Raw genomic sequence first — 70,587 nt, forward strand, 5'->3', positions numbered from 1 at the left:
TCAGGAAGCAGCACCACGACCGACCGTACGTGTTTGACCTTTTTCCTTCTTCCAACATGGTCATACATCAGAAATTCATCAGGAAAAAAAAAGAAGGACAAAGTAAAAAGTATAACTCCTCTGCTTTTCACTTTTGGCCCTCGCCGAATGAGGCCCGAATATCTTAAGAAAGATGGTTCTGTGATGTAATTTCAACCACCACCAAACTGCAAGGATATATTCCTTAATTTCTTAAGTACTTCGCGCATGATTGTTTAATTTCGGAAGTTATTTTTTGCGTGCATCCAAACTGTCTGGCATGTGCAAAGTTTTCAACTTTTAAAGAAACCAGGGAGTTGTGAAAAGACCTGACAAAAAAAAAAAACAGAGAAACTCGGTTTGAGTTCCTAAAATGGAGCATTTCTAGTCACGTTGTGGAAAAAGAAAACACCAGAAGAAAAGCAAAGAGACAAATCGGGATAACGATTTAAAATGCGTTTGTTTGTTTGTTTGTTGTTTTTTTTTTCCCCCCCGTTTTGATGATTATGAGAAGGAATGCTGCACATGGGAGACAAACGGCAGAAGTCCTAGTTAGCCAGCTCCTGAGCGTGGCTTCTGGTTTGCAGCGTTCAGTCTGGCGCGAGGGGGCTTTACCTGCAAACCCGACAGCGCCAGCCGACTCCAGCAAAACCGTGAGGTAGATAACCGGTCGAACCGACCACAAGAGAAAAACAAAGCCTCCGAAATAGATGCCCACTGGGTGTTAAAACTTGTAAAGTCATAAAAGTACGGCTCCTGTTTTTAATGTTTAGACCATTTAAAAAAAAAAAAAAAAAAAAAAAAAAAAAGGAAATAGGAAAAATAAGGAATCGCCGTGCTCTGAGTTTGTCGCCTTTGTTCTCAGTATTGCCGTGGAACTCTCATTGTCTTTATTGCTACCAAACGACTAAATAAGCGAAACGCTTCACGGAGATCTCCATGATTTCACACACACAATTTGATCAATAGGAATAGAAGAATGACACCTGATCAAGTTAGATGAAAGAATGTTGGACGATGTTCAATGTTACGTGAGGAAGGCACCGTTTTTTTTCCCGATAATAAATTCATTAATTTCCTAATGAAATGGTCGTCAGCGTTAGCTTTCAAGTGCAGTTGGGACACGCGTGTCGTCAGCTATTCACTCTCCCCGCGGCTCTGAAAACCAAAACGAAGCTATTCTAAAAGCTTCAGTGCAAACAAGGCCTGCTAACATCTGTCGTACGCCACTAATGAAACAAGCTGCAAAAATCATGGTGAGCTCAACAACAAACAAAAAAGAGGAAGGGGGGGGGGGACTAAAATACCCCATTCACATGCATTGCAATGTCACATCATACTTGGATTGGGCATGGAGGGTGGGCGGGGAAGGCGGGTGGGTGGGTGGGAAGGTGTCACTGAAAAGGAGAATAAGAGAAGGATGTTGTTTCTTATCAAAATAGATCTACTTTTTTTTTTCTTTCTTTTTTTTTTTTTTTTACTTGATTTCCCCCGTGATTAGCCGACTGTTTGAGTCCATTTAAGATGTGTTCAATTCCCACGAAAAATGTCGGGGCTGTGCAAAAAAAAAAAGGTTTGTGTGTCTGGTCCAACCAGGGCAGGCGGTCGCTTTTATCCCTGTGATATTCTCAGCAACTTCCCCAACTGCCCTCCGGCTCACAGAGCTGTGATGTGGCCTGAAATAGAGATAAAAAAAATAAATACGTGGAAAAAAAACAAAACACCCAAAATGCTTCTTTATTAGATCACTGATATTAGTGTTTTACTGCAAAACAATCTATTTATTTTTTTTACACAGTCTACTACCTAAAAACGTTTCTAAGACAGCATTTTAAGCAATTATTTCATCTTAAAATCATTATATGTAAAATATGACATAATAAAATCCCTTTTGCAATCAGAAACTAAAGCATACTGTACCTGCGTGTTACTTGCTGAGCTGACTGTAAGGAGACGAGTTGTTGGAAGAATCCACTTGCTGCAGCGAGCCGTTCTCCTGCGAAGCAAGTACAGCATCTCTCGGTTAGAGCCTGATAATAACCGCCTTCTGTGTGAGAAAATTGATGGTTTTGGCGGACGAAGGCCTCAAAAACAACTCAAGGCTTTTATGAATGGCGGCGTTCTGGACGTGGCATGGGCTGCTGTCATTTTCCCCGAGTAATTACTGCCATTAGATGCGTTGCATTTAAATGGATGCTGTGTGGAGGGGTGAACGCGCGGTAGAAAATGATTTCGCAGAGAACTTACAGCTGCTGTCTGCAGTGGGGGGTACTGAGGCATATAGGCTCCCTGGACCCCCGGGTTGGCAGCAATGTACTGTGAGATACAGAAAAGGAAAAAAAACCTAAATGAGATACTTCATTTTACTTACTGCGTATGCTGTAGGAGGAGGACGTGAGAACGTTATATTCCCGTGGCACTATGTCTTCCAATGATATTGAAACTAAAGGCTTATCTGAAAAAGTGTGACTGAGATATAAAAACACTATATGCCTTCATTAACAGAGGATATATACAGAACTACATGTGTGAGTAATTTCATTGGATAAAAACCTACAAAACTGGATTTAAAAAAAAGAAAAGCGTGGATTTCTGGAGTCATTTCTTTATTATTGATCCGACTCTATAACGCCAGAATGCGTTCCAGCCAATTTTCCAGGCTGGGAAATACTGATTTCTGACTTCTGAGTAGAAATAAAGCACAGCAAAACTACTTTAAACCTCTGCACACAAGCCCATTACACGGGTTGTGAGGAAAAAACACAAGGCAGGAACCTTGTAGCCAATAACCTACTATGGAACACTGTAGTTCAATTTGAAAATCAGAAAAACACTTGCTGTTTGAAAGATTCCTGTCCAAGATTTCCTAAATTGAAATTCCTTAGGGGAACATCGGTTTGGCGTGCTGTGCTCTCAGGTCTCTTCTGAACTTTAATATTTCACAGTGGTATAAGCTGGATTGTTGTGTCTGATGACCGTGTCCAATCTTAAGAAAAAACAAACAAAAAAACCCAAAAAAAAATAACTGATGTGTGATGGAGTTTGTCCAACGCACCGCTCCCGTGTTTCCCAACGACAGCTGGCCCATCTGCTGAGTAATCATGGCCGTGGGGTGCATTGACATGGAGGGATCCACAGAGGGAGACATCACCGCAGCCTGAGGTAAAAGGCAGTTCAGCTTTAACATCTTGTCACATAACACAGAGGGTGTTACAAAAAGTCGGCCTGCTCGTTTCAATCGCAAAAAAAAAAAAGACGCACCGAGCAAACAAACACGACACCAATGGGCAAAAATATATCCAGTAACCTAAAAGGTACAGGTGCAGTCCACCACAAGCCACCGAAACCGACAGATGATGTGACAATTTTCTTGCAATATCTGTGACGAGCATACTTACTAACCGCTGGATGTGTTTTGGAGTGAAATTTAATGCTCCAAAACCTACCAAAAGTATTCATTTGGCAGCTTGTCAATTTCCAAATGGAGTGTGCTCCTTTAAACATTAATGCCTTTCGGGAACAGCTCATTTCCCAGCAGAAAGTGCGTGTGTGTGTGTGTGTGTGTGTGTGTGTGTGTGGGAGGGAGGGGGGGAAGGGGAGGGGGCAGAGCAGCGGAGACACTTGTTCCAGTGGAAACCATCTGTTGGAAGAGTCAAAGAGTCACAAGACTGTCTCTGCTTCAGGCATTTCCTGCTGGATCCACAGAGACGGAGCAGGGGAAGGGAGGGCTGAATGTCTCCTCAGTTATTCCCTTTCTCTTTCACTGCGCTCTCCATCACACACTCCAACAGAGAGCGGCTGTATCCCGCAGTCTGTGTCGGCTAGGTCTCCCCCCCCAACCCCACCACCCCCACACACACATTTTGTTTAGGGCAACTTTGAATGTTGGGGTTGACTGTGTCAGCAGAACAGGCTGAATGAAGAGTGAGCAGCAATGAGCTCAGACCTTTCGCTTCAGCTGCACACAAACACACCCATTTCCTGTACGCATTAAATTGTGTTGGAGCCCAGCTTTTTTTTCATTTTTTTTTTCAGTTTTACTTACCGGGTGTTGCATGATGTATGGTTGATGTGCCACCCAAGAATGACTCTGAACCTAACGGAGGGCGAGACACAGGAAAGACGTGAGGCGTTCGTGTTACCGACAATCAGATGCAATAAGCAACGGTTTGTATGCATGTATGCAAATCCATAAAATGGACGTGGACTAATGACCTAAATGTGTTTATTTAAATATGAATTTTAAATCACTAATCCTGCTTACAGAGGCTATTCACTCGCGGCAGCCCAAAATATCCAAAGCCTTCAGCTTTTGTGTGCAGGCCCGTTTTACTGTGCAGGCCTGTTTGTGAAGTTTCCTGTGTACTGTGGAGCTGTGTCAGTGTGATTAGTCATTCATAATAACTTTAGTCATCTGCTGCGGCTGCATTACTAACTACCCGGATAAAATGCTGTCTTTCTCTCTGGAGCTGCTAACGGGTTCTTCTTGGACTTCATATAATCGATCCTCTGTTTAAAAAAAAAAACGCTGGTATAACCAGTAAAAAGAAAAATTCTGTCTCTCCGCCCTTTAAAATATGAGCCTATAACAATAATACTGACCTCATTCCACCAGCTTCCACTTCCTTTTTATGTTTATACATAGAAGTTTATTGGTGCTTTTCAAAGCTCTGAATTCTGGGACATTATGGTGACACTTTTCATAGTATAGTTTATACAACTCAATTATCCAGGTAAACGCCTCCTTGAGATTGCTGTTCCTATTAATTTGTGGAAATATTTACGTTTATAGAAATGTCACTTTAAGCTTTATCTATAACTTTATCAACTTTTACTAGTAGAGTTTCATAATTTTTTTTGCTATGTTTGTTGAGTCAATGAAGATTAATATTATCTAGTATTTATTTGATGTTACTCATTATGTTTGTCTTTTTTACCACCTTTTTTGGTCTCTCTCTCTCTGTATCTATCTATCTATCTATCTATCTATCTATCTATCTATCTATCTATATATATATATATATATATATATATATATATATATATATATATATATATATATATATATATATATATATATATATATATATATATATATATTACGTTGCCTATAATTAAAACTGACTTTAACCTTTGGAATGGAGGAAAAATTATAATTCCTGATTCTTGTGCATGCTATATTTGAAGCTCTTTTTTTGCCCCTTTTACTATTTCAAAGGACAAGTTTGATTGATATTTGGTTTCAGATTTGCTGCTGTCCACCAGAGGGCTCTTCGCCTTCTAGCCTTTAAATGCTTAAACCGCAGAAAAAAAGGTAACAGGCCTCACAGTGGCACAGTAAGTTGGCGCTTTAGTGGAAGTTGACTAAACTGGAAATAAGAAACGCCAAGACATGTGGAAACAATCTGTCCTGTGACATTGTTTGGACATCTACATTGACCGTGCCGTGAACTTGTCCACCTACAGTCGTCGTTGAAAAAAAAATAGGCGAGCTCGACCACCGTTTTGTTGTGTGGCGTTTTAAGATTATATTCTTTTGCCAGTCACAAGAGGAACGGAGAGGAATAATAAGGTGATCAAAAACCTAAGACGCCATTTTAGCCTTGAAGGCAATTATTGTTCCAACACAGGTACAGATCATAAAGGTATTTGTGCAACTTGAATGTCTCCACATTTTTATCAAGTTACAACCACAAACTTTAATACCTTTGATCGTGACCAAAACAAACAGTGCATACATTTCTTTTAACAAATAAAAACAGAAAGCGCGTGGTTCCATTTTGTTTTCAGCCACCCAGTCAATACTTGGAAGAACCATATTTCACTCCAATTAAATGAGGTTTTCCGGGTGGTATTTTTCAAGTCCGGTCATAAGATTCCCATTTGAATGTAGGTCTGGACTTTGCCTCGGCCATTCCACTACATGAAACACATTTTAGCTAAACCATCCCAGCGCAGCTCTGGCTGCATGTTTAGGCTTGTGGTTCTGCTGTGGTTCTGCTGTGGTTCTCTCTTACAGGACTGACCTGCATTCAGCTCCATCCGTCTAACCATCAACTCTGACCAGCTTCACTGTGCCTGCTAGACATAAGTTCTCCAACAGCATGATGCTGCCACTCCCGTGTTTCACTGTGGGAATGGTGCGTTCAGATTGATGTATAGTCCCCTCCCCCCCGCCCCCCCTGCCACATTCACACATAGGGTTTTACAGATGTGCCAAAAAGCTCAGGCTTGGTCTCATCCAACCAGAGGACCTTCTCCCACATGTTTGCTGCGCCCTTTACACTGCTTGTCACAAACTTTAAGTAGGGCTTCTCTCTTTTATTTAAAAGTGGCTTTCTCCTTACAAGGCTTACGTAATAAAGGCCAGCTCTGTGGAGTGCACTGCTAATAGCGCTCCTCTCAGTACATTTTCTCACTTTGCTTCTCTGTTTAAAGCTCTTCTTGTCGGTTTTTAGTTAGCGGTCGTGTCTCGGTAGGTTTGCAGGTTTGTACCCTATTCTTTCCATTTTAGGATGGGGGATTGAGCAGAGCTCTGTGACATGTTCAAATACAACCCTACGTTACTTTTCCAGAACGTTCTCACTGTGTTTCGTTGGCCTTCGTCATGCCGTTTGTTCTCTAACAAACTTCTGAGACCTTCACAGAATAAATTACCCAAAGGTGGGTTTTATTTCCTAATCATAGAGGACCTCTGAAGACAATCAGTTGTACTAGAATTGTTGTATCAGGATGAAGGAGGCTGAATGCATACAGATGGCACAACTTTCTGATTTTTATTTGAAAAGCAAATATGCATCAGCCTTTCCTTCTACTTCACAATTCAGCACTGCTCGGTGTTGCTCAGTCACGTAAAAACCCAATAAAATAGATTGAAGTGTCTGGTTGTAACGGGACAAAACGTGGAACGTTTAAAGGAAAAGGAATTGTTTTCCAAAAAAAAAAAAAAATCAGAGTATTTCAGCACTTTTAATATTTGCTCCATGATCTGGTTGATAAATGTGTCCTTTCTTTTCAGGAGACTTTCACTTCATTTGCAGAGTAGTAAAAAACTAGGAGCAAGTCATACGTTTACTAGAATTGATAGAAAAAGCTCAAACCTTAGGCAGAAACTTTAAGGAGACAGAATATTTCATTATCTCTCTTCTGCAAATACATGGATTCCTGACAGGTTATTGAACCTGTAGCTGATCGTCCTACTTTGCATTAAAAATACAGAAACAGGTCCTCAGGTCCTAAGACTGTAAATGTTTCTGATGTGGTTTAACGTCTTTTCATGCATTTCTACCACCTGAAAAAATGGGAACTAACTAAACCTTAACACACACACACACATACACACACATCCAGAGCATGCCACACCATTAGCTCAGCCTTCAAACCTAAACTGCAAATGTTCACTAACGTCAGTAGAAAAAGGATAAAAAAAAGAGATAATTCACTTTGCTGGGTCGTTATTTGTGTCTGCAGGAAATTAATTAATGTTGCTTGATCAAAATGAGTCTTTGAGTACCTGGTAAGCAGAGACAGGAGACATGTACGGAGACATTGCGGGTTGCACAGTCATTATTCTATTGGTCACTGGATATGGAGAGGGATAATACCTACGGGAAGAAAAACAGAGGTTTTAAATAAAAAATAAAAAACACAACAATGAGGTTGTCATAACTAAACAGAAGCTTTCAAGTCCTTTAAATGTTTAGGAATACCAACTCTTTTATTCTGTTATATGTCCCTGAAAAACCAAAAGTAGGGGAATCTATTATTAAATATAATTTTAAAAGGAACAACTAGAGTTTTTCAGTCAATGTAACGACGTTCTGAAGGTCTTGCAAAGACAACACATTACAAAAAAATACACATGCGGGCCTCAGCGTCATGCTTTTCTTCATAAGTGAATTCTTCCACGATGCGGACAACTCTCAAAGGTAAAGATCAGGCCATGGAGTTATTAAGTAATTCATTAGGGTTAATATCTTTCAACGCCTGGTCAGAGTGCCAACATTATTTACGGGACATGAAGGACTCGTTTTCCGTAAGGGACAACCCACCACTACCACTCCAGAGTTAAAGATGTTTGTTCAAACAAATGAAAGTTACTAAAGGCGGCTTTACAGCAGGACATTTTCATACAGAGTGCATTAAAAATGGGAGAAACTTCTGCAATCAGAGGTTAACTTACCCGTTCTGTATGGCTGCTGTGGAGGGGTCATAGGTCAGAGTCATTGCACCCTATGGTAACAAAAAAAAAAAAGACATAATGTGGTTTGCATTTTTTTCCCCTAGCTCCCCCATCAATTTATATCCATCATCTGTCTTTAGAAAAAGCAGTTTTAAATTGTTGTTTAAATAGTCAGGAAATGAGTTTAGTAGTTTATTGCTGTGTGCAGCAGAAAATGTAATTTATGATTTGTATGAACTCTGTAACCAACGTTATGACTGATCCTGTTCATTCTCTTTTGCAGAAATATGTAATGAAGGTTTATTTGGCCAAACCTCTGAACGGAAATTCAAAACCTTTAAGCGGTAATAGTCCAGAATGAAGTTCTCTTTACTTTTTATTTATCCTAAAATGGGTTCTTGAAACTTTGTGTTCACAGATTTTATTCATTTTCAAAAACGTATAATTACTATTTTTTAAATAATCAATTATTATTATTCTCAATTTTTGAACTGGATAAATGTCCACATTATATTTATCTGTACTTGGCAAGTTCTTTTACAGTTAAAGAATAACCTAACTTTTGTTAATTAATAATCAAAAGATCTAGTTGGCTTGATTTGGAGGTTTGAGGACGCAGCAGTGCGTCAGTGGTTCTGAGATGGCCTCCTTTCTTAGCTGTATCCTAGCTATGTAATACGTATGTATATGTATAATAGGTAACAGAAGTCAGCTAATGCTTTGTGTTTATGCTCGATTACAATATGACTTAATAGGTTTCTGTCCACTGCTGGTGACAACATTAGGGTTGGATTCATTTTAATCAGCTTCTCAGTCCAATCTTTAAGATTACAGTGATTTAGTGATACAGTGAGGTTTTTTTTCCTGCAAATCTTGACCAACACTAATTAAACAAATGTTAAAAATTCAGATTCATCAAATGACACTGTTATTTTGGACATTGACTGTTAATTTAAGTGACTGCTGGTTATGAACACAGTCTTGTTTAAATGCATTAGAACAGGGGTTCCCAAACTATTTAGCCCGTGACCTCCCAAAATATCAGATGTCAGAGAGCGGCGACCCCCTTTTGGTGGGTGGGCTTTTTTTTCTGCTATTTTAGGGGAAAATTATGAGTATAAAGTCATATTATGAAAATAAAGCCGTATTTTTTATAAGAACTCTTAAAAGTGCAGCCTTCCCCCCCGTGTTAAAACGAGGAATGTGGCACATCTTGTAAAATTATACTTTGGTATCAGTTTCACTAATAAGGAAACACTAAATTCTTTTTAACACATCAACAAAAAAACATCTCGTGACCCCCTAGAGGTGTTTTCCAACCCCCACTTTGGGAACCCCTGCGTTAGAAAAGGACAAAATCCATTACTGAGAAACTGAAGGAGAAGGTAGACTGATTTGTCAATTGACAGTGTTTAAAAAAAAATGAGGTTTCACGCGGCTGAAATAATAGGTGCAGATGTTATACATACTAGTCTGAGGTCTCCTGTCTGTCCATTGGGCACATATCCACTGTGAGCATGTTTCTTTCTTTGACTGTCAGCAAACTTACACAGCAGAGGCTGAGACGGGCCTGGAAGACAAGGGACAAGACCAACATGTCAACAAACCCGTAACATGAACGTTTTACCGAAAGTTGAAACGAAATGGGCAAAAAAGCGAAGGCTTCTCTTACCCAGAGCTCCGGAAGCTAGCTTGATGAACTTCCCATTGAATTGGGAGATGACCGCGTTGCACTGCTCCGTCGTGTCCATCCTGAGAGACAAGCACAAATGCTGACACACCAACTGGGATAGGGTCTTATGAATTAAAAACTCTTCATGTTCTGTACGACTGCGAAAGGCACGCACTCCAAAGACGTTCAGATATCGTCTGGCTTTGCTTTTGTTTTTCAAACGGGTTTTAAATATTAAAAGCTGGCTTTGGGTAATCAAATTTTTTCCCCCGCATGTTTTGTGTTTGCCAGCCTTTTCTTGTGCATGAACATCAGCTGCAAACAGTCGAAGCTGAACACCAGATCACATAGAGGAGAGAGCGCATATCGCTGAAGGCTTATTCCGCAGCTACTTCAAAGGTGATTCATCGGACAAGATGTGCTTCCTTTTCACTCTATCCTGCGACAGACCTGGCGAAGCCCACGCCTCTGCTGTTGCCGCTGTAGTCCCGGAGGATTCGAGTGGAGACGACCTGGCCGAAGGGCTGCAGCATCTTCTCCAGCTCTCTCTCATCCACCGAGAGAGGCAAGTTGGAAATATAAAGGTTTGTGGGGTCCTGCTCCTGCTGCTGCTCAGAAAGAAAGAAAGATAGAAAGAAGACAAAATCTGGGTATTTCATGTAAAAAATAAAATAAAAAAAAATAAAAAAACCCTGAGAGCTTAAACATAGATAAGGCATTTTACCTTCACTGACGAACGCCTGACTAGGAACACTGACAGCACGCACATTTTGTCAAAGGAACATTTAGTGTTAAACCAACATTTTTAAGCTCTTCCGCGCACACACATGAAACCACACATCCCACTTCATCTGCTCCGAGCAGCGGCTCGCCACCTCTACGGTCTCTCCTGGAAACAGCACGGGAGCGCCGTCGCCATGGCTACTGCAACACACAACCTGCGTTCTGCCATGTTTGATACAAACTGAGCAGCCGCACGCAGGTCTCCCGAGAGCAGCGATTCATCGCTGAACTCTCACACGCGCAGGGAAAGGGATCAGATCAAAAGAAATTTCAACGCTGCAGAAATTTGAGAGAACTCGTTGCATAAATATCCTCTTTGTCCTCTCGTCGTTTATGTTTAAAGCGCTTCGCGTGATGCTTAGGGGCTAAATATTTATCCGCCCGCGTAGATTCTTGGGTAAAACTAGAATTAATGTCACTGGACAAAAAGCATGTGGAGCTTGGTGATTGGTTGTTGTACCATTGTTTCACCGGGGTCACAGAAGCAACGGCGTTTCAGCTGAGAACATGTGAATCTCTTAATGTCCATCTCCAGCATGCAAAAGACACAAGGAGGCAAGCAGTACAAACAAAGGACAGCTCGCAAAGAAAGGTTCCTAAGCATGAAAAGTAAGCACACACACACACACACACACAGGTGGACAGCCGCGCCCGTATCAAACTCACCTTGGCCATCTGGGCCTGAATGCCGCTGGTTTTCAGGGCATGGACTGCCTTTAGAGCAGCAGCTGGGCTGTCGAAGTCCACAAAGCCATAACCTGGTAATGGTGGGACAATATTTCTATCATCAGTCGTTAAATCGTGAAAACAATCAAGGCTTCCAACAGGTTCTGCTGTCAGTATTACAGAGAAATCATACTTTTTTTAAATATTTATATAGGTTTACACCTCCATAAATAAAGACCACCAGGTAAAAGACCCTAGGCATGTGCCTTGTGTTAATTAGGGTTTGTAAACATGATGGTATCAGTCAGCAGGTATTTCCAACTCCAAGACGTTGTGAAGAGGCGGCTCTACTGATGTGGGTTGTTTGTCCCGCGGTTGCTTGATCAAATCGGAGATCTGGAGCCGACCCCTCACGCTCACTGTGTTGCTGAGATCGCTCTTGAGTCTTTTTTTTTGCAGCACAGGCTGGTGCAGTTTTCTGCTGTACGCAGTCGCTCCCCTTCATGGTAACATGATTTTCACCAGAAGGTGCACTGGGTAAGGCCTTCTTTGCATCGGTTTACCGCCGCCACACACTCGCTAGGACCTCCACGAACACTTGAAGGTTACTTAACTGTAGCAAATTAAGAACGTTTCATTTCGGTGTGAAGGCATTACTGGTGCGCCTCCCTAGGCCTTAGGACTCATGTAGGTTTCTTCCCTGGTCCTTTCCAGGCTATGCTTTTGCAATGCCACCGCCACAGTTATCACATTTGAACAAGGATACTTCCTCACAAACTACATCCCTTTATTACAGTACATACGCTATATTGCCCACACATTGCAGCCATAACAGCTCTTCTGGGAGGCTTTCCGCCGGGGTAAGGAGTGTGTTTATGGGGAACTGCTGACAATTCTTCCAGAACTGGATTTGTGATGTTGGACGAGAAGTCCTGCACGCTGCCTCTGCTCTAATTCATCCCAAAGGTGTTCTGGTCTGTCCTGTTCTGACAGAACCGGTGGGTTCTGTGAGGACTCTGTGCTGGTCAGTCAATTGCTTGTGGACTTTGTGCTATGGTGCGCTGTCATTTGGGAACAGGAAGGGGTCATCTTAAAACTTCTCCCTCAAAGTTGGGAGCCAGAAATGATCTGAAATGTCTTTGTATGTTGATGCATTACGAGTTCCTTTCACTAGAACAAAGGGACAAACAAGTCCAACTCTTGAAAAACAGCCCCACACCATAATCCCCTCTGCACCAAACTTTACGCCTGAAACAATCGTTTCCAGCAACTACCGATCTCCATACCACTGCCAAGCCCAGACCCATGTATTGGCTTGCCAAGCAGAACGCACAGGATTCATCCCTCCAGAGAAAATGACTCCTCCAGGGTCCGGTGGGTCGTGCTTCACACCACTGCCTCGCTTTGCAATAATCTTTATCACGTCAGGCTTGGATGCAGCTGCTTGGCTATGGAAACCCAGCCCATGGTGCTCTCCATCTACTACTCTAGAGCTAATCTGAAGTTTGGAGTCCTGTAGCTATGGACCTTGCACCAAGCTGTCGCCCCTCATCATCCACTTTCCCAATTAGACCCGGGAGATAAGGCTTAAAACTAAAATCTTAAAAATAAAACCCAATGCTGGTATCCACTGAGCCACTGAGATCGACCCATTTTTCTTTCACAAATGTTCGTAGAAGCTCGTCTGCCTGCCTTGGTGCTGGCGTTTGGACACATGTGGCCATGGAAGCGATATGAACAGCCGAGGTCGAGGTGAGGTACCACGTTTGGTAATATATAGGAGGGTTTCTGCACTTTCACCATGAGTTTCAGCCTTGCTATGGAGAAGATAGCACCATCTTTCATTTATCAGCATGAGAGGATGGAAGTGGATTTTTTTTTTCTGCCTTGGCACAATCCAGCTGCTGCTTCAAATTCTTTGATGACCAATCCAAGCTGGTGAGGACAGATCCCTCATCATGGTTATGGTTGGTTAAGATTCTCGCAACCAGGCTCCTCCACTTTGCACCCAGTAGCCTGTTACGTTACCACTACAAAATAACAACAACATCCACAATCTCACAGTGGGCGTTTTGTGAAGATCCATGCTAGTCCCCTGGCAAGACCATTGACCTTCTAACGGTAGGGTGTGCTCTTCATCAGGAGTTAAGGTGGCCTGAGCAACAATTTTATTTTACGTATTAATATAATGTCAGCATAGCTGGCAAGACAAGGGGCTTCTTAGCCATGCAGGTGGTTGTCTCTGGTCTACTACTGGTCTAGTAATCAGTCTAGTACTAATCCTAACTGGCCTAACTTTAGATGCCTTTTGGGCTATTCATGGGTCAGGGTGGCGTCTGGGTACACAACCCCTGCACATTTTGTGGTATTACACCACTTTTATCATAACCTGCACCTACTTCTTTACTAATCTCAGCATAACTATCTGGATCAGAGACCATTAGCTCAGCCTTCAAACCTAAACTGCATCCATGCATCACTACGGCTGCCCATGGCCCCTACTGATCAGATTATAACAACAGAAAAGTTATTTTGCTTTGTCATGTGCACTGCTCGACTCAAATATATTGGCCCGTATATGGGCAGAGGAAGCAGATACAAACAAAAGGCTACAACAAGTCTAGGATTGCGTAAAGATGAAAAATAAAATCTGTGAGCTTGTTAACCTCAGTAATTAAGACATGTCAACACATTTACTTTTGAGTCATATGTTGTGGCTGATTGGAGCCCTGATATCATAACAGTAAATTATATGTATGCATAATAAATAGTTCAATATTTTGTAGAATAGCATGAACCCTGAGAACATATATTTTCCCCACACATAGAGTTTACTGTAACTTTACTTAAAGCTGAAAAATATGCCGTTTCTCTTCACCTTCAAGTGTGATTGTTATCTGTCTGAATCATACAGTCAGCCTCTGTTTTCCATTTGTTTCCATGAGGAGAGAAAATGTGTCTGTGGAGCCTCTAAACCTGTCTGCCTGGGATAATCCATTTTAATCTGCTTCTGTTTTTTGTCAAACTTTTGTTACCATGGAAATGAAGCGCTGCAAAGATTTAGTGTAAATCAATCTGCCGCGATGTAAAGCAACAGAGGTTCGACGAGATGGAAGCTCTTGCGTTCATGGTTTGGATTTTCAACTTAAACAACTATGGTTTAGGAAATGAACGTAAACCAGGCGCCTCCTGAAATGTATTGAAATTCAACAATGTAGCTTAAATAAATAAAAGAAACAATGGGGGAGACAGATCACCCGCTATTGCCATATAACGCAGAAAAGATTCCTGGATCAATGTGTGCTTCTGTGTTTTTTGTGTCTCTGCTCTGTCTTCTCTAACCCCCAGTCGGTCGATGCAGATGACCGTTCACTCTGAACCTGGTTCTGCTGGAGGTTTTTCCTTCCCGTTAAAGGGGAGTTTTCCTCTCCACTGTCACTTCATGCATGCTCAGTATGAGGGATTGCTGCAAAGCTATGGACAATGCAGACGACTCTCCTCTGTAGCTCTACGCTCTTTCAGGAGGAGTGAATGCTGCTTGTCAAGACTTGATGCTATCTACAGAGTTTCCTTAGATAGGAAACTTTTTGGACCAATCTGTATAATCTGATTGAATTTGACTTTGGAAAGTGCCTTGAGATGACATGTATCATGAATTGGCGCTGTATAAATAAAATTGAAATGAACTGACATATAATTTTCCAATTAAAAGAAGAGCCAGCTGATGTATAAAACTGCTGAGCTCACTGACCTTTGCACTTGTTGGTTGTCTTGTCAAGGATGGCCTTGGCCGACTGAATCTTTCCATACCTGGGAACACAGCAAAATGCACATTACTCTCTGAAAGAAACCATCTAAAAAGGCTCGAGTAGAGTAAGTAAGGAAGTGAACTTCATTTATATAGCACCCTTCTCAGGCAGCAGTCACAAAGTGCTTGACAGTAAAATACAATTAAAAACATTTAAAAGAATATTTAAAAAAACATATCATAACAACATATAGTCAGTCATACTAGCCCAGGGAACAGTGAGGCTAGAATGTCTTAAGTTGCTTTTTAAAAGCATCAACAGGATCCAGGGATTGCCCGTAAAGTGCTAGCTCATTCCACAGTCTTGGGTCTCTTTGGGTCCTGGAGCGAGTGCGAGTCCATCAGTAGATTCTGCTCTGAGGATCTGAGGCTACCAGTTTGGGTGTACGGCTGAAATAATTCACAGAGGTTGTTGAGGGGCGATGTGCTACAGGGAGCCAGTGAAGAGATTTTAAGACGGGGGTAATGTGGGCTCTTATGTTGGTTTGCATCAGGAGCCTAGTGGCAGAGATCTGTACCGGCTGTAGGCGGGCCGGCTCCTTTTTCATTTAGGCGGGTCAACAGACTGTTGCGGTATCTAAACCAGATGAAATAAAAGCAAAAATCAACATCTCAAGCTCATTTTTTTTTTTAGAGTCGACTGTCGGAGCTTAGAGATATTATGCAGCGGATGAAGCAGGTTCCAGAGACACAGCTTCATCAAAAATGACTCCTAGATTTCTCACGCTAGATTTTGCTGCCAGGCTAATATTACCTAGGTGCTGTTTAATGCCAGGGAAAGCGCTATCCGAGGCAATAATGAGCGTCTCGGTTGTGTTTGAGTTTAATTGTAGACAATTATCACTCAGCCTTTGCTTCATAAGTGAAAGGAGACATGAGTAAACTGCTGTGTAATCCTACCTAAGGGGGAGCGCGTACAACACAAATAAAATTGGTCCCAGGACAGAGCCCTGAGATAGTCCACAGGGACGTTCAGCAGGGTCGCATGTTACATTGTTTGCTGAGACAACGGAGCTCCTGCCAGTCAGATAGGAAGAGAACCAGTTTGACGCCGAACCAGTCGTCCCAGACAGTTTCTCTAATTGGTGATTAGTTCTGGGAGGAGTCGAACGGTATCCTCACGTTTGCTTAACCCTCCATGCCTTTTACTATAAGTCAGATCTCCTCTTCTCGATCGCATGCTGTTCACGAAGGCAACACTACTTGCAAGAAATAGCTTTAAAAAAAAAAAGGATCAAAGCCCCAAATAAAGTCTGCACAGGAGGTTGGGATTTTAATGAAGCTAGAATATATTTTCGGCACCATTCTTTGATATGAGCATGTTTTTATTAACCACTTATACTCATCTGTGAAACTGGTGCGATACATAAAAAAACATCAGCAATATGTTAACAATACTGAGTGTTTAAAAACATTTTCTTCTAATCAGTTTAAATGGATGAATTATTGGTTGTAACATTTTCAAATGGGCCGAGGACCCCTGAAGGTTTGATCCTGGAAGCGCCCCTGCTGTGGGACCCATAAAGGATAAAAACAACAACTTATCGGGCAGAATAAAGCTGATCATGGCCACGAAGAAGAGTTATACGCTCCGCCCAACATGTTTTCCAACAACCTTTATGAAACTGTGTCACTTCAGGCTTTGTTTTATGCCTCACTGAAATGTGACATAAATTGTGAGCTGCTTCGTGGACATAAAGGCCAGGCAGACGAACGTTTCGCTCATTTCAACACGCCGAGCTTGTTGCTATGAAAAGTGCTTTCGTTTCTGCTTTTGTGCTGGCAAACACCATTGGGAACAAGAACAAAAACACAAGCAAACAGGACACAAACAGCTGCTGCTGCTGGTTATATGGCTGGGCGCCTCTTCTTCCAATATGCTTTTGATTCAGAAGGAAAAGGCACGACAAAACTCCACTAATTATGGCATCCACCACATTAACCACTGGGACCCAAGCCTGTAGTGTCAGGTTATATGAAACATGTCCACCAGACTGCGGTGTTTTCTCTAGAAAACAGTATTTTTTTATTTATTTTTTTACAGCCAGGCGCATACCAACCATGAGTTCCTGCTTTTACGTATGTATGTCCATTTATTGGCCCATTTATAGAGCATGTGTGTCTCGTTGTGCAGTATGGCTTAACCAGAGCCCACGTTTGAAGGAAAAAAGAAAAAAAAAAGGTTTTCAGTTAAACAAAACAACATGTCTAGTTCTTTTCTGTTGAATTTCAATTTATCTTCAGCTTACCCGTGTTAAATCGCTACGACGTTCCAAAAAAGTGTTTTCCTCATAAATGTGGAAATAAACCAGAAGCAACTGGTTAACAAAAGCAAAACAAAACAAAAAAAACATTGTTTTTTTGTGCTCATGCTCAACAAACAGCAGAAACAATAGTTGCAACCCCGGCTATTGTTTGGGTAAAAAAAAAAAAAAACACACTATGAATGAATTAATTAAAAACACCTTCAGAAAGTATTATTCTACTTACGATGGATTTAATATTTTAATACGTCACACTGTAGTTTAAATAGTTCATAATAATTTTAATACAAGCACTGAGCGCTCACATTTGAAATGTCGTTACAAGTCGTTTTTCTTTAACGCCCCGAGATTATTTCTCAAGACTTTGAAGTTTGCAACTCCTGCTGTAAAGCAGAGGCATGAAACTGTGACATCGTTCTGGCGAGTGTGAACCCCGAGTGCGGCACTTGCCAACGACTTCCGGATTATTCCTGAAGATTAAAGTCCCCGTATTTAGTTTAAAGAGCTGAATCGATGAGAGATCGTTGAAACCTGAGCGTGCCGCATCCATAAAGGAAGCTACCGGAACTATTAATAATTGGACGGGCATATATTATGGCCACAAATGTATGAGTCTGTACTATTTTAATACATTTACACAGTTGGTTAATAATTCAAAACAAGTAGCTGCTTTAATGTTCAGATCAGGCGGTCCAAGGAGCAAATTTGACGGTGATGCAGATAGACAATTATTATTATATTACATCAAAATATATTATATTATATGAAAACCGTCTTAAAATGGTAAATATTAGGTGCAAGCTTAATTATTGGTATTTTATTAAACCAGTCAAGAAACAGGACCACATGTCTTGACTGAGCATTTTTAAATGGGTTTTATTTTTGTGTTTTTATTCATGAAAAAAACGTCTGGTGCCTTCAACTTGATACCTTCGTCCCACGTGGCAAAACTTTTGGCCACCACCACGGCTTCAGCCTCTCCCATGAATTTAAGATTCCATATAACGGAGATGCGTTTTCACCTTTATATCACATTGCTTTACCTTATGTTAAGCTCCACTGGTTATCAGGTAGAACTGCAGGTTCACATGAGCAAAGTAGCTTGTAGCTTGTTTTGGGACCGCACCTTCAACCCACTTCCAATGTTTCCCCTGAAGCAGAAAGCTTAAAAGGATAACTTAGCTTCTTTCATGGGGGTGTTGGTTTACATCCTTGTCAAAGTAAGGCTCCAAACTGAGTTTCCAGAAGAAAATCTGAACTATCCTTGAGTGAAAGCTCAGATCCTTGAGGTGAGTGACTTTGGTAAATGAACCTTGCCCTCCTCCCCCCCCAACACACACACACACATTTATATCAAAAACATGTGTCGCAGGAGCATGGGCTCTCCAGTGCCGTTGGCAGTGAGCTCACGGCGCTCCGGCGTGTCTGTGTGCATGTACTCACTGGTGACAGAGCTTGACCAGATCCAGGTCCGTGGTGGCAGGAGGCAGGCCGCGGATGTACAGGTTGGTTTTGCTGAGCTGCTCCAGGCCTGTGCTGCTGCTGTTGCTGCTGTTGCTGGGACTGGACGGAGTCATGGGGCAGGACTGCGCACAGGAAACCGGCGGTCAGGATGTGCACGGGCTTCGGATAATCTAATTTAAACCCGGGCCAACAGCGATCACAAGAACATCTCGGCTGGGGCAGGATGGAAGCACGGAAACAAACACAGACGCTGTTTCCCCACCGCGTTAAAAAGCTGGAGTTGTTGGTGGAGTGCTGCTTATTAATGAGCAACACTGAACCCTGTCATGTTATGTGCAGTGGTGGAAGAACACGGAGCTAAACGCCAACTTTGAGGCGTTTTGGTAAAAAAAAATTTTAAAAACCCTACTGCTCTGCTACATTTTCCCACAAGTATAACCAAAAAAACATGTTACCTTTCACTACGCCGCATTTTCAACAACAGCACATGAAAGTCATCGATTTAAGCTCCCGGCGGTCACGAAAAATAGGATTCTGCCCACCGAAATGTCACAGAGAACGATTTACTCTCGCGCAAGGGCGGCCGTTATGAATCACGTTGTGATTAAATCAGCTTTTTAACTGGTACACCCCGCTGTGGCATTCCTCAGAAACATGCATTTTTCTTCGTGCTCGTAAGCCACTCTGCACACACCACACTGCCCTGCGAAGCGTTTCCTTCCTTTTACTCATTCATTAAAATCGCTCGCAGCCACCCCGAATGCTCCCCAGAATCAGATCAAAGGCAGGATCACACCATCTGTCCATAACCAAAGGACAATCCACTTGGACGAGCCGACGATTCTACAGAACTGCACACGAGACTGTGAAAACAAAGAGCTATTCTTCCAAAGGGCTCGTGTTATTTCCTTCTTTTTTTTTTTTTTTTCTACTGCAGATGAGAGATAAATCTCAGGGGAAAGAGACATCTGTGAGGTCTACAGCTTGTTGGCACACAGTTGCTAACTTTTCTTTCTAGGTGGGCATCTCTCCTTCAGAGATGCATCTACGTCGGATGACATTCACAAGGGCGTCTTGCGGCTAATGAACATTATAAAAAACTAATTTCCTGCAGGGATGTATTTATATGGGGGTACATTTATTTATCTGGGATTGGTTGTGGTGGTGGTTGGAGGGATGTCCACCACCTGAGCCTTTTTCTTACCTTCTGTGCTTTGCCGTCATTATGGTTCTTATGATTGCTATAATTCCCCCTTTTCCATCGCCCCACCTGGACTAGAAGGTGTGATGATCTCAGAGGTCAAAATGAAGAATGCAGGCGGGACAGACGAGCCCATGTAGCAGCACCCTGACATGCTGTACATTACATCAGGACATAAAGTCCTCTCTGGGCTCACCCCAGAATTCATTAACCTATAAAGTGGATCACACTCGCCGCCATGCATATTGACCAGAGAGTTGTATGTGTGTGTGTGTGTGTGTGTGTGTGTGTGTGTGTGTGGAGGGGGGGGGCAGTGCGAGTGGGGCCAAACAAGGTTACTCGGACATAAGCGTTAAAGTATCGGCGGAGCTGCATAGATCAGGGCCAGCTGCTGGTTGAGCTCCTCCTGTATGTCGGAGCATCTGCTTGGCAACCGCTGAGAGCGGCTGTGGGTCTGTTTACTAATGAATTTAAATAATCCGGTCACAGGAAGAATGAGGTGGGAACGCCATCCCAATGTCATGTGCCCCCCCTCTTCCCCCTTCCCCCCCATCACCACCCCCTCTTCCTCCGGGTTGGGGGGGGCATTTCGGTGCCGTTTTAAACGCCCGGTCCGACGTGAGCGACATGAAAAAAGTGCGGCGCAGGGAATAAAATACGTGCGCAGCAGCTCCGCGCGAGCGTGGAGCGGCTGTGGGTCTGTGTGTATTTCTGGCCTACCTGCTTTCGATTGGTCGTCTTCAGCGGGTTGCCTGTGTTTGCAAAAATCATCCCGGAGCCTACAGATGTATTTGAGATCCCTCCCCTCTGAAAAAAAAAAAAAATTAAATGAAATAAAAAATACTACTAATAATAAAATAAAATAAAAAATCGGTGCGATGAGCCGGGAGAAACCGAGCGACGAGGAGGAACGAGGAGGGGGGTGCTTGTTAAAAAAAAAAAAAAAAAAAATGAAAAACAGCCTTTATAATATCCGCATACTGGACCGGCTGCTTGACAGCGAATAAAGCCTCGATCCTTGATAGGCGTACTGACACATCTATAATAGAGTCAGATGCACACCAGGCGATGGACCAACCCTCCGGTCCGGTTCATTGATCTACGACGTCCTGCTGCAGACCGAGCGCTCGGGCTGTCCCACCTACTACAGACCGAACCATCTGCGCTTCCACGGGGTGTTTCGCGGCGGCTCGGCGGCGTGTTCCCCGCCTCGGGACGCCCACGGAAAGTCCGATCTCGCCGGAAAACGCCGCACTCGGAGCCCGGTTACGCGTTCGGCACGTTTGGGGAACGCGAACGAAAGCGCCTTTTGGGTTTCATTTGTGGGGCGCGTTGCTCGAATCTCGCGTTGCTGTCGTCCGTCCGCACATACCAAGCATTCCTCACCCCCACCTCATGCAACCACACACACACACACACACACATACACACACACACGCACACACACGCACATATCCTCTTCCTTTTTATGCCCTTCCCCCCATCCAGCATGCATGTCAGAGAATCAGGATGCAATGAAATATATAAGCAGCGACTGGCCAGCCAGGAGGTCACAGGCTCCCCGTAAAACCCCCAACTGTGGGGCGGATGGGGGTGTTGGGTGGGGTGGGGGGTGCAGGATTAATAAACCGAGCAGCCAGCAAATATTTGGAAACAAAGACAGACCCCCCCCCCCCCCCCACACACACACACACACACACACACACACACACACTCCAAAAAAAAAAAAAAAAGTCCTTTATGTATATTTCCTGAAATGCAGCCAGCTTCTATAGGCTCCATCTATGCGGCTCATGTGACACCAGCGTTCAGATGGGAGGTGAAGCTGAGACTGGACCCACACAGGACCAGCAGGAGCAGCCAGGAAGTATCTTGGGAGTTCATGGGTGAGCTGAGTTGGCTGTGTGCGCAACATAAATAAGTAAAAGGAGCATTTTCTCAATGCCGACAGAGAAGTAGCAGTGACTCCAACTTTGCAGCTTTGGTTTTCACTTCTCCAAACCTAAGACCTCAATGGGTGGCTTTACATTCAGCATTTTCTCTTTGTACACACAGGTCTTGCAGCGGTCGCACACCGCGGCCGACTGTCTTATAGGCCCGAGTTCACCTGGAACTGATGGAAATAAAAGTCGCTGATATTTTATGAGGTTGGATCCCCTTTTTGCTTTTTCGGAGCTGCTCTGTTTCCTCGCGGCACAAACCCAACCGTGCGTCCGAAACTTTCCACGGAGAGTTTCTGGTCCTTTGTGACCCGATAGCAGCATCCCGCGGATGCTGCACATCCATGATGTGACTCTCCCTTTTTCAGTCGAATCCCAAAACAGGCAGCGCTGTAAAACATGTTGTCACGTTCAAGAAGACTTTGCGACTCGGTGTGGTTGTTAAGGCGTGGACATGGCCAGCAGCAACAATAGTTTCGTAAACGGTGGTGTTTGAATTATGCTCAGTGGGTGGCAGAGGCCCCAAAAATCTCACCCCCCCCCCTCCCCATCACACCACCACCACCATGCTCTCGTGGTCTTTATGCCAAATTCTGACCCCCGCCGGCTCAATGTCACAGCTGAAACCGACACTGAAACTGAGACTCATCGGACCGGAGAATGTTTTTCCAGCGTGTCATTGTCCAATTTAGGTGAGTCTATATGACTTGCTGTTGCAGCCACAATCTCCTGTGCTTTAGCTTAGAGGAATGGCATCCGGAGTGGCGTGATCTTCTTCAAGGTTCAGTGTGTTGTGCGTTCATGGATGCCATTCTCGTGCCATGCAGGGGCGGTTCTAGACAGGGGCCAACAGGGGCCTGTGCCCCTGTAGAACTGTTCCTGGCCCCTGTTATGGCCCCTGTACTAAAAACATGATATTAAATTTCTTACAATATTAAATGCTGACAAAGATACCATGACTGACTGGTCATCTGGATCAGTTGTATTTTTTTGTTTATGTTTTTACCCAATAATAAAATAACAAAATAATTAAGAAAGAAATGTTAAAAAAAAAAAAAAAAATTAAAATTAAGCTGTTTCACGTTAAGTTCCCGCTGTATTGATAAAAGATCAGGGGGCTGCAACCTGCAGTTCCAGAGCCACAATTGGCTTTTTGGCTTACTTAATATATTAAACGACGAAATGTTGACATGTTAAGTTTTTTCCCCCCCCCCAATCTTTTGTTCTGTGCCCCTGTGAAAAAACTCTGGCCCCACCCTGGCCCCCCTGCTAAATTTGGTCTTGAACCGCCACTGGTGCCATGGTTTAAAACAAGGGTTTATTTTGTTGCCCTTTTATCGTCTCTGACCAGTCTGTCCGTTTTCCTCTGACGCCAACAAGCCTTTCTCTTTCTTGGACCGTTCCCTGTCAGTTGAGAAAGGCATTTTTGCATAAATTTCCCAATACTCCGGTTAAAACCAACAACCCCCCCACCCACCTATAATTAAAGTCACTATAATCCCATTCTGATGTTCAGTTTGAGCTTCAACAGACCATCGCCACCACATCTAGATACCTGTACGCTTTTGGTTGATGTCATGTGATTTACTGATTTGCTAACAAGCAGCTGAACGGGGGTACCTAATAAACCGGCCGATGAGTGTTTATGTAAATACAAAACCGTGACAAAGGGGATTTTTTTTCTACCGGCGCTCCAGGCTTTCAAAAATGTCTTTCAAAGTCTGTCCACTGTCGTCAGCAGCTTTTTCCTTCTACTTTTGTCAAGTTTTCGTACCTGACCTTTCTCAGAGGTGTATTTCTAAGCCACTTTACTCTGACCTATGAATCATCCCAGCATATAAAATGCACCTGTACTGCAGGGATGTGTGTGACTTGTGGCCCGGGGCGGATGGATCAACTTTGGGGCACTGTCTATTGTTCTTTCTCAAGTGTTTCTTCATTAGCCATCTGTGTCATGTCTTGTAGCCAAAGACGGCACGAAATGTTCCCCCTCCCTTGTGAAAGTGCGTCATCTTTGCAGTCTTTCGCTGAAGCAATGCGACGCGTTTCAACAATCTACGCGTTGCTGTCACGAGCTCTCAGAAACATGGCGCCCGGAGATCAAATGTAAAAACCGATGCAAAGCCGCGTGTGGTGTTTACACAACAGTGACTCGTCTTCTAAGTCTACGCGCGTTTGTCTTCAGCCTGAACGGTCCGCGGGGTCAGGGTTAAAGGCCTCCAGAAACACAAAGAACATTCCTAGGAAAATGGGTGGGAAAAAAAATCAGCCATTTAAAAAACAAAAGCCTTCGAAGACGTTCAGCTTGGAAGCCAAATATGTTGAAACAAAGGCTGACTAGTGAGTTTTAGTAAAAAAAAAATAAATAAAATTAACTAAAAAAGAGCACTACTGATTTGCACATTTGGATTCAATATTTTTACCCAGAAAAGCCACAGGGTTGTTATTACCTGAGCACCTTTGTAACACCAGAGCTTCCTTTCTGCACACTTACCTTTCACTTTTATCCTATTTCCACTCACAAACCATTTGGGAGCTCTAAACGGCAGCATGCCACCAGCAGCCCATCCTGCGTCTGGTCCTGCCGGACCTTTTATGAATTAACTCTAAAATCCAAATCCTATCAGGGTTCAGCGGGGCTCTTAAAGCATCAGATTTCTCTCCTGTATTTCCTCTGCACACGGGATTAGGGTTTCATGCTGGTTTTGAATTTCAAGTGACTTCTAATGTGCCTTGAAAAGTCCAATCATTCCTATCGCACCGATCAGCTGCAGATGGCTTGCTGTGCCTGTTGTCACCCAGCTAGGCGGGTTAATAAAACCCCCAAACACCAACTGTGCCGCTCGCAGATTCCACTTTAACGAAACAACGTTTCGCAGTTCAGAGATGGATGTTTAGTGTCTACTTTTGTCTACACGTTTCCTAGAAGGTTAACCGATCTACAAGGTTGGGCTCATCCGTTGTTTGTTTGTGCAGTTCATTCAAAAAAGGGCGAAACATTTGTTTCCAGTTTGGAGCTGGGACCGATCAGCAGCAATAATGTTGCATTCCATTTGCCTCGGAAAGGGGAAATAGGAGCTGGGAATGGGGTTAACAGCATTCCAGTTAACACAGTCGGAGAAGTCAGGATTCCAAAGTGAAAACAGAAAAAAAAAAAGGTTAGGATTCCAATATGGCGACAGCCAGGAAAGCTTTTTCGTCCTTTTAAAGCTGTACCTTCGACACGCAAACACCACTTCTAATTTGTTCGGCACAGAGTCACAGCCGCTACATGCAGCGGTGATGTTCGTTTTATTTTTTTTTACGCATCTCTTACAACTGTGTCTTGTAAAATAAGCATGTTTTCATCACAGCTTACCGTTGTTGGTGCGAGGAGCTGCCATGTTGGCTCCGACAACTGACCTTAGAAATCTCCTACTTTTCAGGGGGGAAAGTCTGACTTTAGCGGCCGTTACAGTTGATTTTTCCGACCGGAAGCCGGGATCTCCGAGATCCGACACAGCAAATGGAATGCAGCATAAATTGTCAACTCAAACAACTGAATTAGCTTTGAGTTTTACATGTTTTGTGTTAAATTAGCATAAATACACAAGAGGAAAAATGAATTAATCAATACAACTGTCTAATGAGTTAACTCTGACTTCCAAAAGGTCAGAGAAGCTTTCTCAGGCCAACATAAGGAAGGAAATCCTGGTGAAGAATGCTGAGTGTGTTGAGGTAGTAGGGGGCAGGGGGGGGGGGGGTGGCTGAGGAATGCAGATGATTATCTGCTCCTTACAAATTCATCAAAGAAACAGGGAGTTTGAAAAGTCGTCTCAAAACGCCAGCTGACCTGCCCCGGCACCGCAGCGTGTCCGAGTGAAACGCTGCAGACGTTTCTGCACGACCGGCAACAAAAGGAGGCGAAGTCAAACAGAGAGGCTTTCTCACAACACCCAGAGTAGGTCTGCTTTGGCCGCGAGTTTGTGGCTCCACTGGGAAAAATGAAATGGCTGCTTGAAATAGGAGAAAGCGCACAAATGTCAAACAGGATTTCTTTCATTTCTGCTCACAGCCGCACACTCCGCAATTATGGGACGCCACTAGTGCAGCTGTGTAAAATGCGAAAAAGCAACAATTTAATATTTAATTGCGTGTGTGCGGTAGAATCCCACGCTGAAGATTTTGGGGGGGGAAAAAAACTTTAATTTAAGTCGATTTATTCTGAAGAGAGAACAAAAAAAAAATCCTACATCAAGAAATCACCAGAGCCGCAGTTACAGTTCCTATAAATTAAATGCAAATGAAGCATTTTAACAAAGCAGTTTATGCTTTCAATGTAAAGCTTGAGCAGAGTTTCAATGAGTAATCATATAGATGGAACAGAGAAGCCCCCGTTTCCTGTAACCACTCTTCAAAATCTCTCATTGCGCTCCATGTTAAATCATAAAATAGCAATGATTAACCCAGGTTTTTGGACAGCGAGGTTTATTTTTGATTGCCACACAAAGGAACCCCCAGGACTGACTAGTACCAGACCTCTAAAATGATGAAATCACTTGAATAGATCATTTTCGACAACGTCAAGTGGGTTAAAAGATTCCATAGAGAAACACATCATGCCCAATCTAAAGAAACTTAAGAAGAGATGAAGAACAAAGCCATTGAAGTCTACTGTACTGGTAATGATTGCAGAGATGTTTCTAATAGTTCGGGGCATCCTGTGCACCACAATAGGATGGGTCATGTACAAATGGAGAAAACATAAAACCCTAGAGGTTATGATCCATTCACCAGTTTAGGGCTTTATGCTCTGGTGCATTTGGGTTATGTAGGACAACGATCCAAAAAAACATAACCATATGAAATAAACTATATGAAAAAAAATCCATCCATACTCTTATTTCTGCAGCACTATCTTTAGCGGGCTCTGGGCAAGAGGCGGGGTCAGAGGTGGGTAGTAACTAGTTACATTTACTCAGTCCCATTTACTTGAGTAACTTTTTGAACAAAATGTACTTTCAGGAGTGGTTTACTGCACTTTCCTTTTTTATTTTACTTTTACTTGAGTAATATAACTAGAAAATATTGCAACATTTACTTACTACTACTGGCTACTGTACCCACCGTGAGAAACGTCCCTGAGTTGTTTTAACCAAACATGCAGCAGAGAGACATTTACAATTTATGTTAGAGTGAGACTTTCCTGTTTCTACACAAGCTTTGTTATTTTAAACATATTGAGCCATTTGGAGGTCAAGTGAACATACAGTAGATATTGTTATTGGAAGTTATAATATACTGTATATACATTAGTCGCTGCAAGTACTGGTTTCATTTGTGTTGTGTTGAAAAAAAACGCAGAAAAGGTTTCTCCTGTCTGAATTTATTTTGTAAATGTTAGCTGTTGTGAATTTTGTTTTATTTTAGACTTTAAAATACCAGAATTTGTACTTTTTATTTCCTCTTTCCAGTCACATCAGTTTTGAATATTAAATCAGATGCTATGATGAGTTACTCAGAACTTGCGTAGCGTGCAGTTTAGGTTAAAGTGAGAGTTTCCGTTTTGTACATACATACATACACACACATACATACACACACACACACACACACACACACACACACACACACATACACATATACATACATATATATATATATATATATATATATATATATATATATATATATATATGAACTGCTCTTTCACCCATGTCTCGTACTCCTGAGCAGGGTGGGTGGTTCTCCATTTCTCAAGCTCAGGTCCTCTACCAGAGGCCTGGGAGCTTGAGGATTCTACTTAGGATCTCGGCTGTTCCTAAGATTGCACTCTTCTGGTCTGAGATGTCTGATGTTTCTCCAGGTATCTGTTGGAGCCACTTCTCCAAAGTGGGGGTTACTGCCACGAGTGCCCTGATGACCACGGCTACTACTGTTGCTTTCACCTTCCAGGCTCTTTCTAGTTCTTCCTGAGCCCTTGGTATTTCTCCAGTTTCTCATGTTCTTTTTTCCTGATTCCAAAAAAGTAAAAAAACAAAACAACTGGACTTTTTTTTTTTTGAAGTTTGAAGACGGTTCGCTTCCTTTCCAGAAAGCTTTCTCAATTCAAATGTCTGGAGTAGGGTCGAGTTCCAAGCTTTATATTATTGCCCAAAAAAAGGCCTTGTTTTAGCTTAGATAACATGCAAATTAAACTGAAACTGGTCCTCCCCTTTGCAATGGGGAGTTGTTGGGGTCATTGTTTCGGTTTAATTTGCATGTTATCTAAGCTAAAACAAGGCCTTTTTTTTGGTCAAATATTACCATTTTTCTGTTTATATCTGGAAGTCCCACAAGATCTTAGCTCTGTCATTCTCCACCACCTTGGGAGGTGACTCCCATTTTGACCTGGGGGTCTCCAGTTGGTATTCTGAACATATGTTTCTGTACATACCAGCCATTTAGTAATTGCGTTCCATGTATTCCTTCCCTGCTAGTATCTTACCCCCTGCTGTGAGATTGTGGATGGTTTCTGGGGCCTCTTTGCATGGCCTGCACCTGGGATCTTGCCTGGTATGGTAGATCTGGGCCTCTGTTGCTCTGGTGCAGAGGTGCCATGTGCAGGGTTCTGTATATCAGCAATGTTTTCTGTCAATATAACACTGCTGTAAGTAAAAGATGTAAAATCTGATTTAAATTAAATGAATAAATGACAGTCACGCTATTAACGCAACTAAACAACTGTAGCTACTTCATATGGTTACACAATGACAATAAGGACTCTGAACTCCTGATTTGTGCTTGGCTGTTTTGTCCAGTCACTACATTTTATCATTTACACTTTCAAAAACGCTTGCTTTGAAAACAGCTTTAATGTTTTATTAGGTAATTTAAATCCCATATTAAACAGGTTTCTATGATTTTCTTCTTTCAACTCTGGAATATTCCCCCAATTAGAAACATCTAGGAATGATGCAGGAAAATTAGTTCATGCATTTGTTACTTCAAGGCTGGACTATTGCAATTCTTTACTATCAAGAAGTCAACAAAACGTAGTTTAAAGGCTTCAGCTGATCCAAAACGTTGCAGCTAGAATTCTGATGAAAAGAGGGATCATATTTCTCCTATTTTAGCTTCCCTTCTTTGACTTCCTGTTAAATCTTGAATAGAATTTAAAGTTATCCTTCTCACGTATAAAGCCCTTAAAAATCAAGCTCCATCATATATCAGAGCTCTGATTACCCCGTATGTTCCTAACAGAGCACTTCGCTCTCAGACTGCAGGTCTACTGGTGGTTCCTAGAGTCTCTAAAAGTAGAATGGGAGGCAGATCCTTAAGCTATCAGGCTCCTCTCCTGTGGAACCAACTCCCAGTTTTAGTCTGCGAGGCAGACACCCTGTCTACTTTTAGGATCAGGCTTAAAACTTTCCATTTTTAAAGCTTATGTTTAGAGTGTCTTAGGTTTTCCTGGTTTTGCTGCCCTACGTTTGTGCTAGACGACAGAATGACCAATTATCCTCATCCTGCTACATTCTTCTTCTCTCCAGTTTTGCATTGATTGCTGTTAATGTGACCGTGGCGCAAGAGTTAGGGAGGTTGTCCTGTAACTGGCAGGTTGTTGGTTTGATCCCGTGCTCTGACCGTCTCAGTTGTTGTCTCCTTGGGCAAGAATTACATTGCCTGCTGATGGCGGTCAGAAGGTCTTGCTGATGTATGGCAGCCTTGCTTCTGTCAGACTACAAATATAGCTCACCACTGTGAACGGGTGTATGACTGACTGCAGTGTAAAGTGCTTTGAGGTCATTGGACTTGATAAAGCCCTATACAAGTACAAGCCATTTATTTCAACTGTAAGATAAATGTTCTCTGTTTTTTTTTTTCTTGATAGTACATCTGACCTGGTATTCTATTTAGCTCCACTGTCCTGGAGGGAGGCATCAGCTGAGCTACCTCTGCCAAAAACCTCATGCTCTCCTTCTATGGATAATACACCTGGCCCTGTCTTTCAGTGTTTAACCCTGTCTCTCTCCTGGAGAGATGGCTGGGCTTTTGCTGTGACTAACTGTGTGTGCTGCCTATGATCTTATGGACTTGAAAATCTGGCTGAGAACAAATTTGTTTTGATTTGTTTCTCTCCTAGATGAAGCCACCAAAGGATCTACTACTACCATTAACATTTTCTTTAACATACAAAGAACTTCTGGATCAGTGCGTCTCTGTTTCTTTGTTTGTGTGTGTTTGAGTTCTTGTACTTGCAGCTGAGTGAGAACACTTTTTGCTCATTTTACTAGGACCTCTTTTGGTCCTCACTTGTTTTCTGGGCTAGGGGTTAGGTTTAGCTGAAAGGAAGTAAGGAAGTCAAGGCACGGTCCTCACTTTGTACTTTAAACAAAGGTGTGTGTGTGTGTGCATGTCGTTACAGATGAACTCTCACACTGAACCTGGTTCATCTGGAGGCTTAGAACTGAATAGAAATATTCTTCATTGTCAGTGGGGAAATTCAGGTCTCCAAGCAGCGAAGCTGAAGAATAATGGAAGCATGCAACAAACTCAGAGGTAAAAAAAAAATCTAAAAATGAAAGAATAAGAATATGACACATGTGAAAATTTACAGCATATGAAAAATGATACTGTATAGTTATTAAAAATGGCATACTTAAATTAAAAAAGTGTGCAACCTTTAGGGTTTATTTTTAAAAAGTGCAAAACATGCATATATATATATATATATATGTGCATACAAAACAACAACAGACTATTTCTTCCTGCTAAAGGGGAATGGTGTCACTACATGCATACTCAGTATGAAGGATTGCTGCAAAAGTCAATGACTAGCTATCAGCTGGATTTCCTTGGGTAGAAATCCTTGATTGACTTTGAATCTGTCTGTATGGTTGGATCTAATTAATTATTTATGTTTGTAAACAGCTTTGTTGTGTATTGGTGCTACATAAATAAACTGAATTAAATTCTACTGAATTCATAGAACAATGCATTTATGTCACTATAAAACAGGGTGTGTGAATGAGTGTACTTCCAACTGGGTGGTTCCCAAAAGCAATTGCAAAGTGGTACGTTTTTAAATCTGGAAGCAAGCAATTATTGCCATGAATTCAGTCTTGTTTGTTCCAGAGTCACTGCCAGGTCATGCAGTGGACAATCCACATCACGCAGACCGACCTCTATCCAGAATCTGTGTTTTCCCATTGCAGGAAAAGGAGCATCAACAATAATTCCCAGCTAGCCGCTCCCAATAAAATAACGTTTTAGGAAGCTTCCTTAATAAAAGTGTATGAAGGCACCGCTCAATTATCTCATGTAAAGTCTTTGTGAATCACAACAGACTTTAGCAGCCGACATAAAACCCTGCTCTGCTTGTGATTGCTTGTGATCCCATTGTGATTATAAGAACAACAACAAAGCAAAAGCCTACAAGATATTTTAAAGCACTAACACTAATTACAGAGAGAGAGAACAGTTGTGTGACAGCCGGCAGGGCCTTACTGCACTTGTTCTTCCACATAAATGTAACTTTTGCAGTAATAGCGGCTGAGTATAACATATCATCAGAAGCTTTGAGAGAGCACGACTACAACCGCAGTGGTTGAAAAAGCTCTGTATTTTAACTGAGATATAATTCATTCATCCACTCATTCATTTAAAGGATGTTCTTAAGTTGACAAAGAAAGTCTTAAGTCTAACTACAGTTTACTTTGCTGTGTTAAAAGAACCAACTTGAGCACAGAGGAAGATCCAACAAAAATATTAAAGAAACATTCTGTTTTTCAGTTTTTGCTTTATCACTGTGTTTGTTTTTTAAATTCAAAGCATGTGACATTCATCCTCCGAAACACTGTGAAATATAAAAAAAATCCCAAAGCGCCGATGCATTTCCGGTCACTCCCTTTTTACTGCTGAGTTAGAACTTTAGAAAAGTCTGCATAAGCTTCTCAAAGACTTTGCGTCTTCGAATCTCTGTTTAAAAGGTCACCAGAAGGCAGAGAAGTCAGGGTGAGGGCGACGGGGAGTCACCTGCGACTGTGAACGTGGCGCCCCCTGGTGGTTTATGTGTGTATGCGCCAGTTGAGATTCCGCGAAGAAAACGTACATTTGGTGCGACGGAAGTGGTTCCGACAACCAGGGCCGTTCTGTTTTCTGGCTGATTCATTGTAGCTCGCTGAATTGGTCTGACTGCGCGCAGAAAAGGCAATCATTTAATCACCTGAACCATTTGACAGCAGGTAAGAGCATATCACCATTTAAGACTGTCTACGGAGTCCTTTTAATAGTTTAATATAAAGATAATGTTTACAAGAAAGCTAACTTTCGTTCGCTGGACGAGACAGGCTAAGTTAGCATGAGTCAGCTAGCGGCAACCTAACGCTACTGTGTATGTAGCAACCGAGCTAGTTCAGGTTAATACTTTCTATTCTAACCACTTTTTACATGCCAAATGTGACGATTTGATTTGGAATAGAATTACGTCTGTCGATAGTTTGATAGTAAATTACGTGTTTACGTTTCAAAGCTGTGAGAAAATGAGCTGTGTCAGCCCTGCGTTAGCTGTGCTGTTTTGGCCTCGTAATAAATTGTTCAAAGACAGATCTTTTCCTAGTAGATTTTTATTCATCATATAAACTCTTAGCCTAAACCGAAATCTAAAATATACCTCTCACCCCAAACACTCAGTGATATAAACAGAATCGCCAGACAATAATTGACAACAGTAGAGAGGGGAATGTAAATAGCTCACAATCCCCACTTTATTTTTGGTTGAACCTTGGTGACTTTTTGATCTCCAGGACGTCGGTGATTCCTTTATTTAATTTGTAAGCATTTATGGAACGTGTGTATATTACATAATACAAATATCTAGGTTAATGGTAACTGATTTGGGTTCACAGATCTCAGTATGGACCGGCTGCTGAGGCTCGGAGGTGGAATGCCAGGGCTTGGCCAGGTATCTTTCAGATTAGTCTTAATATAATTATAAATTAATTTTCTGAATCCGTGACGACGTTTAAGTTACGGTCGGTGAAACTGATGGTTTGTCCGTTGCTTCATCAGGGACCCCCCACAGATGCCCCTGCCGTGGACACTGCAGAACAGGTGTACATCTCCTCTCTGGCCCTGCTTAAGGTAATAACGCTTCATCAGAGCTAAATCTGGGGTATATCTGAAACCCTGCTTTTTGAATTCTCACTTCCCCCCCCCCCCCCTCTTGGTCAGATGTTGAAGCACGGGCGTGCTGGTGTGCCGATGGAGGTCATGGGATTGATGCTGGGAGAATTTGTTGATGACTACACAGTGCGTGTGATCGACGTGTTTGCCATGCCCCAGTCCGGAACAGTACGTATCTCCTCTAAACTTAACAAAGCATGGATTTTGTCTTAGTGTGTTTCAACAGCTGAACACACGCACACAGGTACGGATGCAGGCTGAAAACATTTGTAGGACAACAGTTGCAGCTTTTATTAAGCATTTGAAGAGAGTGAATAAATTATAATTTGTCGACTAAAAATTATTAACTGATTAATTTAGTCGATGCGATTATTGGCGCTGACTAATCTTGGCAGCCCTGCACGGCGCTTGTGTAATTTTGCTGCTGCAGGTTTTCAGACACAACCTGTCTAATGTCCAGGGTGTTTGTTTTGGTATTGGTTCTCTACACAGACACTTAGCTGAGCAAACAGCTTAAAATACACCCAGACCTCTGGCTTTGTGGACGGGCAGACTGATCCACAATAAGACTCTGCTTTGAAATAGAGATGATTGGTTGAAACAATTAGGGCTGGTCAATATAGAAAAAAACCCACATATCAGTGAAATAGAAATCATATTGGATCGATATCGATAATTATCAACAAGTTCAAAACATATATCTTAAGTGCAGTCCTGGCCATTTTATGCTGTTGCTTAGCGACCTACTTTTAGATAAAGAACACATAAACACTGAATTCAAACTCAAACCTTTGTTTAACCAACTTTTTTCCCAAAACTACAAGTTTTTAAAGAAAAAAAGAACACATGCTCTCTGGGCCCTTTGAAGGGGGTGGAGCTTTTCCTGGGTCTGTGTTTCTGATTGGTTGGGAGGGTGTAATGATTGTAATATTAACCTACATGGCTAGAATGTAAAAGGAAGTAGGACTGTTATTCTATTGAACTTTTTATTGACCTTTTTTTTTCTACCATCGATATATGTCCATCAATCAAAATGTATCGTTATTGAATTATCGTCCAGCCCTAGCAACAATATATGTTGCATATGCATGGAAAAAATTGCTTCCTAAAAAAATAAATAAATGACAAATAAATATTTGTCTCAAAATCAGCATGACATAAATTGTTGAATTTAGATTAACGAGCAGTTAGAATGCCTTGTTGGAGAAGTTTTTAGATTAGTTTTTTTTTCTTTTGCCTTAGGCTTTTTGCATTATCTTATATAATCTGATTTATATGGTAAATTATTACTTATTTTTATCTTTGTTTTCCCTGATGTTCTCAGATACCATCCCTTCATAATACCATAATTTTAACTGGAGGATAAATTCCTGTTTATGTTTTAATTCATCTTTAATTCTTGGTGTTGTTGGCTTTCACAAAGCAGTGACTTGTGTCTCACAGGGAGTGAGCGTAGAAGCTGTGGACCCCGTCTTCCAGGCTAAGATGTTGGACATGTTGAAGCAGACGGGCAGGTAGGAGTCAACAAGATCAACATTCATATATTCACAATCCTGAGCTCACAGATTATCTATAAAGATTTAAAAAACGAAGGTAAAGCTGAGAAGCGTTATATCGTAAACATTTCTGTTTTTAAAAAAAGCCAGACATCAGAAGTAGTCAGCTTTTGTTTCTGTCGGACTTACTTGCTGCTGTTATTTTCAGGCCGGAGATGGTCGTTGGATGGTACCACAGTCACCCCGGTTTCGGGTGCTGGCTGTCGGGCGTGGACATCAACACACAGCAGAGCTTCGAGGCGCTGTCAGAGCGAGCGGTTGCAGTGGTCGTTGACCCCATCCAGAGTGTCAAAGGAAAGGTGGGGACAAAGACCGTTAAAAAAACGAATAGTGCTCAATCCAAGTTTGAATTATTTAGGAAAACCGCCCTGTTTTCTTTTTTTCTGCCGCTGTGTCCCGCAGGTAGTTATTGATGCTTTCAGACTGATTAATGCCAACATGATGGTGCTGGGTCATGAACCAAGGCAAACCACGTCCAACCTGGGTCATCTGAACAAGCCATCAATCCAGGTAACTTCTTAATTTGAATAAAAAGGTGGACAGTGATGATTTCTACTCAGAATGAGGTACTTACTGGTTGGATTGAATCTTATCTTTTTAGGCTTTGATTCATGGACTTAACAGACACTACTACTCCATCACCATCAATTACAGAAAGAATGAGCTGGAGCAAAAGGTTTGGATTTCAAGAGGTCATTAAGGTTGTTTTTTTTTGTGCAATTAATAATGAACGTGACACTGTGTTGTTTTACAGATGCTGCTGAACTTGCATAAGAAGAGCTGGATGGAGGGCCTGACCCTGCAGGACTACAGCGAGCACTGCAAGCTTAATGAGACTATTGTCAAAGAAATGCTGGAGCTGGCTAAGAACTACAATAAGGTAGAACCTGAACACCTCGTTCCTCACGGTTGTATTTTACCAAACATAGCATTGAGGTTTTTTTTTTAGGGGACATGTTATTTTTAATAAGACAAGAAAGCGTTTATCGCTAAATAAAACGAGTAAAGGTAATGTTGATTTGAAATATTTCAGGGTTTATTAACCTAATGTAGCACTTGTGTCCAGCAGTGACGATTTAGTCCAGTTGTTGGTAAAGATGTTGACTACAGCACAGAGGGGGGGGGGGGGTTGTGCAGTAGCTTATTTTTGATGTAAAGTAAAGCAAACTGCAGTTTTTTTTACTTAAAACTAAAATGAAATTGGATCTCGTGAATATTTAGACCTGTCTTGTTTTCACCCCAGGCTGTTGAAGAGGAAGATAAAATGACCCCAGAGCAGCTGGCTATTAAGAATGTTGGAAAACAGGTACTGATGATTTTTCTTCATTTATTTCAAGCTTCAAATGAAAACTAAAACCTCGTTAGAGTTTGTTAAAGCTGACTTATTCGTCACGGATCAGGTTGCTTTGTTGTCGGTGTTTATGTAACTTAATTTGGTTTAAAGTTCTGTTAAAACCCTGCTGACATTTGGGAAAAAGCTCTTCGGTCATTGCTGACTTCATCTGTTTTTCTCTCAGGATCCAAAGAGACACTTGGAGGAGCACGTAGACGTTTTAATGACATCCAACATCGTTCAGTGCCTAGCTGCCATGCTGGATACGGTAGTTTTCCAGTGATGGACCCCTCTGTGTATAACTGTTCATATTACAACCATTCTTTTCTTTTATATAAAAATAAATGTATGTTGGAAATTACTTTACTTTGTCTTATTTTGATCTTGCTGAGACTTTTGCATGAAATGTTTTCATTAATAACTTTTATTTTTTACAACAACAAATGGTAGGAAAAACACAGGATGGGTAGAAAATCTAAAAAAACGACTCCTTGAGAAACAGTTTTACTCAAAGATGAGACATTTCTGTTAGGCAGCGGCAGTCCCAGCAGCTCGATGATGGATGTCTCACACTGATCCTGCACTGAGGGAAGAGTCTAGTTTTCTTTCTCCTTTTAGACGACAGTAATCTGTAACCAAAATGCATCGAGCCAATTTATTGCAGCGATAGGCTTGGAGACAACTCCTTTCCCTTTGTAATGTTCTTGCTAACCACTAGATGGTGAGAAGAAACATGTTCAAAAATGAAATATGGAAAACCAGATCAACATGCAATCATTTAAGCTCTGGAACCCACGATGTATTGCAAAAGTGCAACGTTTGTGGTTTCCTATTCCATTCAAATCTAATTATAAATGCACACTTACAGTTTTTTAGGGCACAAAAAATATCTTACTCCTCCAGTAAAGCATCTAAATTAGAAGAAAATAAACACCTGTTCATTTTAAAAAAGCGTTTTAAAATGTAATTTCCTAGCAATAGCACATATGTTACATTAACCATTACTGCCTACAGTTGAATGATTTAAAAAAAACCTTGGTTGCTGCTTATTGTTTGCAACCTACCTATTTCAATCGTATGGACTTTGTTGTTTGTTGAAGACCTTGAAGAGGTTTATTTCTTGCTTTTACTGCAATTGCTCTTGAACTGAAGACTATTCAGTGTGACTGGTGCAATTTTTGTAATGCAAATGTCATCAGAGTTGCATCATGCAGCTCTGATGCACATGGAGATTGTTTCTGAAGAACTGTAGCAGCATATTAACTCAAAACTACTTTGTCAGTGATACAAAAACATTTGCTCTTTATCGTTCCCTACGCCAAACTCGTTATGCTCAGATAATGTGGTTCCTGTTGGGAAACATGGCAAAAAAAAAAATTTGAAGAATATCTGGATTTCTCAACACAATTTGTGCTTAAGGGTTAAAATCTGATGGGAACGGCTGAACCGTCGCTCTTTCCTTTCATTTTGCTGACGTTTGGAGATGAGATGTGATGCACAGTAGACAGGCACCCATGTGTGAGTTATCATATGAGGGTAAAGAGGAAATATGCTGATTGCAGCGTTTTCTGATCCAAAAAAAAAAAAAAAACTGCCTTTGTCCGATCAGACCTGTTCGTACAAAAGATTTCCAGGGTCCTTTTATTTTGTCTCGTCTTTTAATATGTCTTGAACATATTGAATTGAACAGTTTTAATATTAAATGATAAATACAGTGGCTCTCTAAAGTGTGCACAACCCTGTTAAAAGGACAGGTTTTGTGTGATGTAAAATATGGGAGTATAATGAAGCATTTTATTGATTATTTTACATTTTATGTGAAGAAATAAAATTAAAAGGCATCAACAGCCTGACATCACGACAAATCCTTCCCAGTTAATCTTTAGCCTTCTCCACAGATTCTTTATTAGATTCAAGCTGTGGCTTTGGGCCACTTTTAGTCAGAAGAAACATCTAGGTCCAATCAAAATATAAATTTGCATAATTTTGGGCTTAGCCATATGACTCGGCTGAGAAATGGGATTGAAAGAAAATCCTTTTTTTTTTTTTTTTCTCCAAAAGACCGTCTAGGCCTGACTGAAATCTCTCAACAATGGGATTGTGTGCGGCAAAAGTAAAATCAGAGTTTCAGAGAACAACACTTTAAAGTGGGATTGGCACTAAGAACATCACCTTACATCGTCAAAGCAACACAGTGAAACATGGTGGCAGCATCATGATGTGGTGTTATTTTCTTTAGATGGAATTGGGTTTTTTGTCTGTGTGGATGAAATGCTATTTAGTTATGATCCAAAACCTTCAGGTGACGATGGATTTTATTTTTTACCATCCCATCGAGTCCAAGCAGGCGTCTAAATCCCCAACAGAAGGACTTTATGAGAGAAAAAACGCAGTTTGGACTGAGCAAACTCGAGTCCAGAACTACATTTTGTCAGAAAATCTGTGGGCTCACCTGAAGAGGGCGCTTCCAGCAGACATGTTTCCACAACTTGAAAGATTTGGAGATTCATTGCAAGAATGCTTTTATCCCTCTTACTTTTTTAGGTAAAAAAAAAAAAAGGGGGTCTCCCGCTTATATCCCAGAAACTATTTGCGGACCGAGAACATGGAGCACACTTTACTCCTCCTCTACTCCCCGTCAGGTTGCAACAAGTTACATAATGAGTGTTTCGGAACAATATTTTTGGAACCATCTGAGAATACAGTCTTTATTTTCCCTGTCTCAGCCTGGGAAATGAAGCAGTTCGGAACATAAAACCCCCAAACATCTTTTTAAACATCTTAATAAAGGCCATTTAAAGTTCATAGTGTGAACCTCTAAGAGTTCCTTACAGAAAACACAGTGGTTATAAATGCTGAAAAACAGTTTTAGAGTACTATAAAGATACTTTGCACAGTGTCTACAAGTGAAATGAATATAAATAATGCAAGAAAAACTAAGAAGGTTTACATACTTACTGTAAAATAGTTTGGACAATTTGTGCAAAAAAGAAACAGCTAAACAAGAAACCACTAAGCAGGAGTACTTTCTATAGGAGAGAAGAACCAAGAGAGTTAATCACAGGTATTGCTCCATCAATGACATTTCTCTGGAAAGAGAAGCAGTATTCCTTTAATTGTCATTGTGTAAGAAAGCACGATGACATTTAAAGAAAAGCAACTCTCATAGGCAGAGCAAATAAACGAACAATAACAAATAAGTATATCTCAATAAAAGAACACACAAACAACTGGGATGTTGAGGAACAATAAATAAATAAATGATTATCAGGGTTTGGATGAAATCATGCTGTTCAGGGCAACAACAGCTCTTGGATAGAAACTGTTTTTTAGTCTGTTAGTTCTTGACTTAATTGCCCTGTAACGACTGCCTGAGACTCCCAAAACTCACTTGTTTTGGAAATACACACAACTAAACATGAAAGCGCAGTACTTGGAGTCTTTTCTATGGGAACTCCTAGTTCTGAGAACAAAAAGAGTCCATTTAGTTAATGGGAGAAATGGCCTCTCTTCAAGAAAGAGACATTAACCCCATTCCATTGGCACTTGGGGTTTTTCAAATGCCGAGTAGCGTCTCTCTACACATTTACCCGGCTAATTCCACGTTCCTGGGGCTTTGGTCCCTCCAGCCACCCAGTACTTTCCTCTGCTTTCTCAGGGCTTATTGAGGCAGCGGTGTTATACGCAGAAAGAAAAACTGTCTGCCACAAGGGTGGAGTAAGGAGCAATAAGAAGATGAGGGATTTATGAACCTATCGATTTTATACCCTTAATTTGTCACAAAAAGTATTTTAAATATTTTTTAGGCGAGAAAGACCACCTCCAAACTTCCTCTAATTCAAAAATACTATTTATCCCAAAGGGAAATGAAATGTTGATGTGACTCCTTTGGTCAAGGAGTTGTTATAGATGGTGATGGCTGTGGTGGTTCGTTTTACAACCAATCTGAAGAAGCCTTTGACTGAAGAGACTGTTTTCCATGGATTGTCCATAATTTTCTTGATTGTATGCAAAATCCTTCTTTGGCTCATCGTCTCTGATGCTGCCCCAACAGATGATGGCAGAGGAGATGACGTTCTCAACAACAGACTTATAGAAGATATGCAACATGTTGCATTGAACCCTTGAAGGACCTTAGCTTCCTCAAGAAGTACCGTCTACTCTGTCCTTTCTTATAGACGGCTTCACTGTTGCGTCTCCAGTCCAGTCTGTTATCCATATGAACACCTCCACTTCTTCTCCCATGATGGAAATATGGTTTGAGCAAACCCGGTTTCTCCTGAAATCTACAATCAACTCCTTTGTTTTGTTCACATTCAAGATGATTATTTTGTTTCCACACCATGCCACAAAATGATCCACAAGCTCCCTGTACTCAGCTTCTTGTCCATCTCTGATACACCCGACAACTGCAGAGTCATCTGAGTATTTGTGCAGAAGTCAGACTTGTGCTGGAAGTCTGAAGTGTACTGAGTGAAAAGGAATGGAAAGGTAAGCCTTGGCAAACTTTAGAGCACAGATCAAAGTCTTGTCTGTCCTCCGCTCCTGCCACACACCCTACACCACTGCGGTCGACGTCCTGCACAGGCAGGGGCTGTGCTTTATATTTATTTATTTATTTATTTATTTATACCAGCATAGTAGAACAGAGTGGAGCCTGGGTTGAGTTGGTGGAAAAGGCTCGCTCTCCATGGCGACTGTCTTCTCTTCTTTGCTGCCATCCAGTGGACCGGAGTGGTACTGCAGTTTTCCTCACAACTTCCCCAAACGTCTTTTTTTTTTTTTTTTTTTTTTAGACTTAGACAACTTTATTTGTCATTTTGTATGCACAAAGTGCGTACAGAACGAAATTTCGTTTTCCTATAGCTTGAAAAATCACAGTAAATTGCAGTAAATTTTAGGATAAAGGTGTAGCAGTGATTTATGTAAACAATTAAAATGTAAACAATGTCAACACTGCAGGGGAAATAGACAGTGTGCGATTCATGGTGACTAGGTGTGTATTATTAAAACCGTGCAATATATGAATGTGGTACACAGTCCATTTTGTGGCTTTAGCGGATCAACGGTCTAAAGGCATATGTGCAGATGTGCATTATGCAAATGTGATACAGAGTCCATTTTGCGGCCTCAGCAGTTCAGAGTCCCTTTTGTGGCTTCAGCAGTTCTAGCAGTTCAGCAGGGAAAAAGCTTCTGCAGAACCTGGTGGACCTGCAGCGGATGCTGCGGAACCTCTTACCAGAAGGCAGTAGGGAGAACCGTCCATGGTGGGGGTGTGAGGGGTCCCCGACGATGTTACGGGCTCGGGACATGCAGCGCTGTGATGAAAGGTCCTTGATGAAGGGAAGAGGAGCCCCGATGTCCTCACCACTCTCCTCACGTTCTTCCAGTCGGTGGCACTGCAGCCTCCACACCACACAGAGAGACAGCTGGTCAGAATGCTCTCTATGGTGCTTCTGTAGAAGGTCGTGAGGATGGACGGGGGCAGGTGGGCTCTCATCATCCTCCGCAGGAAGTACAGTCGTTTCTGTGCCTTCTTCACCAGTGACGTGGTGTACACAAATGGCCCCTAACAAATGGGAAGACGACTAACCTAAAGCCCCAGGCCTTAAATCCTGGGGCTTGTGATGGAAAAGTGGCTATTGGTAAACACAGAATCACATGATCCCAAGGCCTGAAGTACTTTCCGTGAGGCAAAATGAACAAAGTTAGAGCACTTACGTAATGGTTGCAATAGGTCTGGCAGTGGTTCCATCAGGGAAGGTGACAGAAGCACAAAGCCAGGACATGTCTTGTATTGAAATGACGGACGAAGAAAAAGCACAAAGTAAATGGCAGCAATGTTTCCAAACACTGTTTAAATAGTGAAAAACTGTTTTCATGATAGTGTAATTGGACGCACCACAATCAGCATCAAGCGTGCACAGTCAGTATAATGTTAACTTACTGCCTGTAGCTTTTTGTACTCTGAAGGTTTAAAGCAGCTTGCATGCTCTTTGGAGCATTTTTACCGTTGTTCACATGACCCATTTTTCTCAAAAAAAACTAAGTCACACATAACTTGTCTATGTTTTGTCTTTAAATTGCTGAATCAGCATCCTTTGTTCGAGCAGGGACATGCACACACACAGTCAGACACAGTCTAACATTTTATTTGTCAGATGTCTCACAGAGATTGCCGACTCGGTCCGCAGCGGTCCTGCTTAGAAGTCCAGCAGGGCGGCAGCAGCATAAAAACAAAAAAAGTTATGTTTTTAGGAGCTTTGAGGAGAAACTTGCCCCTCTGATTTTGATTTTAAGCTCCCTTTTCTTTGTCTGATGAAAAGAAAGGTTTTTAACTGTGGGCTTCAATGCAGATTATTGAACAGGGTTTCGAGCATTGTCACAAAAAAAAGTTTTCCTCCAAATCTCTAAATGCAGCAATGTTTTCTCCTCACTGAAAGGAGGTTCACCACTGAATTACTGACATTTCAAGGCTTCCCTCTTTGCTCTCATTAGCGGTCAAATTCTTCCAAGGAGATGCGTTCAGAGGGAACGCCGTAAACGGGATTAAGGCTTTAAGAAACGTTTTTGTGGCGTGGTTCAGGAGGACAGATCACTCCCTGGCGCCCGAGTACTCGAGTACACAACACCCAGCCCCGCCTCAGCAGATGGAATCCAGAGGATGACAGAATTGGATCTAATTAAGTGCGCGGTGCACTGATTTGAGCTTAAAGGGCTGTAAGATGTGGACAGCTACATAAACAGCAGGATTAGTTGATTATTGCGCCAGCGATTTGTTTAGAAATTCCTCACAGACAGGATCCAGTGATTGGAATCAGGTAGAGGAGGTTTCAGGCCAATGGATAGAACAGGGTTTTTGCTAGATTTGTTGTCCTCCACATCATTTCACTTCTTCGTTAATTATTATTATTTTTTTTGCTCTTCACAGTTAAGCCGACCAGTTCTTAAACTTGAAGTGATTTTGTGCATAAAGGCCTTCGTGAATGCCAGGTGATGGTTTGCAGCAAGGTCTTACCTAATTGTGCTTTGTTTTTATGCATTAAGAGAAACATCTGGAAGCGCATTTCTTCGGACTGATAAAACCCAATACATCTGTTTTTTTTTGTTGGTTGTTTTTTTTCATCTTGAAACACGATTTTCTATAACTCCGCTGTGCAAATGTCTTCACAACCTATTAAATCTGGCCCAGGAAAACAAATGAGTTGTTGGCATTTTAATGACAAACAGCTGTGTTGTATCAGTGTAGAGATAAGACTCCATTTGTGCACATCCCGCCTCATCGGTCAGTGTCCTTAACCTGTAGGGAGCTTTGCCTGCTCAGCACAACTTTTCTGCCAAGAAATAAACTGTTTGTACTATTATAACGTTTAGCTTAGTCTGGCTGTGGATCATAGCGTTTTCTGTCAGTTCCTACTGCATACAATGTGATAGATTAGCAGCAGCTGTCGTAAAACGGTATTAAATAGTAATGGTTACTTTTAGAATACAATAAGTCAGAAGATTTGCTTGAAAAACACAAATGGTCAAGTATAGGAGGCAGAATCAAGAAAGTTTTTATTTTTATTTTTAGTAGCTGAACTTTTAATGAAATGAAAAAAAAAAATAAACAAAATATTCATGGCAGACATAGTCAGTACATTGCGGTGATTATAATTTTTTTTAGCAACACCAGAAGCAGTATTTACACCTCCGATTCCATATGAGCATGTTTTAAAATCATTATCAGGTAGTTTTTGTAGTTTGTGGAGAGAAAACATCTCCAGCAGCAAGTTTTTTTCCACCGTACTGCAGATTTTCAGTCAGAACGCGGCTAAGGCTGTGAGCTTTCCCAGGTTTTTTGATTGTTCCTTTGAGTTTCACTTCAGCTGTTTATCCTCAGAGGGACGTTGTCAGGGTGAAAGATAGGTTCCCGTCCCAGTTCGGATTAACTGGAAGGCTGAAACAGGTTTGCTCAAGGGGGGCTTCTGCCCTGTCCAGTCTTATTGCACACTACCCTCTTTCTGTATTATACAAGAAAGCCATATGATTTCAATCTAGAGGGGAGGATCAGGTCCTTTTAAGCACAACAATTCCCTAGAAACTAATCTTCAGACAGTAACAGCCGCCATCAGAGTGTTTGTTTAACGGTGGTTCAGATAGAGAAATGATAGAAGAGAAGGAGGTGATGCTGAACAAAGTACACAAAGACCATCCAGGGCTGCTCAGAACATCCAGTCATGATTCATTCATTATCAGGATATAAGATTTTTGGACCAGTTCCAGTTCTGGACACTGGTATTGGTAGTCTTTTTTTTCTTCATCTTCTTGGGTGTTTGCTCTTTCAGCAGGCACCGCCTGTGTCCTTTCTGCCTCTAAATGGAGAGTTGTGTTGCTCTATCGAGAGGCATAATTTCAGTTTCACCATTTAACGTCTCTCAGCGGTGCTGGAACGATGAAGTCACTTTCCACCAGAGCAGAGAAGCCCTGTGTGGATGAAGTGAGAGGGGCGTCTGTGTGTGTGTGTGTGGACGCCCACTCACCCGGGCCGGCTGCGTTTGCACAGGGAAGAGGGTCGTTCTGAGCTGGCCCACAAAAAAGAGGTGCTGTTTTTTCGTTGGTCTGGTCTGCAGAGAATCACCGTCTGGGACTCTGTTATTTCAGTCAATAAGACGTTCTAACGCACGGAATAATGAGGCCTGTAGGCTCACATGTCGGTTTTTAGAGCATTGATTAGCAAGAACGCTTGTGCCAAATAAATATCACGTTTGGTTTGACTCCCTGCCTGATGTGTTCACGCACTTTGAAACGTCTGGTTACTGAAAAGGGCTTTATAAATAAACTGGCCTTGCCTTCAATACAATGCAAAAGGGAACATGACAGCAGGATTTGTTTTTCAAGGAAGGCATTTAAAAAAAGCAATAAAAATCCATCAGCCCTGATGCAGAGGTGGGAGAGGACCGTCTTACAGCCTCTGCCAGCTGTTAAAACATGCATCTTGTAACTTAACACGGTTTACGGCCCCTTCACTGCTGCTTCCAGTGAAATAATTGCTGTGAAACTTAACATCTACTCTGAGGGCAGATGGCAATGTCCAGCCAGATTTTCAGCTAAGCATATACAAAAAACGAGTCCAGATGAATATATTCATGCTAGGAGTAATTCCTCACTGTTACAGTACATTACCAGGTTTGGGCAATGGATTGCTTTATGTAAAACTCTGGGAGGTTGATATCTTTATCTACGTTGAATTTGAGTTGACCGAAGGCAACATAGGTCTGGATTTCCCCCCCTTTGCTCAAATATAGACAATCGAAGAGTTTGTGTAATGTACACAATCTGTTCTGTTACTTGAACCATAACCAGATATATATATTAAAAAAAAGCCAAACCATCTCCATCAGTGATCGAGGCATTTTTTTTCTGCTTAAGTTGCATTCTGGTTCTGGTTCCTCTGACTGACGCAGAGATCTTCTAGGCGATGAACCAACATTGAATCATCCCTTTCAGCCGTTTGACAGCTCTCGTTTGTGCACAAAATGTTCCGATGCCTGTTCTTTCCCAACATCACTGTCCATCGAAGCTTTGGTGCCGGTCCCTGCTCTTTTAGATTCTGAATACGCCTCGTTTGGTAGCTGCAGCACGCATGTTTCCTTCTGTTCGCACAGAAATGTGAAAGATGCAGACCACCCACTTCCCCACAAAATAAATGATGGACGTTAGGTGAGCAGAGAGCATCAGCAGAGCTTGCTTTGGACCCCCGATGGAGATACAGTTTGGGGTTTACAGTGAAAAATTAGTTGGATGAATTCAGACATGCTCCTTAAACTTGAAATGGATGTTGCCCTCAGACATTTCCCTCCCTAATATGAACATTGTTTTGCACTTTTGTATCAAATAATGAACTCCAGCATATATTTCACAACTTTTTTTTTATAGTGAAATCTAAAAATACAAAATCCATCTTCCCGTTTCTGTAGATTTCTCAGACAGCTTCCCCAATGACTTCATCCTCGCTAACGCCCAGATCTTCTTTTTGGCTCCGACCGGGCCGCGGCATCTCCACAACAAACACAAACTTACACAACACCTCTCCGCAGAACTGTCGCTTCAGCAGACAGCTGACGTCGCTCATGGATCGCACGGCGCTCGCTTCTGCCGTGTTTGGTTGAACTTCGGCTCGACCTGATGACCCTCTGGTGTAAATCTTTACTCAAACCCCTGTTCAAAGCGAGGATGATATGTTTACGTTAAGCTTGCTTCACCGTCGTGTGCACTACATGTCCTTCCTTATGTCTTTCTTCCCAGAGAGTCATAGAAACAACAGATCGATAACCCCGAGCAACATGTGAGCACACGATGATGTTCCAGCTCGTCCTTTTGAATAAGTAACTGCAGGGGCGGTTCTAGACAGGGGCCAACAGGGCCCTGTGCCCCTGTAGAACTGTTCCTGGCCCCTGTTATGGCCCCTGTACTAAAAACACGATATTAAATTTCTTAGGATGATAAATGCTGACAAAGATACCGTGACTGACTGGTCATTTGGATCATGTTTTTACCCAATAATAAAATGACAAAATAATAAAAAAATAAATATAAAAAAATAACAATAATTAAAAATTAGGCTGTTTCACGTTAAGCTCTCGCTGTATTGAGAAAAGATCAGGGGTCTGCAACCTGCAGTTCCAGAGCCACAATTGGCTCTTTGGCTTACTTAATATATTGCACGATGAAATGTTGATCTGTTAAGTTACCCCCCCCCCCCCCCCCCCCCCCCCCCCCAATCTTTTGTACTGTGCCCTTGTGAAAAAAAACACTGGCCCCACCTTGGCCCCCCCTGCTAAATTTGGTCTAGAACCCCCACTGAGTAACTGGCAAAAGGTTGGAAATGCAGAGAGACAGCAACAACAAGCATGTCCCAGATCATCATCTGTTCAAAGCTGCAGGGCAAGTAGTCACGCTGAACGTGAAGCAAAGTTCAAATGTTTTAATTATGGATCTTTTGAAACCTTTAAGGATTGAATGTGCTCTTCCTGCTGCTGCGTTCTCTTGTAAGCATGTCACAAGGAATTGAACTTACTGGCACTAGTGACTGGGCACCACCAGCTTCTCCGGCCTTACTTTAAGCCAATTCGCCTTCCAAGTTTTCATTTTATTTTATTAAAGGCATTTAACTCCGCTTGCTGTGGGAAAACTGCCTCCAGGCTGTTCCACGCAGAGGAGTATCCTGCTGGGAAATAACGCGAGAAGGTCTGTCTGTCCAGAGACCGTGAGTCATCCTCTCACTTTGGGATACGTTTCTGTCGAGCTCCATCTCCGTGCATGTGAGTCACAGCCCACCTGGAGCGCCGTGCCAGCCGTGAGCGACCAGGGCCCGTCGACAAAAAAAACAACAAAAAAAACATTTCGATTTGCAGTTCTTGTGATTCTGTCCAGTAGATTCTCCAGGGCTCATGTCTGAATAGAAAACATGCTGTAAGGGTTACTGTGTTGTGGTTGACGTGTGCAGCATTGCCAGTAATAGATTCAGGCATTTCCTTCACCAAACAGCTCTGTGGCAAATGGTTTAAAAAAAAAAAAAGAAGGGAGGTTGTTGCCAGGCTCACATGGAGCCAAATGGAGAACAGAGGGAAGGTTGAGACCAAAAAAGGTCGCAAAGAGGAAAGACGAGACAGGAGAGGGGGGAAGGATCCAAACGGGAACACATAACAAGGGATAATGCTCGACGAAGTGGAACAACATCCTCACCCACATGAAATTATTCTGAGGTGATGCTGCTGCAGTGCTTTGCCCCTACTTTCTCCTTCCTCGAACAGCTTTCACCTCAAAAAGTCGACTGATGCATTAATGGATTGGGCTTCGCTTGTTTCCGCTATTGTGTAATTGCCGTCCCGAATCTTTTCCATCCCTCAGTGCTAGAGAAGAAATCGCATGCTGATTAGGTCAGAGGAAGGGCCAGCTGGCTGTGGTGCTGCCTTTCATCTGATTGTGTTCAAACCAACAGCGCACAGAAAAAAACACAACGAAAAAGATGTGAATCTAATTGTATGTTCAGGATTTAAGGGCCGAAACCTGTTGTAGCAGGTCGCCGTGTCCTCGCTGTCCCAATTTTACAGTTATAGACTTAGACTTAGACAACTTTATTTGTCATTTTGTATGTACAGAGTGCATACAGAACAAGATTTCGTTGCACACAGCTTGTGAATTACAGTATAAAGTGCAGCAGTGATTAAAAAGTAAACCATTGAAATGTAAACAGTGCAGGAGAAAGAAACAATGTGCGTTTGCAGTGTACAGGAGAATATTTAAACCATTTTATGTGCAAAAATGATGGCGCAAAAGGCATTTGTGCAAAAATGTGAGCAAATGTGGAAATGTGGTGTAGAGTCCAGTTTATAGTTCAGCAGTTCAACAATCTGATGGCAACGGGGAAAAAGCTGTTGCAGAACCTGGTGGACCTGCAGCGGATGCTGTGGAACCTCTTCCCAGAAGGCAGCAGGGAGAATAGTCCATGGTGGGGGTGTGAGGGGTCCCTGATGATGTTACGGGCTCGGGACACACAGCGCTGTGATGAGATGTCCTTGATGAAGGGAAGAGGAGCCCCGATGTCCTCACCACTCTCCTCACGTTCTTCCAGTCGGAGGCACTGCAGCCTCCACACCACACAGAGAGACAGCTGGTCAGAATGCTCTCTATGGTGCTTCTGTAGAAGGTCGTGAGGATGGGCGGGGGCAGGTGGGCTCTCCTCATCTTCCGCAGGAAGTACAATCGCTTGTGTGCCCTCTTCACCAGTGACGTAGTGTTCACAGACCAGGTGAGGTTGTCTCTGATGTGCACCCCGAGGAATTTGGTGCTGCTGACCACCTCCACAGCTGAGTTGTTGATGAGCAGTGGAGCTCGGCAAGGCTGGTTCTTCTTGAAGTCAACGATGATCTTCTTCATCTTCTCCACGTTCAGGATCAGGCTGTTGTCTCTGCACCAGCCCACCAGCTGCTCCACCTCCTCTCTGTAGTCCTGGTCGTTGTCGTCTCTGATCAGGCCCACCACCGTTGTGTCGTCTGCAAACTTCACAATGTGATTGGTGGTGAACCTGGGGACGCAGTCGCGTGTCATCAGGGTGAACAGCAGGGGGCTCAGGACGCAGCCCTGAGGGGAGCTCGTGCTGAGGGGGATGACATCAGAGGTGTCCTGACCGACCCGGACTGACTGAAGTCTGTTGGTGAGGAAGTCCAGCGGCCAGTTGCGAAGGGGTGTGCTGAAGCCCAGATGCTCCAGTTTTCCCACCAGGTGCTGTGGGATGATGGTGTTGAACGCTGAACTGAAGTTCAGGAACAGCATCCGCACGTGCGTGTTCTTCTCCTCCAGGTGTGTCAGGCTCAGGTGAAGAGCGGAGGAGATGGCGTCCTCAGCGGTTCCGCCGGTAGGCAAACTGGAACGAATATTGCAGCTAAATTGTGCCTGAAATGTAACAAATAAAAGAGACCTTATGTGTTTTTAGATGCATCGTCCTCTATCAGATAGAAATAGGTCTTCATCGACCAATGATGACTGGAGATAGGCAATCCTGGATGGATAAGCGTGTGCAGACGATGAATGGATGGATGGATGATCAACTTAAAAACAAGAGTTGCTGCAACACTTGTGATTTTATTTAAAAAACAACTACAAAAAAACTTGCTATTATTTATTAATCAGAGATTTTTGAATTAATTTAATGGATACGCTCAAATTAAAGGTTTAGGATTACAGAATGTTTAAGAAAGAAAATAATTAGCAATAAAAAAATCCTTTATTTTAAGGGTTTCTGAAGCATCTCTTCAAGGGTGCTTATACATGTGGACGGCTCTGCACTTTACTGTAAACCTGCATGTGTACAATTTCTTAGTTTCATGTCTTCAAAGATGTGGGAGCGGCCAGATTTACTGATTTTTTAACTGCACTTTAACCTAAAAGGTCTTTCCTTCTCCTGAACTCTGTAAATTCAGCCTCCCGGGTTTTGAGTTGATTTTGTGCCGTTTTATGACTGATTAACTCACACAGTTAAACGGCTTTTTGAACTTTGTGAACCCCTTTAAACCACATTTTTACACATATTTCTGTCCTTTACACAACGCTAGATAATGCTTGTTTATTTTCACTTTTTTTAATTGACCTGTTGTAAAATAAAGGATTTATGGCAGTAAAAGTAACTACATTTATTTTACATCATTATGCCCTCAGAGGGTTGTCTTTAAACATTTGTGTTCCTTCTCATTTTAGACACAATTTAACACACACACACACCTATAAAGCATTTGACACTAAAGCAGAAAAATATGCGATATTGCAAACAACATCATTTTTGTGTTGTTAGAATTATTTTCTATGAACAGAAATGTTATATTTTTACTTCCCCTACGTGCCTGTCTGTGGATGCAGGGCAGAACTTGCTCATCGTCATCACCCTATCAGATTTGAAGAGGTGCCATTATGTCCGTCCTGTTAGCCGCCGGTGCAGTTATTGCCCGGGTGTGAACTGTGAGCCATGTTTCGCTCCTAAACTACAGCAAACGGCTCGTCCCGGGGCGGCTCTGCCCTCCCGACGGTCTTTGTCTTCGTTCCAACCGAGCTCCTCTTTGCTCGTGCTTTCACCGACAACGTGAAAACCAGCAGCATAAGAACAGAATACCTAACCTAGTGATTTTCTGTTTCTGGTAAATCGGACAGAAAGCTTAGACTTGATTTAAAAGATGCAGCACGGATGTGTTGGAGGAGAGCAAACAGACGTGGAATCTGCAGACCGTGTTTGCAGAGGTGTCTGTGCATTTCTGTGCACGATTGTGTTGGTGGATATGTCTGTCTGTCTGTCTGTCTGTCTGTCTGTCTGTCTGTCTGTCTGTCTGTCTGTGTGTGTAGGAGGCTGGGGTGGTCTGCACAGCCGCCTGTGTTTGTCACTCCGCTGACCCCTCCCTGCCAGCCACATCACGGAGCTGTCCAGTTTCTTTTTCTTTCATTTCCCCATCACAGTCGCATCTGACAAAAACCGTTTCCGACCACAGGGGCTGACTTCACCTGAGGTGAAGGCAAGCGCGGCCCTCACCTTTTTGCAAACAGCCTCAGGTGACCTGGCATCTCCACGCCGTCTAGACAGGAACGGATGAGTAACAGTGATACTTACAGCTAGGTACACACATTTAATGACCTTTTCGCACACAACTTGGGGGGGGGAGGAGCGGGGAAAGTGGTTGCATCATCAAAGTCCAGCTGTATTCGATGTGGGAAGCAGAATAATTATGTTTGTGGCACCTGAACCGTGCACATGTTACCTGAGGGTTGTTGCTTTGTCATTAAGCTGATCTTCACACAACAACAACGAGGACTGGGAAGGGCAGACAATGAGAAAAACACAGGAGGCTTGGATGCCTTTTCCCTTCACTGTGGCCTGTATTTGGGGTCCTGCAGCTCACTGAAGGGGATGATTTACGCAGCAGATGTTGCCTGCAGGGAAGCGCTGACCTAATACACGATATAACACATTTATCGTACTTCAATCTCGGAAAAACAACGTGTCACGGAAACTTTTTTTTCCTGACTTACAGGAAAAAGTCAGTCTTTTCTCTGCTGAGCAGTTTTAATGGCAATGTGAACGAAAATGATCTGTCTGCATAGACTATTTGAATGGTTGGGAGCTTTTCCTGAAGGCCTAGAAAGCGTCAGAAAACGTCCTGATCATGGAGAGAGAAGGCCGGCAGCAGGCCGGTTCTGATGAAATGAAAAAAAGGAACTAAATGGAAGTAAAAATTTCTTGAAATTAGTGTCTTTTTCCTTGATTTGAGGAGCTAAATAAGACTATTTGCATATGGAATGAGCATTTTTACCCCTAAAATAAGATAATTAGATTTACTGCACTTGAAATAAGATGACTGAGATGAATTGTTCCTATTTTAAGTGCAGAAATTTCATTCTATTGGCAAAAAGTCTTATTTACCTGCTCTAATCAAGGAAAAATACACTGATTTTTGCGGTGTGTGTGTGGGGGGGGGGGGGTGAGGTGATGAGGGATTCCTCACCTTCCTGGCTGTGGCGCTTACTTTAAGTCTTTAGGAAATGTTCTCTGAGCATGTGAACAGCATCATCTTTCCACTGGTGTCCGGATAAGGAGCTCATTGATTTGATTTTAGAAAAAAAAAAAAAAAAAAACTAACTAACTATAAGCCAAGATGGATTCTTTTGGGCTCCAAGTTCTGTGCATGTACGGAAAGCTCATTTTGCAACTCAAAGAAAGTGGCTTATTTTTTCCACCGCAGAGAGTAAACACCACTCAGACTTCCTTCCTCTGCCCCTCGCTCAGTTTTGATCTGCGAATTACACCATGACAAAAAGACAGCTTGTCTTCGTCTGATTCCCTCTGGCCAAACTGCTGACTGTGTGGCCGAGGGCACAGGTTAAACGAGTTAGCTTCCATGGGCCTTCACCTCCACGGCAAGGTTCTTGTATTTCTGTTACGTTCACACAAACACAACGACTGCAGAAATGGAGACGCACGTGCGTTGACGATGTGAAGGTTAGGCTCGTTCACGGCCGGTGCGAGGATGCAAAAAACACAGACGAGGTATGCGCGTCGGACAGGGAGAGAAAGTCCTGACAGGGTGCCACCCTGGAGCTTGCAGACCAGCATGTGGGAGGACTGACTGCTAGAAGTGTAAACTGTGACTGACCTGGAAGAACACAGCCGTCTGGGAAGGGAGAGGGCGTAACTCTGGATTCACCAAGCCAAGCAGAAGAGGTGTTACTCTTGGATCAGGATGGAGAAAGGTCAGCGAGGTTCAGTGACAATAGGTACCCTTGTAGCTTATAGCTCCCTATTACCTAACGTCAATTAAGGTGGTTATGATCACGACGGATCGCATTAACGCTAGTCTTTAAAGATTGTTATTGACTGCGACACAGTCACAAGAAAGGCCAGCCTGACTACAGCTCTTGTGCAGCTCTAAAAAATATTTCATCATCTCTGAGCCTTGTTCATACCCAGTCAAGTAGACTACTTCATGACTGCAACAGGCTGCTGTGTTCAGTAAAAAATATGCGTCGATTACATCTTTCACCTTGGTGATGGAGCATGAAATTTAGCTATAAAAACTAAGCAAAGCGGTTAGATTTTGAACAGCAACTTTGTACATTTGCATGTACAAGTGTTAAACATAATTACCAACTCTTGGTCAGAGCACATTTAAACTTTTTGCTCAAAATTTTAGAAAAAAAAAAAAACATTGGAGGAAACCAACTGGTGGACAGAAAGTTGTGCTTTTAAATACATCTATTTAGCATCTTTACAGAAGAACATGCAGTGTATTGGATAAGTATCCAAGCTCTGCAGATGTTTGCACGGTTTGTAAGGTTAAAATTGCAAATGTTGGTGCATTTTAGTTGGAGGCCCATGGTAACTCTGGAGGAGCTGTAGGGGTCCACTGCTCAGCTGGGAGACAGTTCCTTACATTCCTTACCACACCATTTTAGCAAACTACTGTGGCTCTTTAGGGTTTTACCATCCCATGAACACTGGCCATTTATGACTTAGTGCAGGTGGGCATTAAATGGCAACATTAAAGTAGAATTGACAACAACTGTTGAATGCACACCACAATAATTATCTGCATATATGGTGGTTGTGCTTAGAAAAAACACACTCTACCATTAATTAATAATCTCGTCACTTATGGGAGTTGTTACTATTCTAACTTCCTGTAGCAGCTAGCTTTGCGCTGTATTGCTAGCATCAAAAATCAAGAGTGTTTATGGTCATTGTGGAACCATAAGGACATTTTTAAGAGCCTGCACATGTAAGTCACAGACACAAATTAAAAACACTTATAGAAAAAAAAAAGAAAAAAAAATGACCATCCTTAGAGGAGACCCACAAAAATTTAAAAACACACTTAGAAGAAATACACAAGTATAAAATATTTTTTAAAGGTATGAACACCCTAGAAATAAACCATATGTACATGGACAGGTATGTGGTAATTGCTTAAAGTGCAGCTTGTTTATGAAACGGACTGGTGGTTTATTTGATTTGATTTTCTACCTGGACGTGGTGCGATTGCTTTTACAGCTTCTGGAAATAAACTGCTCTGAAGTCTATTTCTTTTTCATTTAATGTTCCTGAATCGTTTTCCTGATGGAGGCGGGACAAGCAGCGCATCAATCAAATCAATGTTGGCATTTAGATAAACAACACAAACAAAATTAGTTATTCAGTTATGCAGTTCTTTATTTTTTTCTTGTGTAACAGTGCTAATGCCAATAGCAGTTTATGAGGACAACGAGGACAGCGGCCCCTGCTTTCTACACAAACAGTGTGTCACGCCATTTTAGCACTGACTTGCTCCTCTAGACACTGCGGGTAGCTCATGACACGGGCGTGTGAGTGTCACGTCTGACTCAGCATATAATTTAATGGATGAAGATCCAACATTAGCGGCCATCGCTTGCCCGACCTCGGTGTCACTCCACGAAGGGTCCCACCCGACCTGGTTTCCACAGCGACGCTGTTTTGTAGCACCGTGTTGTGAAATCTTTGATTAATGCATCAGCAGAGTTTTCGCCTTTGCGAGCGTGACTTCTCCAATGGCTCAGCAGCAGGCGGTCTTCACATCCTGTGCAGAAAATTTGAGATGATTCATGACGCTGAACGGAGAGAATCCTGACAAACGAGAACTGCTCTTAGTGTTCACCCAGTGACCGTCTGGGGGGTTTCTGCCATGTTGTTTTATTAGTCTAAAGCTCATATTCTTTCTGCGAAGGTGAAGATTGAGAATGGTTCTTCTTTTTTAAAAACAGTGCGTGAGAGTCGACAACAAGCCTTGCATGGGTGGGATAAAGAGACATTAATGGATGAATATTATCTCCACCTCCTCCCTTAAATGGATGAATCCACCACCTCAAACTCCAACATTTCTGCTCCAAACTATAATCAACGTACTTTTAAACCCCATTTATGCATTTAACACCCCCTCTAATAATAATTCACTGCCATCCCTACTGTCACCCTATCCAGCTGAGGCCATCTGGCTCTCACTTTCTGAGGTGTGAAGCCACAGTTTAGTGAGCATGGGGAAAGAGGTTTTAAGTTCAGGCAGTCCTAAGGCTTTCCATTTGCTGAAACTCTGAAGCTTTTCATGAACTGGAGATTGGGGACAGTTGCAATTTCAGTTTATTTAATAAAAGGCAGCTCAAGAAGTTGGTAGCATTCCTTTTACTGAAAATGGACAGTTTTATGAATTTAGATTTTCTTCTTCATTGCACAGTGAAAAAAAACTTTCACATTGGGCATGCAAATCGGATTTTTCACTAGACCATAGTTCTAACAAAACGTTGAATCCTTTTAAGGCAACAAACGTTGCCTTAAAAGACTGAAGATACCGCAGTGCTAAGAAAAATACTGTAACTGTTATTCTCTCACTATCCAGAAAAATACCAGATTTTGTTGTTACTAACACCTTTTTAAATGTTATTTGTGGTGCAGCTTCGATACACCAGATAAACCTGCATCGTACAGTATGCAGCTGTTTGTTGAGCCAAAGTAGAACCCTCCTCAGGAAAGCAGGGTCCACTTAACTCCTACATATAAATCACTGCAAAGATGTCTCGCGAGGAGATAAATCTCATTAAAAATATGGATGTTATGCAGGAAAAAAGAGAGACCGAGAGGAAAGAAGAGATGAGGTGAAACTTTTGACAAAAGCCAGGCTTGCTTCCAGAGGCATCTGCAGGGTCAGCTCGTAAATTCAAGTAAGGTTCACCAAACGTCCAAAGACATCACAACATAATACCCATAACCCATATTATACAACTATAGCAGGAATTTTTTTTTTGTCTTTGCATTTTTCATTCTTGCACAAGTTTCCAACTCGTGCTGAATGAGCGATCCTCCAGGAAGCCTGTTGCACAGCATCACTGGACCTGGAAGCAGCAGTTAAGTAATACCTGTGGGTCTGAGGTATTTTGATCCGGCACAATTTAGCACTGTTTCACAAATGGAAATGATTTAAAAGCTTTTTCCACATGCGAGAAAGCAGTGACTCATTTATGCTCACTCAAACCAATGTTTTTTTTTTCCTCCATTTGCCCCAGTTTTCCCAGATTTTGGTTTTATGCTTTCTCTTGCTGGCACAGCTCGTTGTTTCATTGCTGTGACAGGAACTGATAAACCGCAAAATAGCTGCTTTCCAGGCTAGATCCATTGGCAAAAACTGGATGCCTATGGATCATAACAGGGCCTTGGCAGCACACTCTGTTTTTTGGTTTTACTTTGTTGGAGCTTTGAGTGTAAAAGTCAGGAAAAACCGAAGGAAGTTTTTTGTTTGTTTCTGTCTTGCACCCTGAGCTTAACCAGACCGATTACAAATGAAGGAAAGGAAAAACAGCATGATGAATGATGCCAGAGCTGAATCAAAGATACACACAAATTACGGGACAAGAAGTGTTTTAGGAAGCAATGTTTGGAAGGGACATGGAAAGTTTGGATATGGTGATATTCTCTGTAAAACCATATTCAAGTGGTAGGAAATGACTCTTCAGGCATTTTGAAGAAAAATGAAAACTGGACAGAGTGCTGAGAGACCTCCATAGCATCAAAGTGATTTAAAAACATTCAGTTCTTTACCCACTCCTATGTTGTTTTATCAAACAAATTGGGTGTTCAGCAGTTTTAATTACATTGCTGGTTCACGAGTAGCCATTTGTTTCTAGTTTGCTAACTTTTGTTTCCTGCCTTTCGATAACTCATCCTGTTGCTCAATATAACCATCATCAAAGTCATTTTTTATACTAATACAGCAGCCAGCGTCAGTGCGTCAAGACGGTTTTGCATGGCTGGTCCAGTGAATTTAACTTGATCAGGTCTTGAAGACAAGTATGTGAGTTTATGCATAAATCAGGTTAGTAAATATTGCACAACTGAAATGGAGTTTTGAGCTGGTACTAAAAGCAACATCCTAGTTAAATTAAGTTAAAAAAAATATATATCGGAAATGTGTTGGACTTTAGTTCGCTACAGCTGCACTTACTCTTGTTTTTATATCTACAAAAATGCACATTATTCACACAAAATATGGATGAATGTTGTGCACTCATAGAGACACTCATTTTAGGAAAAGTAGTTGATTCTTCTTTTGAAATGGCACACGTATACTTCGAATAAATCTTCTGTTCTAAACCTGAATAAATGTTCGGGATCTTTTTTATGTTGATTAAGTTTGCACGACCCCTGAGAGCTAAACCCAAAATCCCCCAAAGACCCTCAAAAATTACATTTAACAGTTATAAATTAGGATTTAGAGCAAGTACAGGTCTGATGCACAACTTCTTGTCCATTTTCACCCATCCTTTCCATCTTTTTTTTTTTTTTTTTTGGTCGAGTGCGGGGTGTGTGTGCTGGGCCTCGGGGTGGGGGTATTGTGTGTGTGTGTGTGTGGGGGGGGGGGGGGGGGGGGGGGGGGGTAAGTATTACTCAAGCGCGGACGGGTGATCCAAACTCCAGGATCACCTCCCACTGGAGCTGTGCGTTCGGGTATAAAAGCAGTGCGCTCCCCTCTCCTCAGCCTGACGCAGTAGCTGCAGGGCGGCAGTCAGTACCGCCTGGAGAAGCAGCCACATAAAGCAGAAACCAGATCTCTCCAAGCTTTAACACTACTCACCAGCTTCTCGTTTTCCGTGTTTTTTTTTCTTCTTTTTTGGATGCCTATTTGTATTTCAGAGTTCTGTAAATTTTAAATTTACATTAAAACCCGTTGTCATTCCCAAAATGACTGGTGGCCCACTGACGGGGTTGCTGGTTGCGCTGTGCGTAAGCAGCGCAGTGCACTGCGCGCCGAAGAAGAACAAAAGACAAACGGGTCAGTATCAGGTGTATCCAGACCCGTATGTCACGGAGGTTCTTACTCCAGGTAAGAAAGTTATTTATTTATCGAGTTTGTGATGCTTTAAACTTGCATATTGCAATGAGCTGTATGTGTAAATGTGAATTGTTTTGTTTTGAGAAATATGTTTGAGAAAGAGAGAATTCAGCATAACTGATCTGCAAACTTTATATGAGGATGATTGTCTTTCTGTTAGTCTTATATTTATTTCATATCATTACTTTTTTAGCCAGGTGCGAGGAGAATGGCAACTCCTACAGACTGAATCAACAGTGGGAGAAATCCTACCGTGGAAGCACATTGCTTTGCACCTGCAATAGAGAAGCAGGCATCAAATGTAAAACAAAGCCTGAAGGTCAGTCAGAATCTCAAGAGCGCTGACCGAAGCCAATGTCAACACTTTCGGACAATTTCTTTAAACACTTCTAAGAAAAACAAGGTTGCTCAACAGAGACAATCCAAAATGAGCAAACAATAACTTTTGAGCTTTTCCTTTTGTTTTTGTCTCAGCGGCCGAGACCTGCTATGACAAGGACAATGGCCGGACATACCAGGTCGGGAAAAGCTACGAGAGACCAAAAGACGGGCTGATGTGGGACTGCACTTGCATTGGCTCTGGAAAAATCAGCTGTACCATTGCAAGTAGGTTACACTTTCAATCAAATGCTTAAAGTCTAAATTTCAACATGTCTGAGGGTTTGTCACCTGAAGCCTACGCTCGTTTTATCTAATAATGTTGTAGCTACTGTGTTGCCACTTGATGTTTGTTTCAATAATAGTCTTCCTGCTTCAATGACGTCTTTGAATCGGGCGATCTGCTTTGTTTTGCGATTGACAGACCGTTGCCATGATAGTGGGAGGTCTTATAAAATTGGAGAAACTTGGCAGAAGCCTCACGAGAGCGGTGAATACATGCTAGAGTGTGTCTGCCTTGGCAACAACAAGGGGGAATGGACATGCAAACCTGTGGGTGAGTGTCTCTACCCGGAAACATAAAACGTTTCAGACTTCCAGATGCGCTCATCCGTTCCTTTGCTCTTTGTCCTGGCAGCTGAAAGATGCTTTGATAGCTATGCTGCATCGTCGTTTCTGGTCGGGGAGACCTGGGAGAGACCATACCAAGGCTGGATGATGCTGGACTGCACCTGCATCGGAGAAGGAAATGGACGTATCAGCTGTACCTCCAGGAGTAAGTGCAACTTAAATGTATTCTCACACAGAGGTTGAATTTTCAATTGCAGCTCACTCGTCATTATTTCCTGACTAGATCGCTGTAATGTCCCTGACACCAGAAGGTCCTACAGGATTGGAGACACTTGGACAAAGACGGACAGCAGGGGGAATGCTATGCATTGTGTGTGCTTGGGAAATGGGAGGGGAGAATCGAGTTGTCAAAGACAAATCATAGGCCGAGGTAAGTTGCGTCAAAAGTGTTCAGCCAAACACAAAAAAACAAACCACATCTCCAACTTTAATCCCTGGATTTCTCCATTTCACGATTTGTTACCAGGCACAGGCGGGGTTGTAACCCAGGCTCTGCTGCATCATCATGTGCCCACCTCCGAGGGAAACTGCCAAACAGACTCTGGTGTCTCCTACCTTGACGGGCATCGCTGGGTCAGGAGCCAGGGCAGCAAGCAGATGCTGTGTACTTGTTTAGGCAATGGAGTCAGCTGTCAGGAGTGGGGTGAGTGAAAAGCGAATGAAAAACATGCTTCTTACTGAGAAATTGGGTGTATTACTGCAGTGCAAACTGGATTTTAAGGAAAACATTTTTTTTTTTAGCAAATTCAAGTGTGATTTGTCATTTTTCATCGGTCTAACAAACTTGTTTCCCCCTCACTGCTTGTGTAGAGATCAGGAAGCAGGCGTACGGTGGAAATTCTAATGGCCAGCCGTGCGTCTTCCCATTTGTCTTCATGGGGAAGACGTACTACTCTTGCACTTCAGACGGACGCTCCGATGGGCAGCTCTGGTGCTCCACAACCTCAGACTACGAGCGAGACCAGCAGTATTCCTTCTGTACTGAAATAAATGGTGAGTCTTAACTATGCCTTTATGTGGATTGTGTTGAGTCTTGTCTTGTTTTGGTAGGCAAATCAGAACCAAGAAGTAACTTCATTGCCTCTGTCAAAATTGCAGCCATCGTGGTGACACAGGGTGGGAACTCCAACGGTGCCCTCTGCCATTTCCCCTACCTCTACAATGGGCGCAACTACACAGACTGTACCACGGATGGCCGCCGTGATGGCATGAGGTGGTGCGGTACCACCTACAACTATGATGTGGACCAGCGTTTTGGATTTTGCCCCATGGCTGGTTGGTGTACATTGTTCGCTCCACCCTAGATTATTTGTAGGATGTCCAGTAAACGTCTGATCATGCCAATCTATCAAAAGTTGACGCAAAGTATTTCAGCAGACCACCAACTTTATCACACAGATGTTGATTCTTTTTTTGTGGAGTGTGGAGTGCGTAAGTCAATACCAAGACAAACCATAATGGATCTGAGTTCATCTCACTCAGTACACATTGAGAACTCTGGTTGTTCAACCAAAGTAGATGTGTGCAAACATTTCCCTTTTTTGTTCTCATGGGGTAGAATAATGTGATAGTTGACAAGTAAGAAAACAGAGTTGGTGAGATTATGGTAGGGTGAAGACTCTGTTGGAGCAGTTCCAAAATGCTAAAATGTCATCCACAAATATTACAATGTGTTAACCTGAGCAGAGGGAACTGTTTGAACTGCAGATGCAGTGAGAAACACCTTAGATTTCTTTTCTTATTATTCCTCTTTTCTCAACCAGCCCACGAGGAGGTGTGTACCACTAATGATGGAGTGATGCACCGTGTTGGAGACAAGTGGGACAAACGTCATGTCGCGGGTTACTTGATGGAGTGCACTTGCCTGGGAAATGGTCGCGGGGAGTGGAACTGCATTCCCCACTCACAACTTCGAGGTGAGACAACCGACTCCATGTAGACTTTAAAGTCATCCTGGGAAGACATACATTTGAAAGCTACCCAGTTTAGAGAGTGACTGTTGTTGTTTTTTTTGTTTCTCTTTTATGTATTCAGATAACTGTGTTGTTGATGGTTTGACCTACGAAGTCAACCAGCAGTTTTCCAAGCGTCACGACGAGGGACACATGATGAACTGCACCTGCTTTGGACAGGGACGCGGATACTGGAAATGCGATCCTATTGGTTAGTTTGTGTCTCAATAGCTTGACCGCTCAACATTCCCACATCCAACCTTTCTTGTGCTGCCGGCTCAACTTCGCAACCATTTGTTTTGTCTCTAATAGATCAGTGTAAGGATAACAATATGATCTATCAGATTGGAGAGCAGTGGGACAAACTCTTCAATGGCAACCACTACAGATGCACTTGTTTTGGCAAAGGAAGAGGAGAAATGGGATGTGAACCCCTGCAGACCTACCCAGGTAAGAGAAAATGCTCTGACATCAGATTTTAGCCTTCAGTTGTTGTGATAGCTTTATTGGTCATGATATATTGGGGTGTGTAATGTGCTGTGTAACGTAACTGGATTGTTTTCCCTTAGTCTTAGTGTCTAAGGAAAAAACAGTGAATAAGTAATACATAAAAGGAGAAGTGTCATTTTTCATTGGAAAGACACTGACATATCCATTCATATTTTCCAAATGAACAAAACAACAAAGGAAACATATCAGAAAGCAGTCCTGAGTATTTTGTTGCAATTTGAAACTTCACCACTAGATGTCACTACATCCTACATATGATTCCTTTGGGTTAGCTTGGGGATTTCTATCTCGACATTTTACCAAACTCTAAGTAATTATGAATAAACGTAATACCTGAAATCTGTATTAATTATTTGGAAATACTATTTTCCATTAGTTTTGTGCAATCAGCCTGTCACAAATGCTCATTTCCTGCAGGTTTTCCACGTATCAAAATTGCAAAAAAGTCCCATCACATACATAGATGCTGTGATTGGGGGTTCTCTCTATTTAAAACGTTGTTGAAGAAAACATTTCATTCAGCCACATCACCACTGTCCGTTCCTTTAACCTTTGTTGTTGGGATTTTTTTTCTCCTCCCCTACCTGTTGCTGAGTAATCTTAGTTGTCCTACTCAGGGCATTATTGGCTGGGCACATGTTGTGGGAAATGGGAGCCGTCACTTGCAGCCCATGTTTGCACAGCAGTTGCCTAATTTGCTCCTTTGAACTTAGTCGAGGAGCAAATGTTGACCTAAATGGGAACAGATGCGATGCTTATCTCTCCATCAGAGGCAGAGAACAGTTTGTGCTGAATGGACAAACTGTGAGCCCTTGTAATGTGTTCGTAAGGGAATGGGGGCCAAATAAATGTGATGAATATAACATGAAGGTGTCGTTGCAGACTGTAAGATGTCGGTAGGTGTTGAGCCGGTTTAGCGTCGTCTAGCGGTTTGATTCTGTCCCAAAATCCTGAACCCTTAGTTGCAACTCATCGAAAAGTCCCCAGCTCTGCCCTATCTCTCTTACAGGTCACACCGTCATGTTATTCGCAAGTCTTTTTGTTTTTCCTAATGTAAACAACACTTTTATTTCGGGCTTTTTATTGATGTGTCTTCAACCATTTGCTGCCCACACTCTTCAGGTGGCACCAGACCCATCCAGATTCATATAACAGAAGCAGGAAACCTGCCAGACTCCCACCCAATTCAGTGGAACGCTCCATCGTCCGCCCACATTTCCAAGTACATCCTCAAATGGAGACTTGTAAGTCACAACGAGATTTTCAGTCATTTTATTTTCCTTTTTACGATGCATTTTAGTTCATGTCTGTGGGAAAAACATGTAGTTTTTGGCTAAAGGTTTTGAATGAGGTGAAAAGTCTTTGTTGGATTAGTCGAAGTTTGAGCCAGAGAGTCCATGACCTCTCTCTGACAGACTGCAAACACCGTTGTTACAGCTACCTTGCATGCTTTCCTTTTGTATGTCTAGTTTCCTATGAGGGCCTCCTGCAAAGTCCAAATGATGTATGTTAGTTCATTTCGTGTCTCTAAATAAGCGATGTGTGTGCGCGCGAATCTGTGTGTGTGTGTGCATAGTTTATTTTTTGTCTCTGTGCTGGCCCTGTGATGGACTGGCGACCCGCCCAGGTTGTGAGTAATGCCATCAGGTTCATTCCCTCTGTTGGCCCCAAACAAGATGAAGCGGGTACAGAGAAAATGAACTTTACTTTGTAAAGTGCCTTGAGATTACGTGTTGTGAATCGGCGCTATACAAATAAAACTGAACTGCATTGAATTGAACGAAAGAAGGTATAGATTTATGCTTTTCTAGCTGATATTGATCTATTATTGACCTTTCTGGGATTTCTTTGGCTTACTGTTTAGTTTAGAAGCTTACATAGTGGCAGTTTCATTCAAAGAGCTTATCTCTCCGCTCATTCAAAGCGTTGTGATAACATTTTTCACCATTTTTGACTTATAAGCCTTCAGCTGTTTGTCTTCATCTTGTAGAAAAACAGTCAAAATCCCTGGAAGGAGGTCACCATTCCCAGCAGCCGTAACGCCTACACCATCAGCGGGCTCCGTCCGGGCGTGACCTACGAGGGTCAACTGATCAGCTATATGCGCTACGGACAGCCCGAGGTCACGCGCTTCGATTTCACAACCACCTCTGGCTCCTGTGAGTTACCTGTGGGGCTAAAAATTGTTTGAGTGCCACACAATCAGGAACGCTCATTCAAATAACCTTCTTCTTACCCGTCTTACCTCAAAAAGTGCAGACATGGGAGGGAGAGACGACCGCTCCTGCGCCGGTGGTGGACATGTCCGAGTCAGTGACAGAGATCACCTCCAACAGCTTTGTGGTGTCATGGACCTCGGCTTCTTCTACCATCTCCGGCTTCAGGTTGGAGTATGAGCTCATCGAGGAGGGGGCTAAACCAAAGTACCTGGGTGAGAGGGTTTTACTGCCGCTTGTAGCTTCATATTACTGTATATAAGACCCTCGCAGCGCATGCTTTTCTATGCTGTCTATATAAAGGGAAGTGAGTTACACGTTATGCATTTTTTTCGCATTAATGTTGGAGACTCATTGTTTGTCAAATTTAATCTCATAAGGAATTAGCCTGAAAAGCACATTCACATTAAACTGTGCACGCTGTATTTGGTAACTGATAGCCATTTGGGTGTTGAATTAAACGTCGTCGTGCTTCTTCAGATGTTCCCCGCACCACCACGTCCGTCACCATCACCGATCTTCAGCCTGGCCGCAGATATAACGTCAGCGTGTACGAGATGCCCGAGGGAGACGGAGAGCCGAACCTCATCCTGACCACCTCGCAGACCACAGGTTGGAAACGATTCTCCTGCTCCTTAAAAAAAAAAAAAAAAGCAATAAACTTTAAAGCAGAGCAACTGCAATAAATTGTTGCACTTTTCACTGCATAAGTTCCATAATTTCTATTTTCTTCCTCCAGCACCTGATACACCCACTCTGCATCCGGTGGATCAGGTCACAGAAACCTCCATCCGCATCAGCTGGAGCAAACCTCAGGCTCCCATTACTGGTAATTGTTCCGCATTGCTGCGTTTGGTTTGGAGTTATTTAAATGTTTTAGGCCATGCGTGTTAATCGAGTCAACTCCACGCTCGTGCTTGCAGGTTACCGCTTGGTTTACACGCCATCCGAGGAAGGCAGCAGCACCGAGCTCATCCTCTCTGACACGGAGACTTCGGTGATGCTGGTGGACCTGAGCCCCGGTCTCCTCTACAACATCAGCATCTACGCTGTGGAGGACAACCTGGAGAGTGAGCCTGTGTTTGTGCAGGTCAACACTGCTGGATCTCACAAACGAGGTACAAAAATATAAACGGTTGCTTTGCAATATGCTGCAAACAATATGGTTGCGTAGATGATAGATCCAAGTACTCATGCATGACTTTTAATTACTTTTTGGTTGTAAGGTTAGGTTTTGCAGATTCACTTTAGAAAAAAGCATTCTTTAAAGATGGTGGGCGGGTATTAAGACAATAATTTATGCGGTATAACATCTCTAATAACCTAAATTACGTAATCTGACTCTTGACTAACATTTAATATATGGGGGAGCTGCGAAACATCCTGAGATAAAGTCTAAACACTTGGAAGGACAAATGTTTGTGCTGCCAACACCCCACTAAAGCACACCTCGTAAATCCTCGGTACATCGTTTATAGAGGTTTGCTTCTCTTACTTGTGGCTGTGCTGGGAAATCTAACAATTTCAGTATGCTTGAAGAACAAAAACAGATGTTGGAGGAAATTTATTTAAATGTTTTTCCTTCTGCTGCTTTGCTATTTACTCTGTGTTTTCCCTTGTGGTTTAGCCAAAATTCACTAAAAACTCCACTTGGGCATCGTTTAAGTTTTATTGGACTTACCTTTCAGGTTTGGAATTTGAAAACAACAATTTTTATTTTTTAAACTATATTAACAGTGTGTTTTTTTTTCAATTACTGTTTTCCTTAAAAAAAAATGTGCCCGTTAACAAGTAAATGACAGCTAATTTGGGTAACACAGCGCTAACAAATCAGGCAAAGTATTAGTCATTTTAGACCATAAATGAAGGTAACAGGTGTTTGTTCTCAAGAGGAGCAATGAATGTCTTGAGAAGGACGTGATATTTAACTCTTGATGACCAAATCCTTTCCTCTCTACAGAGCAAGTCCCAGCTCCGACCGACCTGCAGTTCTATGAGGTTTCAGATACCAGGATCAGTATTACCTGGACAGGTCCGCCCACCGAGGTTACCGGGTACAGGGTGGTCTTCACACCGATGGGCCAGGATGGCACCGAGCTGCGGCAGCTCCAGCTGCCCATCTCCCCCAACGCATACGCCGAAATCACCCACCTGCGGCCCGGCACACTCTACCGCTTCTACATCTACGCCGTCAGAGGCGACGCTGAGAGCCAGGCTCTTGTGGGAGAGAAATCTACCAGTGGGTGGCACACACACAAAAAAAATAAGCTTCTAAGCTCAGACAGCTGGAGTTCCAACATATAAAACATAAATGAGCTTTTTTCATGTGAGTTCTATCTTCTGTTCCCCTCCAGAACCTGACGCACCCACAAACGTACGTTTTACTGACATCGGGCATGACAGCGCCCTGGTCACCTGGGACGCTCCCCGTGCCGTGGTTACCGGTTTCCGCCTCCTCCTGAGCATTGAGGGCTCCAACCCCGTGGAGAGGAGGATCCCCGGAGTGGTCACTCAGTACCCTTTAAAGAATTTGCGTCCAGACACTCGGTACACAGCAGAGCTGTACTCTGTGCAGGACAATGTGCCAAGCGAGGGCATCACCACATATTTCACTACGGGTCAGTAGAAACGGAGGACGACTTTCAGGCCAGGCTAGAATGTCTGTTTTATCTGCGGAGGTTTTAATCCTCTTTTACGTCTCGTTTCTAGCCCCTCGGATGGGAAACGCTCCTCCTTTCAGCACGGAGGTCACAGACACCTCCATCATTATCACCTGGATACCTGTCCGGAGATTCAGCTACAAGGTAGTTTATCACAGTTTTGCTCCAATAACCCAAAAATAGTCACCTGTTTTATACATTTATAAAAAGGTTAACTCTTTCAATGTGAGCAGCTGATCGTGGCCTAAAGCAGATTTTAAATTCCCCTTTGACTCGTCTAGCAGCCGAGCATTAGCTATGTGCTGAGGCCTAAGCAGCTCACTGCAAAAACTGACCTAAAAATAAGTAAAATGTTCTTAAAATTTGGGTTTTTCTCCTTGATTTGAGCAGGTGAATGATATTATCTTCCAATGGAACAAGTATTTTGACCTCTAAAATAAGATAATTAGACATCCTGCACTTGAAATAAGATGATGGAGACGAGTTGTTCCTATTTTAAGTGCAAAAATCTTATTCCATTGGCAGATAGTCTGCTCAAATCAAAGACAGATACACTAATTTTAAGAAAATTTTGCTTATTTTTAGTTGCGTTACTGTTCTTCCAGATTTTAGATCCTGTACCATGTTTTCTGATCACAATGCGTTTATCTTTTCTCTCTTCAGCTTTCCGTGCTCCCAAGTGAGGAAGGCGAGTCCCCCAGAGAAGAGACGTCTGACTCTGGGCGTATTGACATTGACGGTCTGAACCCAGGAACGCGGTACACCTACAGCATTCAGCCCATTTTCAACGGCCGCAACCGTGGAAACCCCATCACCCGCAACGTCGTCACCAGTGCGTCTGCATTTCATCTGGGAGAATAGCCTCCCGAGAGCGACCGCTTAACATGAATCTTCATTAACGTGTTTATACCCAGAATGATGTAATGCTCATGTGAGCCAGCGCAGTGCCGGTTTAAACAATTCAGCAAAGGTTTTGAGCGAGACGTTACAGCTGCATACGATCAGCACCGTCGTCTTTTCTCTTCTGCAGCTCTGTCTCCTCCCACTGAGCTCAGAGTGACGTCCAACCCCGACACAGGAGATCTAACGGTCTCCTGGGTAGCCTCCAGAACACCAGGTAAATATTGACCGTGCTCCCCACGCACCGGCAATCTGTCGAATACCGCCAAGTCTAGACCTTGGCTTTAGATCCCTCACCACCCCCAACCCGCCAGGACAAATGTCTCTTTCTGGTATTACTTCTATCTGGCAATGACTTGACAATATCTCCAACCTTTTTTTTTTAAATCCGTCTGTTGCTCTCCTGTTCTCTGCAGGGATCTCTGGCTATAGGGTGACAAGCGAGCCAACCGGTGGCCAAAGAGGGAACTTCATAGACGAGCTTGTTTTACCAGATCAGAACACTCACCTTCTGGAAAACCTCAATCTGGGCGTGGAGTACAACGTCAGCGTGTTCACCGTAAAGGGCGAAGTGGAGAGCACGCCGCTGTCTACTGTCGTCACCCCAGGTAGAGTCACCGGGAAGCCACCGTCGCGTTTTAGACCCACCTGCAGTGCCGGCGTGAGGTGCCTGGTCAGTAGCCAGCTGGACTTAGGTTTTAAAAGAAATAAATCCGTGCAAATTGTGCTAAAGTTTCAAACGAAAATGTTCACTTCAAAAAAATCTCAAAGTGCTGTGGGTTAAGAACAAAACTGAAAGGTGTGTTAACTAAAGGATGTTAACTAAAGACAAATTAACATCTAAAGCAAAGGTTCATAGTCATAAGAAGCCGAGGTGAGTCGTAAAAAGAATTTGTTTTTAGCCGAACTTTTGTTTTTTTTAATCATTTTTAAATTCAGATGTTTCAGGACCTTTTTCAAAAGTGCTGTCTGTGGTGGATTGTGCTGCTCTGAGTGTTTTCAGGCAGGGAGCTGCAACAAAAGGCCTTACCTTGCATGGTGCTAACATGGCTTCACACTTTCCTTTCAAGCAGGGGGCCTAGGCCCACTCACTTTGTATCAGGACCCACCCAATGAAGTGGCTTTCCTTTGAATTTTATTTTATTTATTTATTTTTTTAGGGGTGAAGAATAAAATTTAATTTATGCTTGTCCCAAACATGAAAACGCCAAGCTTCATGTTCTAGTTCTCAGTAAACCGGCGGCACAGAGAGATATTCGCCTAAGAGCCGCGGGACTGTGACAAGCCAAATACAGGGAGATGCTGGAAACGTCACATTTGTTGAGAAAAAACGTCAGCATGTGAAGGTGGTGTTGGATATTGTCATGATGTGTGCCAGATGAGACATTCCTCTTAGGTGCCAAAGACAAACAGAAGAGCGCCGGATTTTTTTTTTTTTTGGGGGGGGTAGGGGAGCTATGGGGCTGCTGTGTCGCCTTGCGCTTTAATTCAGGTACCCGTACTCAAATTAGTCACACGGTGATGTCGGTGCGTACTTTAACTGGCATTTTTAGGGTCTTGTACCATTGGGAGCTTCAGCCCAGAACTCTCATTCCTCTTCCTCCCTCTTAAAAAAAACGCTTTACAGTCTATTTTTATGCATTTTCTATATTGCTATTTTCTGTAGGCGTAAGACAATTGCCAGTGGGTTAAAGGCAAAGCAGTAGTCCATGCCTGGATACAAATATTTAGCAGAGAAACGGTACCCAAAAGTTATATTTTTAAGAATCAGGGGAACATTAATACCTCTTTAAAAGATTAGAAGAAAGGCTGAATTCCTTAGGAACAAAATATAGAGAAAAGAGGAATGAATAAACACTTTAGTCTTATCTTTTAGTTAACACATTAATCCCAGAAATAAAAAAAGATCCAGCTTTTTACCACATCTATACGTTGGTTCTTTTCCATCTCACCTGTCTTGTCTGACATGCTTTAATCATAAGTCATAGTATGACTTTAGATGGGTAGGATAAGAGCACAAATATCCAATGCCACCCTAAGTGACTGTGGCTGCTATCACTATCTGGTACTAACACGATCATCGGTTGAGCTGTGAAATGCATGAAGATCACAGTTAATACATGATGGGCTCAAGCTTATCAGCATGGCCAATACCTTCAAACGCTGCCTGAAATTGTCTTTTTTTAATTGACGTTTTTTTTTTTTTAATCTTTTATTGTGTTATCTGGCATGGCTTCTGTTATAATGTAATTCTTTGAATGCTTTAATTGGAATGATTTGCTGATGTAATTGTGTTTTCCTTCCTGTCTAATTTTGCCTGTGCTTTTAAACTGGTCTAACGCCTTTTCAGAAATCCCCGCCCCAACTCACATTGACTTTGTCGACATTACTGACACCACCATTGGCCTGCGCTGGATCCCCCCAAACCTTACCGCCGTCACCGCTTATCGAATAACGGTAGTAACCTCGGGCGGGAGCATGCCTATCTTTCAAGATATGGTGGAGGCGTCCGCTGGTTACTACGTGGTTCACGGTTTGGAGCCCGGCGTGGACTATGACATCAGTATTGCCGCTGTTACAGAGGAGGGAGAGAGCAAGCCGACCACACACACAAAGCAGACACGAGCTGGTGATTTCACTTTTTCCACTAAATCAGAGAGGGGGGGCTGGGAAATAGATTTTGGAGACAATACAATACACTTTTATTTCTTGATTTTATGCACAAATACTGATAGCTAGCAAAGTCAGATTAGTTCTTTTCATTGAATCACACAACAAATGCCTTTGTCACATTAAGCTACAAACATGCATGATGTCTTCTTTGACTAATGTTTTCTATATAACCTGCGGTCTTTAATTCGTTCAGCCCTGCCAGCTCCAACCAACTTACAGTTTGGAGGCGTGGGTCCGGACCACATCCGAGTGACATGGACCATCCCCAACATCGACAACACGGGTGACATTTCCCGTTTCGTAATTCGCTACCACCCCGCGGACACGGACGATGACGTCAAGGAAGTCAATGTCGGTGGTGCCACTAACACTTTCCTGTTGCAGAGTAAGAAAGCACACGGCTTATGGAGTCTGTTAATAAGGCAAAATGACACGTTTCTATCCCGTTTTAATGTCAGGCTATCCTAATTATTCCTCCTCTTTTCTATAAAGACCTGCAGCCCAACACAGAGTACCGTATCAGTGTAGTCTGCGTCTACGGTGAACGACAAAGCGAACCTGCAACAGGGACTCAGAGAACAAGTGAGTATGACGCTGATCTTAGGCTTCTGATGAAGGGATGAAAGGAGCAACTGAATTACTTCTTTACGTTTTATCTTTGTAGGTTAGATCTTGCAGTACTGTCAGTGGTCCTTATTGATCTTGATCAGTAGTTGTCTTGGCTT

At 42.5% G+C, this 70,587-nt stretch overlaps 3 protein-coding genes across 4 annotated transcripts in view; 2 read left to right on the plus strand and 1 right to left on the minus strand.

The window, feature by feature from the left end:
- Positions 1-341: 341 nt before the first annotated feature.
- Positions 342-21,469, minus strand: rbms1a (RNA binding motif, single stranded interacting protein 1a). The gene is made up of 14 exons (XM_012874441.3): positions 20,779-21,469; positions 18,837-18,979; positions 15,073-15,131; positions 11,322-11,413; positions 10,323-10,480; positions 9,873-9,952; positions 9,670-9,770; positions 8,201-8,250; positions 7,532-7,622; positions 4,064-4,114; positions 3,074-3,175; positions 2,266-2,334; positions 1,939-2,014; positions 342-1,694 (listed from the first exon to the last, which is right to left on the minus strand). Exons 1-13 carry the CDS (start codon positions 20,827-20,829, stop codon positions 1,946-1,948), a joined length of 1,116 nt encoding a protein of 371 aa, XP_012729895.1. The 5' UTR covers positions 20,830-21,469; the 3' UTR covers positions 342-1,694; positions 1,939-1,945.
- Positions 21,470-32,065: 10,596 nt separating this feature from the next.
- psmd14 (proteasome 26S subunit, non-ATPase 14) lies at positions 32,066-36,390 on the plus strand. The gene is made up of 11 exons (XM_012874455.3): positions 32,066-32,200; positions 32,864-32,919; positions 33,027-33,098; positions 33,189-33,308; positions 34,584-34,654; positions 34,845-34,995; positions 35,099-35,206; positions 35,298-35,372; positions 35,451-35,576; positions 35,940-36,002; positions 36,214-36,390. Exons 2-11 carry the CDS (start codon positions 32,872-32,874, stop codon positions 36,310-36,312), a joined length of 933 nt encoding a protein of 310 aa, XP_012729909.1. The 5' UTR covers positions 32,066-32,200; positions 32,864-32,871; the 3' UTR covers positions 36,313-36,390.
- Positions 36,391-57,599: 21,209 nt separating this feature from the next.
- The window catches only part of fn1b (fibronectin 1b), a 23,188-nt gene continuing 10,200 nt past the window's right edge, over positions 57,600-70,587 (plus strand). The window contains exons 1-27 of one of the 2 annotated variants that reach the window (XM_012874387.3): positions 57,600-57,934; positions 58,137-58,262; positions 58,418-58,549; positions 58,746-58,877; positions 58,959-59,096; positions 59,175-59,321; positions 59,418-59,594; positions 59,762-59,944; positions 60,050-60,226; positions 60,715-60,867; positions 60,986-61,114; positions 61,216-61,353; positions 62,536-62,657; positions 63,404-63,572; positions 63,668-63,844; positions 64,110-64,241; positions 64,369-64,458; positions 64,553-64,747; positions 65,590-65,868; positions 65,984-66,247; positions 66,339-66,433; positions 66,953-67,121; positions 67,320-67,406; positions 67,606-67,797; positions 69,540-69,818; positions 70,056-70,247; positions 70,355-70,444. In XM_012874387.3, coding sequence (XP_012729841.2) covers positions 57,793-57,934; positions 58,137-58,262; positions 58,418-58,549; positions 58,746-58,877; positions 58,959-59,096; positions 59,175-59,321; positions 59,418-59,594; positions 59,762-59,944; positions 60,050-60,226; positions 60,715-60,867; positions 60,986-61,114; positions 61,216-61,353; positions 62,536-62,657; positions 63,404-63,572; positions 63,668-63,844; positions 64,110-64,241; positions 64,369-64,458; positions 64,553-64,747; positions 65,590-65,868; positions 65,984-66,247; positions 66,339-66,433; positions 66,953-67,121; positions 67,320-67,406; positions 67,606-67,797; positions 69,540-69,818; positions 70,056-70,247; positions 70,355-70,444 — 4,306 coding nt within the window. In that variant the 5' untranslated portion in view covers positions 57,600-57,792. The remainder of the gene's footprint in view (positions 57,935-58,136; positions 58,263-58,417; positions 58,550-58,745; positions 58,878-58,958; positions 59,097-59,174; positions 59,322-59,417; positions 59,595-59,761; positions 59,945-60,049; positions 60,227-60,714; positions 60,868-60,985; positions 61,115-61,215; positions 61,354-62,535; positions 62,658-63,403; positions 63,573-63,667; positions 63,845-64,109; positions 64,242-64,368; positions 64,459-64,552; positions 64,748-65,589; positions 65,869-65,983; positions 66,248-66,338; positions 66,434-66,952; positions 67,122-67,319; positions 67,407-67,605; positions 67,798-69,539; positions 69,819-70,055; positions 70,248-70,354; positions 70,445-70,587) is intronic. The other variant, XM_012874386.3, reaches the window with a different exon arrangement.

Source organism: Fundulus heteroclitus, chromosome 4, assembly GCF_011125445.2.
Source record: "Fundulus heteroclitus isolate FHET01 chromosome 4, MU-UCD_Fhet_4.1, whole genome shotgun sequence".
NCBI classification, from domain to species: Eukaryota; Metazoa; Chordata; class Actinopteri; order Cyprinodontiformes; family Fundulidae; genus Fundulus; species Fundulus heteroclitus.

What these genes read in the sequence shown, in the direction of transcription:
- rbms1a (XM_012874441.3), bottom strand. Translation starts at nt 20,829, where the DNA reads ATGATTTTTGCAAACACAGGCAACCCGCTGAAGACGACCAATCGAAAG. An exon ending in ACAGCAGCCATACAGAACGG is followed by an intron (nt 7,623 to 8,200) that starts GTAAGTTAACCT and finishes TTCTTCCCGTAG; the next exon opens with GTATTATCCCTCTCCATATC. An exon ending in CCCCACTGCAGACAGCAGCT is followed by an intron (nt 2,015 to 2,265) that starts GTAAGTTCTCTG and finishes CTTGCTTCGCAG; the next exon opens with GAGAACGGCTCGCTGCAGCA.
- psmd14 (XM_012874455.3), top strand. Translation starts at nt 32,872, where the DNA reads ATGGACCGGCTGCTGAGGCTCGGAGGTGGAATGCCAGGGCTTGGCCAG. An exon ending in GAATGCCAGGGCTTGGCCAG is followed by an intron (nt 32,920 to 33,026) that starts GTATCTTTCAGA and finishes TTGCTTCATCAG; the next exon opens with GGACCCCCCACAGATGCCCC. An exon ending in TTAAGAATGTTGGAAAACAG is followed by an intron (nt 36,003 to 36,213) that starts GTACTGATGATT and finishes TTTTTCTCTCAG; the next exon opens with GATCCAAAGAGACACTTGGA.